Consider the following 62,683-nt stretch of genomic DNA (forward strand, 5'->3'; position numbering starts at 1 on the left):
GTTTCTGCATCCAAACATAACTTCACACTGAAAGCAATAGAGGTAAGGTTGTAGTGTTACTAGATTTTTGAACATGTAATGTGACAATAATGGAGGATTGTACTGAGTTTTAGGGGTTCAAAGCCCTCTAACATTGAATTCTGTGGTATCAGAAAGTTTTCACATGGACAGAGACATATATATATATCATAAACACAGAAACACTGTGTTTAAGACATCAATACCAGCCATTACTTATATTGGCATCTCACAGCATCGGTAGAACATCTTTATTGAGAGAGCTAGAAAGAGATTTGGAGTCTCACTTTTATTTTACAGCTGGAACATAACATGATGTCCACAGGGGATTTCATAATGATGCTACTTAGGCTACAAAAATCACTTTCACTTAATTCTGTATTATTTCATGTACTTTTTGTATGGTATATTGATATTGTAATATTATGTTATCTATCTGTGCGGTAATTCTTGTTCACCTGAAACATCAGCTGTTTTTTTTTTTTTCTTTTGTTTCTTTAACAATTCATTCAGTTTGTCAAACTGTGATTTCTTGTTGCTAAGAAGCCAATGCTTCATATGATTGGCGGATGAGTGTCAGAGTCATTAGCCTGCTGATTGCTCAGTTATGAGTGTTTTGAAGATAATGAATGACAGATGTGACTCTGCAGTGAAGACAAAGTGATTAAAGTTTCAAACTGTCCTGAAAATATTTCTTGTCATTCTTTAGGCTCACCTGACATTTACACCTTTTCACCTCTACATTTTCTCCTGTATACCTTTACACCTATGCACCTGTACAGCTACATGTCAACACCTGCACACCTGAGCATGACATTACCTACACACCTGTACACATTTATACCTGTACAACTGCACACCTTCATACCTGTAAGCATGTTTACACCTGCACACCTCTATATCTATACACACTAGAACAAACTAACAAATATTAATATACAAATAAATGCTGATTGAAAAATAAAAACTCAGAAATGAAAAGACCTGCTGTTCATTCAGACAAAAAATTGCTGTGTGATGACCTCAGTCACAGTCTTGCCTGTACGCTGGTCCAGGGTGATGAAATCCTTCAGACCGATGGGTATGTTGTGGAGCGCGGCAGACACTGAGATGATTATCCAAGTCAAGTCTGGGGGAAATCTGAGTCAGGTGAAGTTGGCTTTCAGTATCCCAAATGTCATCTCTATCCTGACACTGGATTTGGTGAGGACTGCAATGAATCTCTTTTGCAGCTCTGCATCAGGTTTAGGACAGGGGATCATTAAAAAAGGGATGGCAGGTGTACCACCTGTCACCTAGCAACACTCCGCTGAACAGCCATGTCAATAAAGTACAGTTTAAAGAACTTCATAACAAATAATATGCAATGTACAGTTGCCTCACCGCTCAAATCTGTTGCACAGTGCAGGCTCCCTGAAGATCCAGGAGTCATGGACTGGCCCAGGCCTGTTTGCCTCAACCCTGGTGACCATACAGTGATGGTCACAAGTCATCTGTAAAAGTATTTGTATTGCATTTAACAATACTTCCATTAGGTAAGAGCATTGTTTGTGTGCTCCATGGTAGAGTGAAATGATTGTCCAACCTGTGATGAGTGAATATATGAACATTTTCTTATGTGCTGAGAGGGAATTACCTTTAATCATCCAGGCTACTGAAACTTCTGCAAACTCCAGTGTCTGTGCAGGCAATGTCTGCAATGACCAAACAATGAGTATCCTTATTTAGAGCCGTCGCTCTCCAATACAATACAATTAGGAGGAACTGTTGAAAATCAGCAAATCTGCTGGTCACTTTTCTCGACTCTTCATGGAGCCAAGAAGTTTTTCTGAACTTCTTGTAGGAGGACTAGCAGCTCTGTTTGGGATGTGCAGGAAACACAGATAGAGCGTTTGTTCAGATGAGACAGCGCTGCCATTGTTCCATTTGATCAATGTCCGCTCTCTGACAGATAACATGGACAAACTGCTGCTCCTGAACAGAACAAACACAGACTTGTGCAGATCAGCTGCCCTGTGCTTTATTGAAACCGCACACCTGCCCGGCTTTCACCTCCCCAACAGCAGGGGAGGAGGAATCTGCTTCCTCATGAACAAGGGTTGGTCTGTAGATGTCACAGTGTTGAAGAAATCACACAGCCCTTACCAGAGACCATATTCATAAAGTGTAAAGCCTTTTATTCACCACAGGAGTTCTCCTCGTTTATTCTAGTCTGTGTTTACATCCCACCTCAGGCCTGTTAGTGAGGCTTCACAACACCGGGCTGAGCAGGTAACTAACACAGAGCGAAAACATCCAGACTCTCTGCTGAATGTTCTTCAACAGAGCAAATCTGAGCCACAAACTGCCAAAATACAGACAGCACATGAAGTGTCCCAAAAGGGACAGTAATACACTAGACCTGTGCTACACAATATTAAAGGATGCATGTCGCTCTGCTGTCCACCCTGCTGCCTTTGGGCTCTGCGATCACTGTTTGGTTCATCTTCTTCCAACCTACAGGCAGAAACTGAACTCTGCTAAGCCTGTAGTTAAGACTGGAACGATGGACCACTGATGCAAAGCTGGACTACAGGTCTGCTTTGACTGCACTGGTTGGAGTGTTTTTGAGGCTGATGCAGCAGATCGGGATGAACTTATTGATCTTGCACTAGTTTTGTGAGGACTTGTGTGTGCTGACTAAAACCTTCTGCACATATAAAAACATTAAACCATGGTTCTTGGCTAAACTCGGGCAGCTTTGCCAGGATAAACAGGAGGCCTGTGGGGATACAGTCCAGTATAACCAAGCCAGAACCTCACTGACAAAGGAGATTAAAGTAGCAAAGAGGTGCTACAGCAAAAAGCTGGAGAACAGCTTTTCAGGTAACAACCTTTCATCAGTTTTGAGGAAACTGCAGGACATCACCAGTGATGGGCCCACATCAAAACCCATCACCCACCCCGGCAACACAGACATCAAACAACCATTCACACCACCGCCATCACTCTCACCTGTCCCCACTGACTCCCCACCAGAACTCAGGATCTGTGAACAGGATGTGTGTCACCTCTTCAAGGGACAGAACATCAGGAAGGCTTCAGGTCCAGATGGCATGTCCCCCTCCTGTCTGAAAGCCCGTGCAGACCAGCTGACACCCATCTTCACACAGATCTTAAATAAATCTCTGGAGCTGTGTGACGTCCCCTCATGCTTGAAACGCTTCAATAACTCCGGTGTCAAAAACATCTTCCACCTCAGGATTAAATGACTGCAGGCCCATTGCCCTGACGTCTGTGGCCGTGAAATCCCTTGAGAGACTGGTGTTGACTCAGCTGAGAGACATCACAAGCCCCCTGCTGGATCTCCTTTGCCTACCAGGTGAACAGGTCAGTGGAGGACGCAGTCAGCATGGGGCAGAACTACATCCTGCAACAGAGGGGATGATTCCACTTCCTGCCTGTCTCAGAGGCAGAGCAGCAGCTGTTGTTGTCAAATCTAAACGGGCAAAGTTCAAAGAGAAAGACAAGAAGAGCAACAGCTGCCAACAGATCTGACATTACTTATGATTACGTCACACACCCTAAACACAGACACACACACACACACACACACACACACACACACACACACACACACACAGAGTTTCTTGTTTCAGCTGCTGTGTGTTTTAGCAGCATTGAATAATATTGCTAATGGGAAAAATTAAAAATTGCACATGGATTAAGTTGACTGCCTGTCATTATTGCACAATAGATAAAAAGACATGCAACACAGTGTATAAAAAGAAAAAATATGGATATGCATAGACTTGATACAAAAAAGATAAATATGTAATATTGAAGAAAATGTGTAATATTGCACAAGACATTGAAGTGATAGGTGGCGATGAAGATGATGAAACATAAAAATCACACAGTAGTGGAAAACAGTGCAAAACAGTAAATATGTAAAGGCAGTGCTACATTAAAGAATACTAGAGTTGAATAGTCTGAATTAATAATAATAATAATAATTACTGTTTTGTATTGATTTGTACAGATTCATCAGCTAGTTGTAGTTTCTGTCAGTAGAGTTTCAGCAGAGGTTTATTCTGATGTGTCTTCATCAGCAGAGAAACATGTTGACTGTAAACTGATGTGAGCAGAAAGCATTCTTCTCTTCCCCTCAGTCAGTGTGCAGCTGTTGCCCTCTGCTGGACCACCTCTGACTTACACTTTTTTACAGTCACAGGTAAGATACCTGCGAGGATTATAGGTCTAAAATGGAGCAGCAGACATGGAGACTATTTCAGCTATAGACCATAGCTCCAAAAACTTGCAGGGTGAAGACTTTATAGTAAAAATTAAAGGAGGTCATTGATCTAAATGAGAGCTAATATACAACCTAAATTAAAAACATATGACTTTGCCCAAAATTACAGTTAGGCATTTGCAAACGCTTTTATCCAAAGTCACGTTCATATGAATTCACACACTGATGGCACAGCATCAGGGGCAGTTTTGGGGTTCAGCATCTCGCCCAAGGATACTTCGGCATGTGAACTCGAGGGATCAAACCACCAACCTCCTGATCAGTGGATGACCGCTCTACCTCCTGAGCCACAACCGCCCCAAATTAAACAGTTCATTGTAAGGACAGTTTTGAAAGTGTGTTTTTCATGAAGTTAAGACAACTTTCATTTATTTAACCCAATATCACAAATCAAAATGAAAAAGTGAACCTCAGAAAGGGTAACAGTGGTGGGATCCTAGTACCTAGTCTATGCATATTTTTTTATTCTCTTCTATGTCTCCTTATATATTCCTGCTCCTATTGCTGCTGCCTGTAACACCCAAAATTCCCTGGAGGGGGATTAATAAAGTTATATCTTATCTTAGACAGATTTATTATTACGACAAATGGATAATGATCCCTGGAAGATGTTGTGTGTAGAGGCAGAAAGGAGTAGTCAGGTGAGTCAGCAGGTTCTTCAAGTGGTGGACTGGAGCTGGGCAGGTTTGGCAGTTTTAAGACATGAGGAGAGCAGACTTAAATACTGGGAAAAAACAGGCAAGACCAAACTCTAAAGCACATTACAAAACACAAGGAGAGCAAAGAGGCTGACGTGTGTGAGCAGACTAGAGAGGACAACAATCTGCCGAGGAGGTCCAGAGTTTTATCTGAGGCTGATGAGTGTTGATTGGCTGCAGCTGTGGTGGCTGATTGGTGCTGGGAGCAGGTGTAGGTGAGCCATGATTGCAGGGAACCGCCCAGTCCACACACACACACACACACACACACACACACACACACACACACACACACATGCACAAACAGAGGGGGATTGGAAAAAACTCAGGAAAACACAAGGAAAGGAAGACGGTTTCCTAACAAAGTAAGAGAAAGGACATACAGCTCAACAAAGACAAACAGGCAAAAAACAAAAAACAAAAAACACAAAATACTGAAAAATAAGTAGTGCAAAAATATGAAATAAACTACAAACAATTTATACACAGAATGATGATGCAATAAATCTATACAGTGAAGTTTACAGTGTATTGACAGTGGACAGTATGTGGTGATGATCCTCAGCCTGGAGGTGTGTCAGTCCTGAATGGAGGGCAGGTTGGCACCAGTGATGTTCTCAGCAGTCCTTATCGTCTGTCACAGTCTGTTTTTGTCCTGTTGGTGGCAGACCCAAACCAGACGATGGTGAATGTGCAGACAGACCGGAAACATTCCTAAACAATGTACAACAATTACAAACTTAAATTTACTGCAATCAAGAAAACATGAGCCGCCATTTTAGATCTCTCTCTCTGTCTGTCAAAGAATAAACGAGGAAGTTAATGATGTAGCTTGGTGCTAGTCCATTAAGAGCTTTGTATACAGGGAGGAGGATTAAAATCAGACCTGAATGTTACAGGAAGTCAGCACAGAGCAGCAGAAACTGGACTAATGTGGTCTCTCCTCTTGGTTCTGGTTCATAGTGGAGCTGCAGAGTTTGGAATGACTCTCAGTGGTTTTCCTTCTGGAGGTCAGTAAATAGTGCGTCACAGTCATTGAGTCAGCTTGAAATGAGGGCACAAATCAGTTTTTCCAGCATCTTTTTGTTTAGAAATGGTCGTACTTCAGCTGTTTCTAAGGTGACAAAATAATGTCACTGTATTGAAAAGAATTCCAATTCCTTCTTATGAGACTGATCAATTTAATGATTGAATGAAGTGAAATGAAAGCAGTACCCAAACTTCAACAGGTGTAAAGATACAGTTCTAAAACTGTGAATGTGACAGATTCTCTGCTTCCTGCTTGAGTCCACTGCAGGGGGCATTGTCACCTGCACAGGTGAGCTACGTACACTCTGATTGTGTGTCATTATCACCATGGAGACCAGATGATGCAGGGATATTAAAATGAATGACTTTCTGCTGTGAGTCTGTGAATAGTCAAATAAACTGAGTCAGTGAGAAGGTCACAGCTAAACATCACAACACACACACACACACACACACACACACACACACACACACACACACATTGTTCATACACAGTGTTGGTGATCCTGCCTACATCAGTTAAATAGAATTAATCACTGATATTGGCTGAAAAAATATATATCTCTGCAATCAATCGCCTACTTAACTATTTGGGGAGAAGTTAATGACTGCTAAAATGCAGCAGTCTGAATATCATACCTCAAGTCTGAGACTGTCTCTGAGTAAAGGAAAGAAAAACTAAATCTCAGTTAGTTCACCTCAGCTGCTCTGAATGCTCATCCATCACTGTCTCGTGACCAACAGACAGTCAGGACTGCAGAGACAATCACTGGTGTCAACCTGGCCTGCATTCAGGACTGAAAGCTCCAGAGTCAGGAAACCTCTGGGAGGTTTGTGTCCACAGAGCACCAAACATCCAAAAGATATGAAATGAATCAACAATAGAAGCTATGTACATTATGTACAAAATTTGAAGAATTGTTCAGTTTCACACACAAGTAAAATATGAATGATAACATACAGTATTTTGTATTACTGCACATTAAAAATATATGAGCAGAGTAAATATAGATGTTATTGTCCAAGAAAAGTTGCACAGATGTTAAGGATATGAACAAATGTTGACATAAACAAACACTTGTGCAAACAGACGGTCTGTGATGTTGTGATGTGATTCGGTGCTGCATTAACTGATGCTGAAGTTGAACAGTCTGACAGCTGTTGGAATGAAGGAGCTGCTTAAGGCCTCCACCCTCTCATGCAGGGGGTGGGATGGATTTTCATCTTTGGTAAATGTGAAGATTGTCCTTCTGATTAGGCATTTAGTTTGTAAAATGTCATTAAATAGTGAAATCTACATCAGAATATTAGCTGGTTCCAGGTCTGCTGTGTGGAGAATATGCAACATATTATAATCAGAAAAGTGAAACACCAACATGAAGTTTGGCCACATGGAGCCTCCACTGGACAGCTAAAGGGAACTATTTCTGATGTTTCAGCCATAGTTCATAAAAAATTAGATATATAAAACATTGATGTTGGACATACTTTAATTTCGGGGACATCAGAGAAGTCAGAGAGAGTCATTTCTGTCAGAAAATAAAACCTGAAATACTTTAAGGTTGATGTGAAAGCCAGCTGATTATTGAACCAGTCAGCAGATGGAAAAGGGCTCAAAGATGAAAGAGAAAACCAATCTTTGTGTCAGTTTGTCATCTCATCTCAGAAACCAAACATCAGGGGTGTTTGTTCATGAGGCGAAGCTGTTATTGTTTGTCGTCTCATGTATCTGAGCTGATGTCTCTGGTCGTATCACTGTCATAGAACGTTGAATAAATTCACCTTCCTGTGTGATGTCAGTGCTAAATGTCTGACCTCAGATCAGTGACAGCTGTGAATAAATTCACTTCACCAAGGACAAAAACATCAAGCATCTGTTTTCTAAAAGTACATCTGACATTTTCCCATTTCTACATCAGCACCATGTTTCCTCCTGATCACCTAAAACACAGAACATCAACGCTAAATATTCAAACTGTTCACAGTCTTTTAGTTTGACAGAGTTAACATTTGTTATCCCACAGTTTTGCAACTGTTCTCAATTCGTTTGATCAGCATTAAAAGCGTTTCACAGAGCTGCTGTCTGCTGCTTCCTGCTCATTTTCATCCTGTATAAAAACTTCACAGACCAAATCTGCTTCACGTTAAAATCCACTTCTTGTTATGAAGAACCATCAATACGCAGCTGAACATTTGAATATTTAAGAATCTGAATGAACACTGATGTGATTTATTGATCAGTCGAGACCATTTGCAGTAGCAGAAGTTCGGTCTTGATTTTAAGAAGTTCCCAACATCAAAACTTTGAAAGTAAACCCAAAGATGTTCGCCATGAAACCGAAACCTAACCTGAACAACACTGAAGTACTGCTTACATACTAATACATCAATAATGTCCTCCTGCCAGTATTATCGTTAAAGACTGAGGACTTTTACTTTTGAATTTTTAAGTACATTTTGATAATACTCTCAACTTAACTAAGAGCAAACAATTTGAATGTAGGATTTTTACTTGTACTGCATTATGTCATGTATCTTTATTGTGTGGTATTGCTACATTTCCTGAAGTACAAGATTTGAATACTTCTTCCACCACTGGGAATAGTTCACATTCACAAAATACTAATGCCCATACCAGTGTTTGGTGCATAAAGTATTAAAGGTAAAAGTACTCCATAAGGACAGAACAGCCCTGGTCAAGATGACTAATACATGACTAATAATAAAACTGCTCCAAGTAATCAGTGCAATAGTCTGTGCAATAAAGCATGTACATAACAGTCTGTAAATACTATTTACAATTTCTTAAAATTTTTTACAATTTCTTTCTTTTATTTTTATTTAAAATTCTCACTCTTTTGTATATATACTGCTGTTGTTTCTAATTTGCATGCACTTCTTATATTAATCTGCTCTACTGATGCTGTTGTAATCTGGAATTACCCCTCGCGGGACAAATAAAGGAATATTGAATTGAATTGAATTGAATTGAATTGAATTGAATTGAATACAACTGCTTATTGTTTACTGCTTAGTGTTTCTTATAGTTCTCTTTTATTCTCTACTGTTCTATGTTAGTCTCCTCTGATTGATGACTTCATATTTTTGATCATTCACGACTTCATATTATTGCTTTCTTTTCAGGTAAGAAGTAACATCTTTGTGTCAACGTGTTGTCACTTTATTGTCAAGTTACACAAAGTAACACAAAGTTTTTCGATCTGGATCAGTTTTTCAGCCTCACTTTTTCTTTTTTGTTTCTTCTTCAAAATTAATTCAGCCCCCCCCCCCCCCCCCCCCCCCCCCCCAACACACACACACACACACACACACACACACACACACACACACACACACACTTGGTGGTGTCGTTTCATGTTTCTGTGGATGAATTTAATCATGAAGTTTTCTGCCATAAAAACCCCAAAGTCTGAGCTCTGAACATCAGAACACACTGAACTCAGATCAGAAGGACCAAAAACCTGAACCTGAACCTGAACCAGAAGAAGAACTGATCCCAGACCAGCCATGCACAGAGGTACGACCCGAGGATTCATTGGCACATTTATTTTTCAGTTAACATTTGGCTGTTTATTTTTGTTAGTGTTGATTTCTCGCCACATGCGCTGAACATAAAACCAACGATAGTTACCATGGTAACAGAAAAGCATCGCTGCACTGAGTGATGTCACACTGCACTGTGGAGCACTGTGACATCACCGAGCTTAAAGCAGCAGAGCAGTTTGAGCCAATAAAACTTAGTCTGATGATCATAAACTGATCACTGCAGACCAGAAAGTGTCTGTCACCTGAGGAAAGGTGAGTCTGACCGTCACATTTCTCTGGCTCACTTCTCTCTCACCTCTCACTCACCTGTCTCTCTTTCTCTCTCTGTCATCCTCCCAGTCGTCCTCCTGCTGTCGGTGGTGTCTCTGGGTGTGTCCTCTCAGCCAATCACAGACGGCCAGCGTCTGTTTTCCATCGCTGTCAGCAGAGTTCAACACCTCCACCTGCTCGCTCAGAGACTCTTCTCTGACTTTGTAAGTGTATGGCAGCTCGCAGGGACAAAAAGATGAGATCACAGGGAGGAGTGTGATGTCATTAACCATCACTGTGTGTATTTCTGTGTGTGTGTGTTTGTTAGGAGAGCTCTCTGCAGACTGAGGAGCAGCGTCAACTCAACAAAATCTTCCTGCAGGATTTCTGTAACTCGGATTACATCATCAGTCCCATCGACAAGCACGAGACACAGCGCAGCTCTGTGAGAGTGCCACACTTAAATACTACATCTGCAGTACACAGTGCTACACAACACGCAGTACAAGAGAATAGAACAGGAAACAACAGGGAATAAGCTGTGTCAGTACTAAAGTTCAGCCTCAAACAGCAGAAAGCACACGACCGAGAAATACTCGAACCAGATTGAATTTATTTCCACGTTTACATTGAAGGCGTTCATCGGGACACTTTTTCTGCTTTTGAAGGTGGAGTTCAAATATGTTTCATTCATCAATTAATACATGGTTCAAACATGATATTATCTTGCTGGCCACTAAACAAATAGATACAGTAAAGTATGTATGAGGGGTATAAATGACAGTAGAAACTATTTCATTCACAACATGAAGCAGATTGGACTATTTCTAAAACCTTCCTCTTCGAACCACGTGCAGCAGCTACAGTACGTCCGTAAACATGATGTTTCCTGCTGTCACATGATGCTGTTTTAAGGTCAACATGCAAACACCTGAAAATGTATAGGTGTCACATACATTGGGTGTCAAACATGTTCTCACAGGAAACACAACCATTTAATAACTAATTCAGAAAATCAATCGATCAACGTCTGTCTGTCAGGAGCCTCGTTATCGTTTTCATGTGGTTCTTCGGTTCTACTGCAGTGTCACTGCAGGAGCTCCGTTAACAGAACAAAGAAAATATGATGCGCATCAGGCTGTGTCCACTATCATCTGATTAGTTGTCATGTTGACTATCTCCTATCATCTGATTGGTTGTAGGTGTTGAAGCTGTTGTCTATCTCCTATCGATTGGTTGAGTCTTGGGAGTTTCCCAGTCGTTCTCTGTCCGGAGGTTCTGCTCCAAGGAACCAGATTTCACCCAAACTGTCTGAACTGAAGACCGGAATCCTGCTTCTGATCAGGGTGGGAACACGCACGCACATAAATCATTGTTCACACTTATCTGATCTGACTAATCAGCTTACCTGTGTGAGTAACTGTCTGTTCCTGCAGGCCAATCAGGACGGAGCAGAAATCTTTCCTGATAGCTCCACCCTTCAGTTGGCTCCTTATGGAAACTATTATCAAAGTCTTGGAGCTGACGAGTCACTGAGACGAACGTATGAACTGCTGGCCTGTTTCAAGAAAGACATGCACAAGGTGAGGAAGAGGAGGGTAACGATGTAATGCTGATGAGGAAGATGTAATGGTAATGTAAAAATGAGGATATTTGTGTTTACAGGTGGAGACCTACCTGACGGTGGCTAAATGTCGACTCTCTCCAGAAGCCAATTGCACCTTGTAGCCCCGCCTCTCTACTATGAAGTCCTGCCTCCTGATGATTATGTAATCATGTGTGTTCAGTAGCTCCGCCTCCATTCTCTCTGACTCTGCTAACTAGTGCAGTAGTATTAGCACTAGCATTAGCTTTAGCCCCTGTTTGGTGTTTTTTTTTTTTTTTTTTTTTTAGGCACTGTTAGTGTTTCAGTGTTGAAGTCCAAAGTGACAATGAAAATGAAGGTTTTCTGGTGTCATTATGATTAAATCTGTGAACAGGAAGTGATGTCATATTGCCAACATGTGAAATAAAGTCTGTGCTGCATTGCATTCAGTTTTTTTGTGTGTTGATGTGTCATGAATTTCCTCTGCAGATGTTCAGCATTTCCTCTTCTTGCCTGATGTCAGGTTTATTTTTCTCTATCTTCATTTTGTTCTAGTCACAAACTGTAACTATTAAAGACCTTTAAAGCTCCCTGAGGAGACTGTGACTGTGAGGCTGGACCTTGTAATGAAACTGGACTTTGTCTTAGAGAACAGTTCCTCCTTATGACAAGCATCAGTGATTGGTGCTGCAGGGAAGCCAGAGAGGGGTGGGGTCCTTCCCTCTACATCACTTCTCATCTGTGTTATGTGATGTTCTTGTTCTTTTATTTGATCCAATCTGTGACTTTGTAGAAATTATTTGTTTTAGGGCTGCTTCAAACACTATGTAATCTATCATTTATTCTATTTAGTAAAAAACTTGACTTTAATGATCTGTGGATTATTAAAATTAACAGCTATTAATTCACAAATGCTGAGCATTCATTTCTTTGAAAGAACTAATTTGGTAAAATACAAAAGGTGTGAATCAATAGTTACTGAGGACTACAGAGGAAGTTCCTGTAAAATACTGCTGCCTTTGGAAATTATAGAATATGATAATGGAAATACTGAGTTGTATTTTTTTTTTTTTTTTTAACTATTCCTTTCTATGTTTCCTTTTATATTCCTGATACTATTGCTGCCACCTGTAACACCCCAATTTCCCGAATGGGGGATTGATAAAGTCTTATCTTTTCCACCAACATTTACAAACATTATATTTCTTAGCTCAGGAAAGGGTAATAAAGCCTCCGAAGGTGACTTTATGATTATTTTTTAGCATTGTCCGACATACTTAGGTGAAATTTTATTTGTATAGCTCCCTTCATATATGTATATTGTCATTAATTCCCACCGAATTAAATTTAATTTTACCTCAGAAAGTCATATGACAGATATTGCCAGTTGTATGTAACACCACTAGGTGGCGACAGAACGCGCTTCTTACCTGCTTTATATTCATTTCACCAACAGAGGGCGTAGCAGCTGCTTCGGTTCTGATCGATTCACAGTCGTTCATCTCCGCCCTGGCCGTTTACCATCTTCGGTATTTTTCGGCTATGTTCGGCTAGTAACGGTCGGTGTGTTCAAATCTTCGGATACAGCTCCTCCTGGAGACTGAAGTAAAGAAAGAGCTGAGAGAAAAGAGGGAAAACAGACGACAAGAACCGATAGACAGAGTCTCGAAGCGGAATGACGGTGCTGCAGGAACCTGTCCAGGTAAAAACACATCTTCAGTTCGTTGTCATGAGCGGGAAGCCCAGTATTTATGAAGCCCGTGCTGCCTTCTCAGTCCCGGCCTCAGCGACTGTTCCAGTCCGCGGTGTAAGCTTCCCCCCGCTCCACAGGCCCCGCAGCCCGCTGCTAGTAGCACTGAACGTGTTATCGGTGTTATTGTTGTTAAAAACACGATCGTTACAGTGTGGTTTGGTCTGTTTGGCGTCGTTTGGTTCAAGACTTTTAACACAATGCTAGTTCGTTGCTAACGTCGGTTTGGTTACAATCCACATAGGTCATGCCAGATTACTTTTACAAATCTGTCAGATTGACGTTTCCGTTGGTGTTGGTTATTAAATATACCCAGTGGAATCATTTTTGTTACTCTTTTTGACTTGCATTGTGTCTCTCGTCGCTTCGGCATAGATCCAATCCATAAACTATCTTTCAGTTAGATAATCCAACATTCTTTGCGATTGTTGGTCTCATGGTCCACCGCTATGGCTGAGGTCAAAAGGCGCCGCTGAGGGCGGCAGTACCAGCGCAAACAGTTATTAAAGTTTATGTTCTACCTAAACAAACCACGTCTACTTCTGTGCATGAGTGCCGAATTTACCAATGAACAGTAATGATTGGTTAAAAGTGTGTTGAAGAGTTGGTAATTTCTAGTGATAAGCAGGGCAATACAAATCGGCTATATTTCAAATGCAGTTTTGTGTTGTTAGCGTTGCTAATGCTGGACTGTGGAGTTATGTTAGCCGGCTAACATCGTGGCTAACGCTTAGCTGAGCGGCTTCAGTCATGAGAAATCCACATTTAAAGTTCCCAAGTGAACACAAACGGTTTGGTGAAAGTCTGTTCAGATTGTAGTTACTGCTTGACTCCAAATCAGGCGTAGCAGCGAGGCTAAAGTCAACCGGCAACTGGCTAGCCTACCTATGCTAATCCTATCTAACGTCAGCTAGCTGCCGGTCAACATGAACAGTAACGTATTAGTCAGCTGGTAAGCTGCCATGTCAGCCAGAGTCAGACAACGTTAAACAGAGTAAAAGAGATCGTGGTTTAGTCAGATGATTAAGGTACAGTCAGTTCAGTAACTACTGATCACAGTATATTTATAACGTATTAGCACACCAACATAAACTGGCTGTTATTTAATGCAGCGTTGTGTTGACATGACAGTGAAGATCAATAGAAACTCTGTGAACTCAGGCTGATCTCTCTTGAGGTCCATGTATCCAGGTTACCTGTCTGATCGCAGTACCCAGGTAGCACTCTGGTCTGGTTTCCTGCCTTTTAATGTAATTTCGGTCATTGTGTTTCTATGTGGACTCTGATGCAGTCAGCAGGTTATTGGCTGTCGATTACCATCTGCATACAGATTATTAATGTTGTTATTGATCTGTGTCAGAGTTTATCTTGTCACGATAGTATTATGGATCTCAGGACATTTTTCTGAATACATGTATGCAGTGTTTGAGTTTTATTTTGTCCTGCTGGAAGATATGAAACATGTTCATTGACATGAGAACAGTTTTAGATTCATATTTGTGCTCAGTTGTAGATGTCGAATTACGTTTAATAAAGTGCTTCGCGTCCTGTGTTTGGCCTTTCATCTCCTCCTCCCTCATTTTATCCAACTGACCTCACCTTCATCATGACCATCATCAGCCTTTCTTCTTTCTACCAACCAGTTCACCGAAGTCATCTGAAAACTCAAAAATGTACCATTTGACTAAGAAGCTATGCAGGTCTGTCACATTCATTCCAGAAATGACATTCAAATATTCACTCTGAAATAAACCCACAACTGTGTTTAAAATTTCAACATTATTGAGAATTATATCCATGTTACTTCACACACCATAGCAGACTGCGTTCATTTTCAGTGGGAAGTGAACAATTGTCTGCTCCAAATGAGAAAAGTTCAGGACAGTTTAATAGGTGAGACTGGGGCAAAGAAGGGTTAGGGTTAGGCCAGCATCCGGATCTACGTCCAGGTCTGCTGCTAAGCACTGAGAGCCACTCCAACAGCTTCAGGTTAACTGAACCGTCTGATCCCCCGATACAACAATAGTGATGGGAAAAGTTGCGCTTGAAGGAAACTGCTGCAGATTATTGACATCCCCAATAGAAAATTTGACAGTGAGTTGATGCGATGTGGTGAAGTCATGGCTTTTGGTGTGTGTGTGATTCATTATGATTTACTTTGATGGTCTGGAAGATATCTGATTCTTTTGATGTACTTAGATTTTATATCTCTGACTGTGCAGTTAGCTAAATTACAGCTTTCCGTTAAGACAAAGATGGTACCTCTTTGATAAAAAAGAGAGGCTGACCTTTGAACTGTTTACTGTCATCTCTTTGTCTTTGCTGAACCTCATTGCAATAGGTCGGTAGAGGAGCCTGCCTTGCTGCCAGCTGACTAATAACCAATGACGATGGCAATGTTTGGGCTTGTTCGATTTATGATCCTCACTCGACTCTGGCTCCTTAAAGTAGAGATTGTGAGTTAGAGGAGATTTTACAGTTTCAGGGTATGTGGTATTAACACTATTATTATATATTATTATTATTATTAGTAGTAGTAGTAGTAGTAGTATCATTATTATCGTCATTATTGACCATTACAGTGACCCTTAAAGGAATGAAAGCTGAGGGACTTTCAGCTGAACAAATGTTTTATTATAACATCACAAAGAATTATGGCCGAACAGATATGAAGTTTGATATAAACTAGATTATTTCATAACCTAATCGGTAGAATTTAGTACTGTCGATAAGCAAATGCAGTGTTTCCTCTAGGATTTGTTTCAGCAGCGGGGGCGGGCTCTCCGGGGAGCCGTGGCGGCCTAACAAATGACACTTGACTGCAGATTTTACTTTTACAACCTATTTATTGAATGACCAGTTGAAAATTGCTTTTTAAAGGCTGAATGTAAAAATACAATAAAAAAATAAATAAACAAAACAATAAAATTAATTAAATAAAAACAATAAATAACAATTTCTTGATGGGGCTGTAGAATCAGTGGCAAAGTTTGCACCCAGGCTCAGAACAATGAATTTTTCTGGGTTTTTATAGAAGAGCTCTAAAGCTCAGAGGCTGCTCCATCACTCTGCTCTCCTGCTCCTTCACTCTGCTCTCCTGCTCCATCACTCTGCTCTCCTGCTCCTTCACTCTGCTCTCCTGCTCCATCACTCGGCTCTCCTCCTGCTCCATCACTCTGCTCTCCTGCTCCATCACTCTGCTCTCCTCCTCCTTCACTCTGCTCTCCTGCTCCTTCACTCTGCTCTCCTCCTCCTTCACTCTGCTCTCCTGCTCCTTCACTCGGCTCTCCTCCTGCTCCATCACTCTGCTCTCCTCCTCCTTCACTCTACTCTCCTGCTCCTTCACTCTGCTCTCCTGCTCCATCACTCTGCTCTCCTGCTCCTTCACTCTGCTCTCCTGCTCCTTCACTCTACTCTCCTCCTCCTTCACTCTGCTCTCCTGCTCCTTCACTCTGCTCTCCTGCTCCATCACTCTGCTCTCCTCCTCCTTCACTCTGCTCTCCTCCTCCTTCACTCGGCTCTCCTCCTGCTCCTTCACTCTGCTCTCCTGCTCCATCACTCTGCTCTCCTGCTCCATCACTCTGCTCTCCTCCTCCTTCACTCGGCTCTCCTCCTGCTCCTTCACTCAGCTCTCCTCCTGCTCCTTCACTCTGCTCTCCTGCTTCATCACTCTGCTCTCCTCCTCCTTCACTCTGCTCTCCTGCTCCATCACTCTGCTCTCCTGCTCCATCACTCTGCTCTCCTCCTCCTTCACTCTGCTCTCCTCCTGCTCCTTCACTCTACTCTCCTGCTCCTTCACTCTGCTCTCCTGCTCCATCACTCTGCTCTCCTGCTCCTTCACTCGGCTCTCCTCCTGCTCCTTCACTCTACTCTCCTCCTCCTTCACTCTGCTCTCCTGCTCCTTCACTCTGCTCTCCTGCTCCATCACTCTGCTCTCCTCCTCCTTCACTCTGCTCTCCTCCTCCTTCACTCGGCTCTCCTCCTCCTTCACTCGGCTCTCCTCCTGCTCCTTCACTCTGCTCTCCTGCTCCATCACTCTGCTCTCCTGCTCCATCACTCTGCTCTCCTCCTCCTTCACTCGGCTCTCCTCCTGCTCCTTCACTCAGCTCTCCTCCTGCTCCTTCACTCTGCTCTCCTGCTTCATCACTCTGCTCTCCTCCTCCTTCACTCTGCTCTCCTGCTCCATCACTCTGCTCTCCTGCTCCATCACTCTGCTCTCCTCCTGCTCCTTCACTCTACTCTCCTGCTCCTTCACTCGGCTCTCCTCCTGCTCCTTCACTCTGCTCTCCTTCACTTTGTTCCACTGCTCCTCCCTGTCTGATGTTACTTGTCTTATACGATTACATAAAACATTAACGTTAGATCATTTACACTCACATCACATCTGATTACAAGTGTGGACACAATTTTTTACCTGACCATCATCATTTATGAGTCAGTAAAAGGCTAATGATACCTGACTAGCTCATCTTCATCAGCTGTCTTCCTCTTAGAGAAATGTTTGAACAAGCTCATCTGAAAATGCAGTCAGCAGTTACATCATGGCATGACTCTTTGATATGGTTTCATGGCTGGTTGTTGTTTCAGGACTGGTTGATTTGGTTTCAGGGCTGGCTGATGTGGTTTAAAGACTGGTTTTTGGGCTGGTTTAGGTGGTTTTAAGGCTAGTTGTTCTAAATGAGGATATATGCCTTATATTCGAATTGTAAAACAAATTCATACATCTGAGTTAGACGTGAAAACGTTGCGGCTCTACGGACCATTTTCTCTGCTTCTCCGGTGTCTCTCACTCCTCTCCCAGTTCTCTGAAGTCAGAGTTTGTTTCACCCAAACCAGAGTTGATGATGATTGTTTAAGCAGTGAAAGATGAACCAAGAACATTTTGGTCAGTTTTATTTTGGAAAAATTGTTCTATTCAGCCATTTTGGACAATTTACTCATGACTGATATGTGTCTGATGTTAAACCCCTCTGTCTCTCTCTGCCTGTCTCTCTCTGTCTCTCTGCCTCTCTCTCTGTCTCTCTCTCACTGTCTCTCTGTCTCTCTCTCCTCTCTGCTTGTCTCTCTCTCTCTGTGTCTCTGTCCGTCTGTCTCTCTTGTTAGGCTGCAGTGTGGCAGGCTCTGAACCACTACGCCTACCTGGACGCTGTTTTCCTTGCTGAGAGACTCTACGCAGAAGGTAACAAACCTCAAACCTCATTTGCAGTTTTTACATATCAAAATGTGGGAAATTCAAAGGGGGGTGAATACTAGGGCTGGGCGATAAAACGATAACGATATGTCTCGCGATAGACACGTAATCAGTATCAATAAAAAATGCGTTCAATAAAACATTCAATAATTTTTTTTCTTCGTCTGAAGGATCCAGAAGTTGCGAAGCAAGGTTGGTTGCATGAGCAAAGGCACTCGCTCTCTGGTAACCTAGCAACGTAGGGAGTAATCACTGATCAGTGGGAGTGACACGCTAACAGCCAATCATGTAAGAGTATTGTGTTCGGTTGCGCCATCGCGTTGTCTCGTGTTTGATTCTTCGCGAGGAGTGAGATGAGAAATAGGAAGTGAGAAGAAATTGATGATAAAACAGGGAAAGTCAGCTCGTCAGTGTGGCAGTTTTTTGGATTTTGTAAGTCGGACCGTAGTCAGACCAATGTGGTCTGTAAAGTATGCAAGACCGTCGTCCCCACCAAGACCGGTTAATACCACAAACTGTTTAACCACCTTAGCCGCGCTCACCCTTCGAAGCGCAGCGTATTCGCCAACATCCAACAGCATCTGCTACCGCAGCACCGCCGCACAAGCAGCAGACCGCCATGCAGAGGTGCTCTGCTTCAGCGCCTTATGACAAATCATCTAAAAGGCACAAAGACATAACAGAGGCAGTGGTGTCATATAGATAAAGACGTGCTCCGCTGAGCACTGTGGAGAAGACAGCTTATAAAAATCTCTTACACGTGCTTGACCTCAACGTTATACCTGACCGAAAGTACTTTTCTGAGACTGCCATTTGTTTTCTATGTTACAGATGTAAAGTCGACCTCAGTTTATTTTAATTTCTCCTATGTTTATAAGACACTGCACATATTTGAAAACACTTAATTCACCAGAAGATGAATCAGCTTGTGAACGTCCTGTCACTAAACCTGCAGAAAAAAGTTCTCAGGTTTCTCTATGTTTTTATACGTGTTTTTTTAAGGTTCTTTTATTAGTTTTTAAATGTCTTAATGGTCTTGGGCCCTCTTATTTATCTGACCTGCTTTTATCATATCAACCCTCGCGGGTCCTGAGGTCCTCCGGCACTGGACTTTTAATTATTCCTAGAGTTAATACAAAAACCCACGGGGAGGCTGCATTCAGCCATTATGGCCCTCGACTATGGAATAGCCTGCCGGAGAGCATCAGGACTGCAGCGACTGTTGCTGTTTTTAAAAGGAGGCTCAAGACTCACCTTTTTAATTTGGCTTTTAATTGATTTCTTTTAAACTTTTAATTCTTCTATTATGTTATTTTTATTTCTAATATTTCCCATGACTTCTTAGTTATCCACTTTATCACCACTAGATCTTAAAATCTTATTACTATTATTTATTATTTATTTATTTGTCTATTTTAACATTTTAACTTTCTTAAATCTTTTAATTTTTATGCATTATACCTGCTTTTATTTATTGCTTATATTTTTAGTCTTTTAGTTTTTAGCTTCAGTGTTTCCTCATGGGGGGCCTCCACACTGGGATGTATGCCCGGTCTGCCCATGGGGGGCGTTGCCCTGGAGGCCTCCTGGGCCCGGGGGACTGGGGCGGCTCTGCATTAAGTGTGGAGTCTGTCCCTGTCCATCGGCGTCGGGGTGGTCTCTGTGGCGGCGCTCCCTATGGCCGTGGGCTGTGGTGCTTCTCGGTGTGGATGGCCCCCATAGGTGTTTCCTCACATGGTTCCTCAGTGCCCTGCCATGTCTCAGCACCGGGCGTGTGTGTGTGTGTGTGTGTGTGTGTGTGTGTGTGTGTGTGTGTGTGTGTGTGTGTGTGTGTGTGTGTGTGTGTGTGTGTGTGTGTGTGCGCGCACACATATGTATATATATATCTGGGAGTGGAATATTGTCTGTCATAATATGCTTTTATTCTTTCTGTTCTTGTATTCTTTGATTCTGTGAAGCACTTTGGGATGCATTTTATATGGATGAAAAGTGCTATATAAATAAAGTTTATTATTATTATTATTATTATTATTATTATACTTTGCACTATTTTATTACACTTTATTTAGCATTTGTTACATATTCTTTATTTTTGCACCTTAATGTTAAGATATAATTGTTGAGTGTTCATTGTGATTTTAGACTTTTATTGACATTTATTATGTGAGTGTTTTCCATGGTCGTGTTGACATTTCCTTTCCTTTCTGCCTTGATAGCTGAGGGGATTATAATCAGAGGAAGGTTAAATTTCAAATTAAAAATGTTTAGATTTAATGTATTTATCTCCTGGTCCTTATTTTGAATAGGTCATAAAAAATATCAATAATTATCGATATCGACCGATATAAAACACTAATATCGTGATACAGTTTTCAGCCATATCGCCCAGCCCTAGTGGATACTGTATTTCATTTATAGTCTAACATTAGTTGTTACTTCTAGCGATTGCATTTGCACTTCAAAAATAAAGAGTGGTGCTCATGTGTGAATATTCCATTATAATAACAATAATATATAGTTTCCTACACGTTTGAGCACAGAGCATATTTCTCTATGTCAAAGAATGAAGATCCTGTTTGCTTTCTGTTAAGGGAGCCAGAGCTATGCTAACTTCCACGTTGGCCTATGTTAACCCTGCAGCACTCTGTAAGAATCATGATAACACGCGTCAGTGATGAGCCATTTAAGGCTCTGACCTGCTGCTGATTGGTGAACAGCTGGAGCTCATTCATACCGAGCAGAGTATGGACACATGTCCACAGAGACAAACCCTCCTGCAGCAGTAGTTTTTAATTTGGTCTGAGGCTGAAGTGTGTGGAGGTCCTGTAGGGAGAAGGACTCTGTTCCCACAGACATGTCCGACTTCAGCATACAGATCCAGCCCCTTCTTTATGGCTTTGTAGTCGTCTTCTGATACTTCACATGAGGACTTGAGTCAAGTCCTTTCTCTCTGAGAGTAAATGCATTGTTGACACTGTCTTTGAGGGGACACCTGGACCAGCTGAGTGGTGGATCATTAATGTGTCAGTTAAGTCCGGCATAGAGACCAACACAGTCTGTTTTATATGCACAGAGAACAGACTGGATTATTCCTGTGTAGAAGTGGATCAGCAGCTGTTTGAAGTCCACCTTAGATCCTGGGAGATAGTGGATCCCAGAAACCTGAAGGTTTGACAGAGGAGGGGCTCTGCCTGTTGGCTACCTGTTGACCTGTCTCTCTGTCCCTCTCCCTGTCTGTCTGTCAGTGAGGTCAGAGGAGGCGCTCTACCTGTTGGCTACCTGTTATTACCGCTCTGGAAAGCCGTATAAAGCGTACCGGCTGCTGAAGGCTCACAGCTGCTCCACACCGCAGGTTCGATTCCTGTTGGCAAAGTGCTGCGTTGAACTCAGCAAGTAAGCACGGCCACTCACTCACGTGGGCACACACACACACACACACACACACACACACACACACACACACACACACTAGTTGAAAGTAGTTGATGGAGTAAACCAGCCTGTTTCATACCATTAGGAAAAAGTAGGAGTTGGGACGTTTCATTGTCTGTTTGTTGATGAAGCTCTTAATTAGAACACATTTAAAATGAAACTGCTGCTGAGTACAATTTGTCTCTGCCTGTCTCTGTCTTACCTGTCTGTCCACCTGTCTCCCCCCCCCCCCCAACCGGTCTGTCTGTCAGGCTGGCTGAAGGAGAACAGGTGCTGATTGGTGGAGTGCTTAACAAACAGAAGAGTCAGGATGACATCATCACTGAATTTGGAGACTCCGCCTCCTTCACGCTGTCATTACTGGGACATATTTACTGGTAATGATCAGCCCTCCCATTGTGTTACTGGTGTTGTACTGGCTGTGAGCGCTCAGTGAAGTCACCACAGAAGCACAGATGTCCCACAGTTCCTATGAAAAATCCCATAATTCCTTTGGGGTTGCGTTTCCTCGGCCAGTCTATAGATCTGTATGCATAGACATGTCAGACATGTATTTATGATAGAGGATTGAAAATGTGGGTTTGCATACCAAAATGCTTTTCCTCTTGTAGACAGTGACAATAACATTTCTATAAAATAATATTTAGGATGGACGTAGCCTTCGTAAAGTTGATTTGTCTGTGAACTGGCTGCCATGACATCAGTTTGTTTCTAATTTCATAAATAAATCAAGACTTAATTAATAAAAATTTGAAAGATTAAGTTAAATTAAGGAGCAGAAGCTCTTTTTTTGTTGCTAGTGAGGAGCTCTAAATGGACGATCCTCATACAAAGAGTGTATGGGGAGGCATGATCTTCACTCGTGTCATTTTATATCACAGTGATAAGTGTTGTGTAAATTCAGTGAAGAAATGGTTTCAGATAACATTCACTCTGCTGCACCTCATCACGTGATTATTTCCTGAGACAGTTCCTGCTGTGAACTGCTGCTCAGACTCTTTTAACAATGACTAACTAATCTTTGGCTTCTAGTTTTTGTTTGGTTTGTTTGTAGACATCACTGATAAGGGGACAAACACAGATTTATATAGTAAGATTAATATGAATTTCACATAAATTCTAAATGACGTGTATGACGATATGACTTTATTGAAGTGTGATGTCTGGGTGTTTGTAGTTGGACGTGTTCTGTCCCTGCAGTTTAACTTTCTGGGTGAATGAAGGAAATGAAGGATGGCCTGTAGGCACCATGAATGACCTCTGCCGGTCACATGACTGATTGTTGTTGATGTTTTATACCTGTCTGTCCCTGACTGGTAATAAACCAGTCCTCTCAGTCTGTTACAGGTGTCCATGATGTGAGACACACTGACTGACCTGTCTGTCTCTCTCTCTCTCTGCCTGTCTGACCGCTTGAGCAGTAAGACAGATCGTGTTGCTAAAGGTGCTGAGTGTTTCCAGAGAAGTTTAACTCTCAACCCATTCCTCTGGTCGCCATTTCAGAACCTCTGTCACCTAGGTAACACACACACACACACACACACACATATGTATATGTGATGTTTTTATTTATATATTTTGGCTAAGTGATTTTTTTGTTTCCCCTCCAGGAGAGAAACCAGATCCAGATCAGGTCTTCAGGTTGTCCTCTCTACAGAACTCTTCTATAGCCCCACCCCCTCCATCTGTTAGCCCCGCCCAGAACCCCTCCCGCCTAGACACAGCCCTCATGGAGACCCCACAGGACACACTGGTACCGCATACAATGCACCTGTGATACTAGTACTGGGATTACTGGTGGTTTCAGATGGTGTGATCAGATTACAGAGGTGTCACCTTCAAACGTTTTTGTCTCTTCAGGAGTTGAATCGTTTGAACCTAGAATCTTCTAATGGAAAGCTTACGTCTGATTTGTCGGTTTCCTACATCGACGCCTCCCTCATCTCCCCAGAGACCGGCTCCCTATTGGGTAATACGGTTTCTATGGCGTCCGCTGCCTCCCTATTGGCTAAGCAGAATAAGCCCAAAAGTGGGCGGAGTTTACTTGGAGGACCTGCTGCACTCAGCCCGCTGACGCCCAGGTGAGTTAATTAACTAAATCTGTCCAGGTGAAGGTACAGTCATGGAATAGAAAAATTCTCTCTGTTCCCGTTAACTCTTCAGTCGGCGTGTCCTGTTTCTGTGTGACTTGCTCAGAGAGATCGACAGGTCAGAGTTCATCTTTGTTAACTTTTACTCGTGGATTTTGACCAATGGACACACTGCTGCCCTGTCATGTGATCAGTCGACCAATAGAAACTGTGAAATGTAGAAGTTTAACACCATGTTTAGTGAGTTATCGTACTACAGACTACAAACTGCGTGCTGCTCTCATTCACCATTTACAGTCCGTGATTATTCTGATCAGCAGTATTGATTAGCTGCATCAAAAGTGTGACATCATCAGGCCCCGTTTGGTGAAATTTAGCTCAAAGAAATCCTTTAAACTGTGAGTTTGCCTGTCTGTAACTTTGAAAGATGATTCAATCAGACTGTTGAAGCTACATGTTAACTTCACATTATAACTTTACACAGAAGGACTATAGTTTTTGTCCTCCATCACTTCCGTGCCAGCTCGATTCCATGGCTGCGTTTCCTTCTGGCTGCGACGCGGCCGGCCGGAGGTGATGGCAGCCTTTCTAGATGATGCTGGTGATTCCACCAGCAGCATGTTTCAGAAGCGTCCCAGAAGCAGATCTGAGTGTCCAGCTGCACCGAGCACACCCCAGACAGGAAGTCACACACTGGGGCTACATGAGACATCTATTTTCAAAATAAAACACCCCGTGCAGACTCTCGATCAGATATCACATCCGAACAGATGATCCGCTTCTGAAAAGCTCCTCGTGGGGTATGAAGCTGTACTGAGGACAAACTGAAACCGCATCGCGCAAACGTCATGGAGCTGCTTAGAGATCTGTTCATGTCTAGTATGAACAGGAGGAAGGAATAAAGCAAGAAAAACCTGTTTCCACTGTTCATCTGTCAAACTGACTTAACACACTCTAAGTTCTAAACTTGTCCTTTAACTTCTCCATCATATTTAACAGTGTGTGTGTGTGTGTGTGTGTGTGTGTGTGTGTGTGTGTGCGTGCGTGCGTGCGTGCGTGCATGTGTGCGTGCGTGCGTGCCTCCAGTTTTGGCATCCTGCCCCTGGAGCCCAGCCCTGGAGACCCCACATATTTACAGAATTATTCAGCTACCTTGGAAACACAATCTACAGGTCCCAGCAAGAAGGTACACACACATCATACACACATCTTAACCCCTCTGACAGACACACACTTCATCCAGGCTTCCATATTTTAAGATTCCACCGGAGGGGTCCCGCCCCCTGCTTACCTGTTAATAACTGAGCCCCCCCAGGAACCCAGTACATCATGTCAGTCATCCAGCAGGGGGCGCTCTACAGGACACATGATACTGAACCTTCATAGAAAATCGCTTTCATTTAACTGTGTCATGTTTCCACCTGTCTGTTCACCTGTCTGTGTCTCCTCATCTGTCTCTGGGGACCTGTCTGTGCGTCTGTTAACATGTCTGTGTCTTCCCAACTGTCTACATTTACCTGTCTGTCTCTCCTTGTCTGTCCGTCTCTCTGTTCATTTGTCTGTCTCATCGCTTGTCTCTCTGTTTGCCGGGCTGTCTTTGTTCATCTGTCTGTCCTTGCCTGTTTGTCTCTTTGTTCACCTGTCTGTCCTTGCCTGACTGTCTCTTGACCTGACTGTCTCTTGACCTGTCTGTCTCTCTCATGTCCTCTGTCTCTGTCTCTGTCTGTCTCTCTCTCTCTCTCTCTCTCTCTCTCTCTCTCTCTCTCAGTCTGTCTCCAGGATCAGTCAGTCCAAGTCTGTCTTCAGCCAGAGTGGTAACAGCAGAGATGTTCTCCCCATCCCCTTCAACCAATCACAGACCCCTGCCCCTCACACCAGGTAACTTGAGTAACTAATCACAGAGCTCCAGCCCTCCTCCAGGTGAGCGTTTCACTGTTCTCCTGTAAGAGGGATGTGGCTTCACTTCTTTATGGCAGCTGGGACTTCACATAGTTTGAACTGTCTCACTGTTCAGACAGACTGACAGACGTGCAGAGAGACAGTTGATGTCTGTCAGGTGACCTGTCTGACTCTCAGTGGTAACCATCTGACAACCTGTCTGTCTCAGTGGTACCTGTCTGATGACCTGTCTATCTCTCAGTGGATCTCCTCAGGTCCTTAGTCCCAGTATGTCTGGTCCTCCGAATGTTCAGCCCAGACGAAGCTCCAGACTGTTTACTAGTGCCAGCTCTACTGCCAAGGTACTGCACTGCTACAGTAATACTGCAATACCACAGGAATGTACTACTAATCTAATACTATATTGTACCGTGCTACAGCCTCATAATCTCTTTCTCTGCAGGAGAACAGTAAGAAGTTAAAGATGAAGTTTCCTACTAAGATCCCCAACCGGAAAACTAAATGTAAATCAGCAAAGACATCAAACAGCAGCAACCTGAATGAGAGTATGGACATACTGAGACTTGATCCAGTTCTGAGTCTCCCAGACACCAAGATCCCACAGTACCAGAGGGCTGCTGCAGGTAATAGTACTACAAATACTAGAAAATACTGTTGTACCCTAACCTGAGTTTAGCAGAGACCAAGATCCCCCAAGAGCTGCTGCAGGCTCTACAAATACTACCATGTGTCCATTTTTCTGATGTGTACCCAAGTCGAGGTCATAGTAGCAGCAGGTTAAGGAAGGTAGCCTATATGTCCCTCTCCACAGTCAAGTTCCAGAGGTCCTCCTACAGGATCCTGAGATATTCCCAGACCAGATGGGATATATAACCCTTCCAGCATGTACTGGACATAAACTGTACAAATACAGGATGCAGAAATCTGCATTCTTTCTAACAGCCAGCAGGAGGCGACTCCACTGGTTGCAAAAAGAAGTCTGATTTTATGTAAGCTTTTGAAGAAAAGCACTCTACTTTTCACTTGATTTGTTACTTCAGTGAACAGTTTCTTAGTAGGTTTATGGTCACTTGCTGGTTTCAAGTCTTTGTCAGTACAGCATGATGTTCATTTGGTAAATTATGGTCCCATTTAAAGTAAAATAGACAATATACCATGTGATGCTTTAGAGCATGGCTCATGATTAGCAAGTGCCTACCAAGGCCAGTCTGGTTCTCAGTCAGAGGCATTTGGATGCTGGTTCCTGCCATCCAAAATATCATCAGTCCAGGGTCTCCTCCCTTACCACCTGTCTTATCTGTGGAATGTCAGTCACTCTTCATTTGTATTTTCACTGAGTACAAGTCCTACCAATACAACTAATAACACAGTACTAGAGGGCTGCTGAGGGTACTATTAATAGTACTGATACTGCATGACCCTAGCCAGATATCAATATCCCCCAGTCTGAGAGACCTGCTGCAGATACCAATGGTATTTCAGCAACTTACGTCTTACCTTCTATCAAGCCGCCACGTGAACCAGGCGAGGGGGCTTTCGGACGCACAAACAAACTTCAAACAAACTTAAACTTAATTCCAACGAAAATAGGATCTGCTATCCCTCTAAATGGGCTACAACTTAAATATCTTATCCAACGGTGTATGCGTGTCAGTGGAAATGTAAACGAAAAACTTCAGTCTTATTTTGTAAGTGGTCAATTGGATATTTGGGATTTCTTGGATCGTGGTCAACAAAACCATAACGCTCCCAACTGCGGCTAGCGTTTCTTCTCAAATGCCATCACCCACCAGGCCTCACTTCCTGTCTACCTATAAAGAGTTCCGGGTGGGGTCATAAGCAGGGTTCTAAATTCACTATTTTGATCACCAGCCAATGTGGCTGGTGACCTTCTAAAGTTACCAGCCAATCAGAATTTCCACGAGCCAAATTTTTTCCCGGTGAAAATAAGAGAGATTATGAGTGCCACTGAATGCATTTGATCATTTTATTTACATTGTTGGCATGAAAAATGCACAGAAAGTACAACACATGAAACAAAATATACACAGAAAGTGCAAACATTTAATTTATACAAACAAAAAAAGCTGTCAGATTTATTATTTTCTAAAAGACATTTTTCCAGTAAGTATTTAGTATCATTACATTCCTAATAAAATGTATTTTTCCTTTCAACTTAGAGTGTTTCTGCTTTCCTTCTTTAATAAGGAATATATATAAGTAACAGCCATGACTTAAACACTTGCAAAAAATTGCATTGGTAATAAATTGAATTATGTATGTACAACTAGAAAACACAAACAGTGCAGCAGTCAGTACTGCAGACTCCTTCGGCTCTCCTGATGACTTTGGGCACTCTCATGGTCCTTTACTGCCTCCGCTTTAAAATTATTAGTCCCCACCACAAAATTATTCGTCTTGTTTTTTTCTTTCATGTACAGGCGGCAGTCCTTACAAAACATGACAGCATTTTCGTGATCAAACACAAGCCATTCATGACCTGTCAGCCATTTAGCGTTAAACTTTCTTTTCTTCGTTTCGCACGCTTTGTCGACATTCTCATCCCCTGCCTCCTTCCTCTTCTTGCCCCCAGACGTCTGTCCCAACCACCGCAGCATTTAGTTTAACTTCACTTTTTACTTTTAGCTAGCTCAGTCTCCTTTTTTACAGTTTATACGCCGCCGTTCATTCTTCTTCTTCTTCTTTGTGTGTGTGTTTCCGTGGTTTCTCGCGCTGGTTGCACTACAGACTGTAGTGTGCCTGCGCACAGCCAATGGGCGTTTTCTACGTCATCACGTAGCATTACGACAGTGTTCATGGGAAATGTGGGACGGATTGTCAGGGGGACAAATGACCAAGAACTGTAGAGCGGCTCTGACTGACATGATTGCCTAATGCATTACCGGCCAAATTGGCTAGTAAGTTTTTATTTACACCCGCCAATATGAATTTTAACCCGCATTTGGCGGGTTGGCGGGTGTTAATTTAGAACCCTGGTCATAAGGCAAAGTAAAAGTGCCAGCAGGGGGAGGTAATTTCACTTAAATAGAAATAAGAATAAATTTGCCCTAACAAATGGAATTAGGGCCAAACTTAAACATAAACCTGACCCTGAACCTGAACCTAAGCCCAGTTTGGTCTCAGTAATCAGAACAGAAGGTTATTTGATGTGCAGCTCAGATTGTCTTAGAAACCGTGTTCACGTACATGTGTTCTGCATGTGTACAGACAGTGTGATGGCGTTGCTACGGGAGCTGGGGCGTGGTTACCAGGCGCTGTGCTCGTACAACTGCAGAGAAGCCATCAACATCCTCACCTCCCTCCCCCCCCAGCACTACAACACCGGCTGGGTCCTCACACACATCGGCAGGGCTTACTTTGAACTGGCCGAGTACACACAGGTAACACTGACCTGATTAACGGATGATTACCTCGCAGATAGACCTTCTGTTGTAGCCGTGACAGTGGGTGTCGATCAGCGACCTGATTGGTCTATCGCGGGTGTGTTTGGTTTCTGTTTCGGCGTTATGACGTTATGATATGTTTGTAGGCGGAGCGTCTGTTTAGCGAGGTCCGCAGGATCGAGTCGTACAGAGTTGAAGGGATGGAGATTTATTCGACCACACTCTGGCACCTGCAGAAAGACGTTGCCCTGTCCACCCTGTCCAAAGACCTGACTGACATGGACAAGAATTGTCCCGAGGTAAGAACTACACCTGTCCAAAGACTAGACCCAAGTGACGAACAGGGTTTCAGCACAGGTTTTAAACCAAGATTTGACCTGACCTAAGCCGCCAGGCCCTCCAAACCTGACCAAGAGTGGAGCTTTATTTTATTTATTTCTTCTTGAAAGACATTTGCCGTTCTTGGGAAGACGTTCTCACTCAAGACTTTCTGCCATTCAAAATGTGAAGCTTTGTTTCTGTCTGTATCTGTCTTATTCAGTCCAATTTTATTTATGTAGCACCAAATCACAACAGAAGTTGTCTCAGGGCACTCTCCATGCAGAGCTCGTACCGACCAAAGTCTTAATCTACAGCTGGAGACAGCGGAGAGGAAAAACTTCCTTTGACAGGAGGAAACCTCGAGCACAACCCAGATCAGGGTGGGCGGCCATCTGCCTCGACCGGTCGGGTTAGAGACAGACGGACAGACAAACAGCGAGAGAGATGGGGGTTTAAGCACAGTATGTACATATATGATATTCACTTGATTCACCTGTCTGTCTCTCTTCAGGCATGGTGTGTAGCAGGTAACTGTTTCAGTCTGCAGAGGGAGCATGACATCGCCATCAAGTTCTTCCAGAGAGCCATCCAGGTGAGCTGCTGTTACCATACTTACCAGGGTTACATTGGCTGACTCGTTCTAGTCTCTGAGCGAGGGGGAGACAGGTCAGCAAACAGTTAGCCATGGCAGTCTCACCTCCTAATTGTCTACCTGCCTGTCTCTACCTGTTTATGTCTCTGTCTACACTTACCTGTCTCTCTCTCTCTGTCCTGTCTGTCTCTCAGGTGGACCCGGGCTTTGCGTATGCCTACACTCTGTTGGGTCACGAGTTTGTTCTGACGGAGGAGTTGGACCGAGCACTCGCCTGCTTCCGTAACGCCATCCGAGTCAACAACAGACACTACAATGCATGGTATGCTCACCACGGTAACTCGCGTGGTTACCTTATGTCTGTGGACTGGCACTACATAGGTAGTATACACACACACACGTGTGTGTATATATATATATATATGTGTGTGTGTGTGTGTGTGTGTGTGTGTGTGTATATATAAATATATATATATATATGTACACTCCGTAGTATATATACTGCAAGAGTTCAGCACTACAAGAAATTGTAACTACAGTTACAATTACAGCTACAACTCCCGTTCATTGTGAGCTTTTTTCCGTTTTAGTTTCGTCTTTTGCCGTTATTTTTTCAAATATATTCTCACATGTGCTTTTAATCAATCGGTGCACTATGGAGACCAAAGTCGCCGTGTTTGCTCTGGTCTTTTTGTGTTTTTTTTTTCACTGTTTTCGACCGTGTCTGGGGACCCCGTGCGCAGCCATGGCCCTATTGTTTTCAGTAGGGATCAGCTGTTGGCGCTCTGTAGCACCGCGGTGCTGCCCCACGAGGGACCCGATGTTCCCCGCGAGCTGAAGAGGAGGAGACGGGGGAGCTGTGCCAGAGCTGATCACCGTGCCAGAAGGAGGAGATACAGACCCTTCCTCCCGTCCATCATCGTGGGGGATGTGAGATCTCTTGCCAATAAGATGGACGAGTTAGCTGCGCTGACCCGGCACCAAAGGGACTACCGGGTGTGCAGCATCATGATGTTGTCGGAAACATGGCTGACTACGCTGACTCCAGACACAGACATGGCACTGGATGGCTTTAAGCTGCTGCAGGCAGACAGGACGAGGGAGAGTGGTAAGAGGAAAGGACGAGGGCTGGCAGTGTTTGTGAATGACAGATGGTGTAACTCTGGGCACATCGCTATTAAAGAAAAACTCTGCTGCAAGGACATTGAATTGTTAGCCGTTAGCATCAGGCCATATTACCTGCCGCGGGAATTCTCGCATGTTATCGCGATAGCTGCGTATATTCCCCCCTCTACTAACGCTGATGCAGCCTGTGATGTTCTCCACTCCGTCATAAGCAGGCTGCAGACAGAGCACCCACAGGCCCTCCTTCTTATCTCTGGGGACTTTAATCATGCCTCTCCATCCTCCACTCTGCCCACTTTCACCCAGTACGTTACATGTTGCACCAGAGACAATAAGATACTGGATTTGTGTTATGCCAACACCAAGGAGGCATACACTTCATCACCCCTCCCTCCCCTGGGCAGATCCGACCACAACCTGGTTCATCTCCTGCCTGTGTACAAACCTCTTGTGCACAGGCAACCAGCTGTGTCCCGCACAGTGAAGAGATGGTCCGACAAGGCTGACGAGGCTCTGAAGGACTGTTTCGAGACAACTGTGTGGGAGGAATTCTGTGATTCTCACGGAGAGGACATCAATAGTCTCACACACTGCATAACTGACTATATTAACTTCTGTGTGGAAAACACCGTACCCACCAGGACTGTACGGTGTTTTTCCAACAACAAACTGTGGATTAACCCCGACATAAAGGCCCTCCTAGGAGGAGAAGAAGAGGGCCTTTAAGACAGGAAATAAGGATGAGCTGAAGGCTGTGCAGAAGGAGCTGAGATGGAAGATCCAAGAGGGGAAAAACATCTACAGGAGGAAGATGGAGGATCAGCTGCAGCAAAAAAATGTCAGTGGAGTCTGGAGAGGCCTAAAAACCATCTCTGGCCACAAGGAACCTGACTCCCAAGCTGCAGGGGACCAAAAGTGGCCGAATAACCTGAACATATTCTTCAATAGATTTGATTAGTCATCTGCACCTCCCCCGGCCCAGTCCTCCATACTGCAGCCCCCCATTTCCCCCTCTACAACACATAGCTCACAGACCCCCCCCCACTGCTCATCTCATCAACCCAACCCCCCCACCCACACCCTCCAGCATGCAACCCCCCTGCTCCAACCTGTCCCTCACAACAACCCAGGTGAGAAACCAGCTCCGGAGGATCAAGGCGAGGACGGCTGCAGGCCCAGATGGCATCAGCTCCAGGCTCCTCACGTCCTGCACAGATCAGCTGTGCGGGATTTTGTTGAACAAATGGACCTCGGCAGCTACAGGCCAGTGGCAATAACATCCCACCTAATGAAGACCCTGCAGTGGCTGGTCCTTGTTCATCTCCGCCCCCTGGTGAGCCCATTGCTGGATCCACTTCAGTTTGCCTACCAGCCTGGCATCGGGGTGGATGACACCGTCATCTTCCTCCAACACCAACCTCTCTCTCACCTGGAGAAACCTAGGAGTACTGTGAGAATCATGTTTTTTGACTTCTCCAGTGCTTTCAATGCCATTCAGCCTGCACTTCTGAGGGACAAGCTGGAGCACACTGGGGTGAACCATCACCTCACACACTGGATTCTGGACTATCTCACCAACCGTCCACAGCATGTGAGGACCTGGGACTGTGTGTCCGACACGGTCATCTGCAGCATGGGGGCCCCGCAGGGAATGGTCCTGGCTTCGTTCCTCTTCAGCCATCTTTTATGGAGTGGTCTGCTGGGGGAGCAGCATCTTGACGGCTGGCAGACTTGACAAACTGATCAAGAAGGCCAGCTCTGTCCTGGGATGCCCCCTCGACTTAGTGGGGGTGGTAGGAGAGACGAGGATAATGGCTAAGCTGTCATCCATGATTGAGAACGACTCCCACCCTCTGCAGGACACTTTAACAGCACTGGAGAGCTCCTTCAGCGACAGACTGCTTCACCCAAAGTGTGTGAAGGAACGCTATCGCAGGTCCTTCCTTCCTGCAGCAGTCAGACTTTACAACCAGCAGTGCTCCCAGTAGACCACACACTCTCCAAGACTTTCAAATTGACTGCACTATAACACACATCAACTGTGTTCACTTAAACAGTGAAAATATTCAGCTCAGATGACTTTCAGCTTATGGTGCAATATATCAATCTTTCAATCAGGTGTGTTATTACTCCTATGTGCAATATCAATACTCCAGTCAGGAGTACTATCATCCAATGTGCAATATCAGTACTTGGCGAATCTCTAATTTCCACTGTGCAGTATTGGTATTTCCTCTGTGCCATGGTGTAAACTTGAAAACACTATATATTGTTACCACTCCCATATTTTACATTTCTCCACACCAGGTTGCTAGTTTCTGTATTTCCCCTTGTTTAAATTGTTCATATTTTTCAATATTCCTTATTTATATTGTTTATATTGCTTGTTTACTATTTAATGTCTTTTTACTGACGCCCTCTATTTTTTGCCATCCACTTTGCTGCTATAATACTGGAAATTTCCCCACTATGGGACTAATAAATAATATCTTATCTTACATGACAGATATACCAATCCATGGTCACTGCAGTAATTATACTGTGCATATAGTCTTTATCCAAACATACATTTACTCTGTGTGTGTGTGTGTGTGTTCGTTCAGGTACGGTCTGGGGATGATTTACTACAAACAAGAGAAGTTCAACTTGGCAGAAATCCACTTTAAGAAAGCTTTGAGCATCAACCCTCAGAGCTCTGTGCTGCTCTGTCACATCGGGGTGGTACGTTAGCTTGTAGCATTCTTCCATCCACAGCAACTGCTCTGTTAGCATATAGCATTAAACCAATGATTGATGTGTGTTTCTGTGTGTCTTTGTGTGTGTAGGTGCAGCATGCGTTGAAGAAATCTGATGCAGCTTTAGAGACTCTGAACAGAGCGATTGGGATCGACCCCAAAAATCCGCTCTGCAAGTTCCACCGAGCGTCTATACTGTTTGCCAACGACAAGTACAAGGTAATCAGTCCTGATCTGAAGTGATCAATACGTTCATACTGCTCATTAAGTAAAAGGTAATCGATGTTCATCAATACTTAGCTTTAGAGATCAGTACATTCATACTGTTCATAATCAGGAAGTTTAAACTGAGTAATAAAAGCTGATGACTTGTCTTCCTGTCTTTGTCTCTATGACAATCTGTCTGTCTCTCTCAGTCACCATGACATCATTGAAGCCAGTTAAAGAAGCTTTGGAGAAGGTTGAATCTGGGAAACGTAGCTTTCATCTCGTTCAGCCAGAGCGAACATTATTCAGTTCAGTTCAATGAAAGTTTATTTACGTGTCACCAAATCACAACAGAAGTTGTCTCAGGACACTGTCCATAAAGAGCAGGGACAGACCAAAGTCTTCATCTCCAGACATGCAACAATTCCCTCATGAGCAAACACTTGGTAACGCTGGCGAGTAAAAGCTCACGTTCAACAGGCAGAAACCTGGCGCAGAGCCAGGATCAGGGTGGTCGGCGGTCCGCAGAGAGAGGGTTGTTTGAATGTTGATGGGAATTGGTCTAATTCTGCTCTGAAGATTCAAATAATTCTAGTTCAGTTGCACTTTGAATGTACTTTTGATTGCACTACTGCCCTGCGTACTACGTATTTCCCTGTCATCTGAATGTCTGTGAAAACTCACTGTCTTTGCCTTTTCATGTTTCCTGCTGGGTCCAGGTCTGGTACAGCTACTGTTACAGGTCCAGATTCTGGTGTAACCCCTGTTGTGTACAACCCTGTTCCAAGAAATGTGGGACACTGGGTAAAAGATCAATAAAACCAGAATCAGTCATTTCCAGTCAAACTCTGTTTACTGACGGCAGTTTTCTGAAGTGTCTCTGAGTCCATGTGTTCATCTCGCTCCATCCTCACTGTGAACAACTGAGCCTTTCCAGGATGCCCCTTCATACACAATCATGATGCTCTCACCTGTTACCAATGAGCCTGATTGGGCTAATGTGGACTCTCGGTCTGGTTTTCATCGGAACTGGTTCTGCTGTGTTCTGTACAAACTGAAACTGACCACCAGCTTTCTGAGACTCAGCAGACAGGAGAGCGTCACAGCGTCCTGCTTTAGATTAAAGCCTGGATTCACCAAGTCTGCCTGAAGCGGTCTGATGGCAGACGGACGCTTCGCTTTGTAAGATATGATGTAAGATATCAGCCGTTCACAGTGTGTCTAGAATTACAATTCAGCAAATGAGGAGAGACAGTGAAAGCACATCCATGACAGAGGAAACGTCCACAGAAAGTCCTTGTGTGAAGACGAGGTCTAAGGTTCGTGAACGTGTCGTATGAAGCTCAGAGCTTGTCCGTGTTATTGTCAGCGTGTCAATTAAAGTCACCATTAATGATGATATTGTCTTGATTAGAGCTCAGAGAAATCAGAGCAGTTCTTTGTTGGTGTCTGAACATCATGAGCATTGATCATTTCAGTCTGACGCTCAAACCAGCTGAAAACAGAAAGACGTCCTCTGTCCCTGACGTCTCTGTTACACACACTGGAGACATGGCTGAGTTACTCTGGAGTTCATGTCTTTCATCCTTTGCTTTCAAGTCTTTTTGTCCTTGGCTTAGCATAGCTTAGCGTAGCTAACTTCACGCTCAGTGACCTGTCTGTCTCTCACTTCAGTTTAAAGGGGCTTTATTGGCATGAAAACATGATAACATTGACGAAGGAGGTGTGTCTGCCTGCCTCTCTCATTGTCTGTCTATCTGACCTCTCTCTCTCTCTGTTTCTGACCTGTCTGTCTCTCTGTCTCTCTCTCTCTATCTGACCTGTCTGTCTGTCTGCAGGCGGCTCTTCAGGAGTTGGAGGAGTTGAAGCAGATTGTCCCCAAAGAGTCTCTGGTTTACTTCCTCATAGGAAAGGTAACAGACATCAGCTGGTCAACGACACTTTAACCCCGTCATTGATTTCATCTCACTGAACCTGCACCTGTCTGACTATCTGACTCTCCACCTGTCTGTCTGTGTGGTGGACTGCCTGCCCCCCTGCCTTCAGGTGTACAAGAAGCTGGGTCAGACTCACCTGGCTCTGATGAACTTCAGCTGGGCGATGGATCTGGATCCTAAAGGAGCAAACAACCAGATAAAAGAAGCCATCGACAAGAGATACCTGCCAGAGGACGAAGGTGAGACAGGTACACACAGGTCAATCGGTTTGATCAGCGTGACTGATGATGTGAGACAGGCACAGCCATGTGTGTGCAGATTTCCCATCAGTCTATACTTGTGTGTTGGTAGTGAAGTATTTGATGTATTCAAGCTGTAACTCCAAAGAGTGAGAGTGGACTGGATTATTGATTATTGATTGTTGAGTGTTGATGTGAGCGAGTTGACTGTGTGAGTGTGTTGGTGGTGAAGCTGATTTTAACTCTTTACATGACTCTGCCAGGTGTCAGATACATGTACTGCAGTACATGTACAAAGTGTTGTACAAGTAACCTGAAATCTGTAAAGTACAGCCTCAGAGAACACCTGGAGAGGACAGGAGTTGTGATTGGTCAGCAGAGGGCCTCACACTCAATAATCAATCACAGAGAGAGTAACCAATCAGAGACCATGACATCACACACCAGAGCTCTCTATGTTTGTGAATAAACCTGTCTGTCTACCTGTCTGTCTCCCATCAGCGGCCGAGGTGGACGACAGTCAGGACAGCAGTATCATGACAGACGCCGACGACACGCAGCTCCACACGGCCGAGAGCGATGACGTTCTTTAACCCCACCCCCTCGCTCTGCCCCCACCCCCCGCTTGAGCCGAGCCCCACCCCCTGCTCCGATTGGCCGGAGGAGTACTGATGCGAGGCAATATTCTAACAGAGAGATCTTCAGTTTAGCTCCGCCTCCGGCCCACCTCCCCTCCCTGTCCTGTGATTGGCTGAAACAGACTGCTGCTGCCCTGATTTCCCCCGGCCCCTCCTCTTCCTCGTATGTCATCGAGCTCGTCCTCTGACATCACAGCTGTTTTTTATGTTCTTTTTATCATCATTATGGAAATACATCAATAAAAACATGTAAACCCTGCACACCCCTGTCTGTCTACTTCCTGTGCCCAGCAGCCAATCACAGCAGCTGTGCAATGATTGGACCAGGTGAGTGAAGGTACAGTCACATGACACCTGCTGTAAAAGGCTTGTTGGAGCTGAATCTGCAGTGGAATTGCAAAAAATGAAACGATGTCCTGTGACTTTTCCTCGACCTGGAACCAGGCGCCGTCGTCATGTGACCACCGTGGTCAAATAAAAAAATAATACGGGTGTGGATGAAGGTGGAGATGATGAGGGGGTGGCAGGACCCCTGAAACCAGGAAGTCCTCTGCAGTTCTGGATCAGCAGCGAGCGTGTGAACTGCAGGCTGATCCATATATCAGTCAATTGATCCGTGATCAGGCTTCGCTCGTCTCCTCAGAGTCGTTACCTGTTGGTGACGAGTCGTCAAAGTGCTGCCGGCTTTTCTTTTACGCTCAGCGTTCAGCTGTGATCATAAAGTTACATTCTGCTTACAAATTTAGGAAATATTTGCCATTTTTGGAAAATCTGTTGTGCAGAAAATGTTTTTTATTTGGGGATACTCAAGAGATGAAGCCATTTATTTAACCTTTTAAATCCTGGTCCTGATGTTTGGCCTGGTCTCCTCTTCATCTGCACTTTTGGTCAAAGTTCTCATTAATGAACTTAAAGGATGTAAATCTGAAGATCAATCCAGAACTTTATCAAAGAGTTTTACAGCCTCCAGTAAGGGTCGAAAAGAATATGAAGAGGCTAGAAACAGTTTTGTGTTGCCAGAAAATGAATAATGAAATGTAGTAGTGGGTTAATAGTAGTGATAATAAAAAAAAAAAAATCAGTGGTAATAATACAATGGAAGTGTGACGGTTTACAATGACTGATCTATAATCAAATATTATTGAATGCTACATGTGACTATATTAACGTATGAACATGACCTCATTGAAACTTTATTTTCAACAAACGGGTCAGATCCAAGAGAAACTTTATTGGTACAAAGCACTTTGACAGCCAACAAGCAGAGAAAGAAACAGCATGATTTGGCACCTGATATCAAACTGCATTCTGGGTATTTTTAGTCATGGGGTGGGGGTGGGGGGTCATCACAGGGGCCTACAGCACGTCAGCATTCAGAGACAAAGATGGTGATGATTGGCTGAGAGGGGTGACATCAGAGACATAGACAGATTCTCTGTGATTGGAGGGATTTTATGAAGGAAAGAACTTCCTGAAGAATCCCGAACTGCAAGTTTTATTACCAAAAATGACTTTTACCTCTCAGTCGATAAAGTTATTTATCATGATTCATATTAAGTCGTTTCTGGAAGCAGATGTACACACAGAAGTTTCCAGTCTGACGTCTTGTTTCCTGTTTTTATCCTCCAGCATCTTCTCATGTTTCAGGCTGTTTCCTCACAGTGAGGTCTCATCAATCCTAACGCCATCCTATTGGTGTATGGATAACTAACCTGCCAAAAATCTGTCGTATGATTGGCTGGAATTAGCTTTGTTTCTGTTAGCATGTTGTCACATAATGTAGTTTGAACAGAATATTTCTGGCTCCTCACGGTTCATAGCACCTCCTCAACGACTTTCTTCAAGTCGTCCTGGAACCAACATCAGACCCCTAAAAGGTTTCCATTAAAATTTAACTTCTGTATGTCTTCTACAGCGGTCCTCGAAGTGTTGAACGTAGCTTAGCACAAAGACTAGAAGCAGGGGGAAACTGTTAGCTTAGCTTAGCACAAAGACCAGAAGCGGAGAGAAACTGTTAGCGTAGCTTAGCACAAAGACTGGAAGCAGGAGGAAACTGCTAGCCTAGCTCCATTAGAAGAGAAAAAAAATCAACCTCTAACAACTTCAAGGTGAGTTATTTTCTTCTGTTATCAAAATTCACCGTTTTCAGTCTTTGTGCTAAGCTAGGCTAACCGTGTCCTGGATGTATCTGTACTGGACACACAAAGACAAAACAGATGTTCTTGAGATTCTGGAGAAAACAGGGCAGGACGGTTTGGACTGAGTGTTGCTTCGTGTGCTGACTGAACACCTGAATTCTCTCACCTGACTGACTGAACTGTGATTGGCTAATAATCTGGACATTAATCTTGACAGACTGATTTAAAGCCTCACTTTCACTTAATAAAATCTCTCCAATCCTGTTTGTGTGATATCAGATGAAGATCAAGAGGAAAAAGGCAGAATGAGGGTTTTTTTTCTTTCTTTCATCAGACAGTTTCCTTGGTAACAGGAGAGGGCGGGGTCTGTAGGCACAGGGTCATCCAATCACAGGCCCTGTTTGGCAAGGGAGGCAGACACCTGACGGGAAGAGGGAGGAGTTGTTTGTTAACATGTGTCTTTGATGTTTGTGGGCTTTTTTTTTTTTTAGGTGTGAACAGGTAAATCTGTCACCTGGTCAGCCAGGGTGTTGAGGGGCGGAGCTTCAGCAGCGTTAAGGCTTCCGGGGGAGGAAGTGTTGCTAAGGTGAGGAGGGGAGGAGTCAGGCTGAACGACGATGTCAGCACCGTGGTCAGTTCGAGCCTTGGCTTGCTCTCTGAAAGTCAGTTTCTGACTCTCAATCTGTCAACAGCACGAACATTATGAAACAAGACAAAAACTAGAAATTCAATATAGAAACTTGGTGACATCAGACAAAAACACAGAAATAGTTACTTGTAATTAACTGTATGATGTAGATTGTATGAAGATAACGATGTAACAAAAAATGCTTGAAAAATGTATCAATGTCACCCTCTGTGTTTTAAATCAGGCCTGTTTGTGTCATTGGCGTCCACATGTCCACACGTTTTATGTTGATAAATATTTACATTTTCTTCAGTTACTGTGACGATGTGTTGCTCATATGAAGGCATGTAGTTAACATGTTGTTAACATGTTGTTAGTATGTCGTTAGCATGTACCTTCTTCTTCCCGCCTCCCGGCACATGAGTGATGTTCTCCAGAGAACCGACTTTAGACTGAACAGCTTTAAAATCCACCTTCTCTGATTTAATCTCCAACTTCCCTCCACCTAACACACAACACACACACAAGTACATCATAATATAATAAACACAGTGCACAATATATTACACTATATAATACTACACTGAAGTACAATGTATGAATATCAAACGATACAATTCTGTACTATAACAACAAAAATACAACTTGATCATCATATAAAGTAAAATACAAAAGTCAAACCTCCGTCTGTGTGTGTGTGTGTGTGTGTGTGTGTGTGTGTGTGTGTTAATTACCTGGTTTGTGGTGGATGTTGTCTTTGGAGCCACACTTTGATGTCACATTACTGAGATCCAACTTCTTATGAACGATCTGAACCTGCAGGCAGAGACACACAGGTAAAGGTAAAGGTAGGAGTTAGTGTCTACCTGTGAGTCCTGATTTCATTCATTTCTGATTTTAATGAATGTGTCCAGTTTGAGTTTCAAAGTCGGCAGTGAGGACGTTTTTGAAAGTGAGGACATTTTGGACAGTGAAGAAAAGAAATGTGTGTGTGTGTTACCTTGCCCCCTCCAGGTGTGTGTTTCAGGTTTCCAGTGGATCCGACCTTTGACTTCACGTTGCTGAGGTCAGGCATAGGATGGGAGGGGAGGGGGGGTGTACGTCCACGAGCAGAGCCGGGAGATCTGGGGGGAGTACGGACCACTGCCACCTGCAGCACCATGTCATGAGAACCAGTTTCACCAGTGCAACAATATCTGCACAACTTAATAAACAGTTAAAACCAGTAAAAGCCCTCCGAGTCACTTCAACCAGCAGAACCATCAGATCAAACTCATTGTAGATGAGAAAAACAAAGGCTGTCTTCATAAGCTGCCAGTATAGCGTTAGCAAAAGTGCATATGGCAAGTTTTCCTTTAGGGTTAGGGTCTAACCCAGATAGCACTACTACCTGGTACGACTCAAACCTTCAGATACCGGTATTGGCCTCAAACACGATCTGGGTCTGAAATCTGCTAGACAAATGAACAGGTAGTCAGATGGGTGTTGAGACCTTCTTAACGTCTCTGTTCGGAGTGGACGATCGACTAGCAGGAGAACGACTTCCTGGACTGCTGACTCCATCTACGGACTCTGACAGACAGAAGGGGAGACAGACAGGTTAACAGGGTCAGACTAGTTTTACTAGTATTACTGGTTGAACGGTGTAGAGTTTAACCTGTACTCTTGGCCGAGATCATCTTGGCTGCTCTGGCGCCTCCTGCTGTCCTGGAGGCCTGAAACCGACACACATAATTATCATGATTGGTGTTTTATTAACAGCTATGCCTTCATTCTGCCTGTCTGACTGACTGACTGTCTGTCTGTCTGCCTCTCTGTCTCACTGACTGACTGTCTGCCTCTCTGTCTGTCTGTCTGCCTCTCTGTCTGTCTGACTGACTGTCTGTCTGCCTCTCTGTCTCACTGACTGTCTGTCTGTCTGCCTCTCTGTCTGTCTGTCTGCCTCTCTGTCTCACTGACTGTCTGTCTGTCTGCCTCTCTGTCTGTCTGTCTGTCTGTCTGTCTGTCTGCCTCTCTGTCTGTCTGTCTGTCTGTCTGAACTGTATTTCAGTAGTACACACATTCTGTGTATTTCTACAGCTAACTGAACATCTTGCAGCATTTGATTCATAGATTGACGCGTGTTGATTTTACCTTCACAGTTTCTTCAGTAGTTTCCTTCACAGCTGACTTTTCTGAACAAAAGAAGAAATGGAGGAGGAAGTGATGAACACATGGATATACACATTGTGCGTTTGTGTCACTTCATGTTTTCATGTTTTCCAACATTAAAGCAAACAATCAAATAACGTTCAAGGCACAGTATGAACAGCTGATACTGCATCTGATTGATCGTCAATCAGCTGATTATTAACTGATGTTTGCGTTCATTAACAAGCAGAAACATGATGGAGGGCAGCAAACAGGAAGTTCAAGCAGAGGTCAAAGGTCAGGGAGGCTGGGAAATGTTTCCATGACAACTTGGAAATTACGCAGGGGTCAACAGGAAGCGTCCAGTTTGTGTCTCTTATTTTGAAATGAAATGAAATGCTCCTTTAATGTCCAGAAACATGACACCGAGGAGGAGGTGAGAGGGAGGAGGAGCAGAATAAAGAGGAGGAACAGTAGGAAAGAAATTAAGAGCAATATGTGCAGGTAAAGGAGGAGGAGGTGGGGGAGAAAAAAGAGGAAGACACGAAGAGGAAGAGGAGGTAAGGGAAAATAAAGCTAGTAAGGCAGGAGCAGAAACTTAGGAGGAGTGCACAAGGAGGAGTTTCAGAACGACAGACCTTTGTTAAGAGGAGGAGGAGCTCTTGATTTCCTAATCTGGGCAGCCTGTTTAGCTGGAGGAGCGCTTGTTTTCCTCACTGAAGCGGCTCCTGTAGGTGGAGCTTTGGTTCTGGAGGAAGGAGACGCAGTGGAAATCAAAAGTGTCTTCTCCTTGCTGGACACTCCATTGGTCAGGGGAGCGTTGGTTTTATCAGTGGGAACCTCCTGGTCTTCAGGGGATGGAGGGACGGGAGGTGGTTGGTTAATCAGTGTGTTTCTTTTCTCCTCCTGCACATTCAGCTGCTCCTCAGCAGGAGGCCATGAGCTGCTGGGAGCACTTCTTTTTGTGATCTCCAGGGGAGATTGGAGCTCTGTGGACTTCTCCTGTTCCTCCTCACCTGACATCGCAACTCCTCCTGAACTTTCCTTCATCATCGGTGCCTCCTCCATCACCTCCTCTTTCACTCTGTCAGTTGTTTTTTCCTCCTCTGCCTCAGGAGGAGATGTGATGGAGGAGCAGAGACTTTCTGCCTGAGTGACTCTCTGCTTCTTCTCCACCTCCATCTTTCCATCTTCTCCTTCTAAGTGCTCCTCCTTTTTATTCATCACAACTTTATCTTCTGTCGCCTCCTCTTCCTCTACATTCATAGTGTCTTTCTCCTCCTCTTTCTGTTCTCTTCTGACCTCCTCCTCTTCGTCACCTCCTCTCTGCCCTTGGTATGAAGGAGGAGGTGGGATGGAGGTGCAGGGAGTCTCAGGCTGCTCCGGTTTGTTCTCCACCTCCCCATCTCTGCCTCCTCCTTCTAGTGGCTCCTTGTATTGTGACACTTCCTTGTTCTGTTCTGCATCTTTTTCTCCTTCCTCCTCTTTGTCACTTAACCCTTCATCAGGAGGAGTGGTGGAGGAGCAGGGAGTCTCTTGCTCCTCCCTCTGTTCCTCTTCATCTCCTAGCTGCTGCTCCTCCTCTTTTTTCTTGATCATGGGTCTCTCATCTTTCTTCTCCTCATCCCTCCTCTCTGGCTGCTCATCAGAGCTGCTCCTCATCAGCTCACCTCCACCTCCCTGCTCCTCCTTAACCTCCTCCTCCTCAGCTCTGCTTCCTTTTGGAAGTTGAAACAAACGACTTTCAGAGTTGAGGTCTGAGGGGGGAGGAGGAGGAGAGAGAAAGAAAGAGGAGAGAAGTCGGAAGAGGAGACAAAAGGAGGAGTAAAAGGAGGAGATGAAGACAAACACACAACAAACACATCACCATGGTAACGGGGGTGTTTCTTTGTTACAGTGGTTGCTAACAGCAACAGGAAGCAGCAAAGGGACTTCCTGTTTCCATCAAGGAGGAGGAGGAGGAGGAGGAGGAAGAGGAGGAGGAGAAGGATTGATCATTCAGTAAAACTAGTTCCAATTATTACAGTAATCAATACCCTGAGAGATCGATCTACCTGTCCGTCCGTCCGTCCGTCCGTCTGTCTCTCTACATGTGTGTCTGTCTGTCTGTCTGTCTCGACCTGTCTGTCTGTCAGTCAGCTGAAGTTTCTCTTAAATGAGCTGCTGTTTTCTGTCTTTAGCTATCAGCTAACGTTAGCTAACCCTAAACTGTTGTAGTTGTAACTGAACGGTTGAAGCGTCTCCGTCCTCTGGGAGCACAGCCTGACGTCCTGATGTCCTGCCGTCCTGGGTCACACAAAATGTTACTGATGCACATTCTCACATTGGGTCATCTAGCAACCCCTAAAAGTTATTGATCAACCTAATCTTTGCTGGAAACCCCAGATTAAACCTACAGGAGACCTAATTGTAACTTCAAACAGAGATGATCTTATTTTTATTGCTGTGTTGTCATCAATGTACAACCAAGATTCAACCCTCATTAGACAATGATGACCTGGATAACTGAGAATCTTCAAAGCCAACGATTTACAAAGATAGGTTTAGACTTTTGCTGTCACAGACAAGGCGATGTTTCCTTTGTAATATGAGGAAAGGGGCCTTTCTGTGTGGAGTTTGCATGTTCTCCCCGTGTTCACCTGGGGTATCGTCCATAAAAAAAAAAAAAAAAACCACTAAAAACATGCAAGAAGATCACCACCTGACCGAATGGTGATAAGAAGGAACTGGGTTCCGACCGCGCTGTCGGCTAGCAGCCCACCGCTCCTGGTCTGCCGCGGAGGAAGGACTTACCAGGATGGGTTAAATGCAGAAGAGCAATTGCAGAAGCATAGGGTTAGGGTTAGGGTGCATGTTGTGTTGTGTGATTAATAAAGTATGTCTTAGTCTTAATGACTTGCTGTGCTTGAATTTCTGCCCTTTTCCACCAGCATGTGAAAAACAGCACATTCACCATCCCAGCTCCATTCTCATTTGAAAACCTGACTTTCAAACCTGATGTCCAAAACTCCTGGTCAGTGCAACGATCTACTGCCCCAAAACTTAACCCTGCTTTGTTCTCTGATCTATCTGACTTTAGTACCCAGCTCTGCTGCATCTCACCTTCCATCCTGCTCCTGGGAGATTTCAACCTCCACATTGACTCAACAGACTGCAGAATACTACAGCCACCAAATTTCTGGCCTCTCCTCAAAAAGCCTGGCCTCAACCTGACATCCCCAACAGACCCATCTCCAGTCTCCTGTTTCTATCCAAAATACTGTTATGCACCATCCCCTCTCAACTCAGAACCCACCTGGACTCCAACCAACTCTATGATCACAGCACTGACACCACCCTAATCAAAGTAACCAAAGACCTCCTCTGAATTCACAAACTGATGGCGTCATCATCACCTCATCACCCACAAAACCCTCCACAACCTAGCCCCCTCCTCCTTTGGTTACCTCCTGCTTGAATATAATCCTACCCGCAGTCTCAGATTGGCCAACACCAGCCTCCTCATCCCTCTCACCATGTCCAAGCATTGGACCTCGCTTCCTCTTTCAAAAACAGCACACTGAAAGCCAACTATTCAAATCTCTTTCTAGTTGTTATTCATTGTTTTAAACTTTGAGTTCCTTTCAAAGTGCTCTTAAAATAAAATGTATTAGAAATATTATTATTGTTATTATAATGTTGACTTTTAGAAGGTCACAGTGAGACTCTGAAACTGAAATAACTGACACCAACCTCCCATCATGCTCTGCTCTTCAGGGGCGGGAGCACCTCCAAGGGGGGCGGAGTATCCATCCATTCTTACTCCTACAGATGAGGAGGAGGCAGAGGAGAAGAGAAGGTGAAGAGAAAAGGGGAGAGAGTGAGGAAAGGAGGAGGAAGAGGAGCAGAGGAGGAAGAGGAGGGCGTGGAGGAATGGAGGAGAAGAAGAGGAGAGGATGATAAAAGGGAGAAGGAAGAGGAGAAGAGGAGGTGGAGGATGAACAGGAGTGGAGGAGGAAAAGGAGTGGAGGAGGTGGAGGTGCAGGAGAAGAGGGATAGAGAGATGATGAGGACAGGAGATGAAAAGGAGTCAGTGAGCATGCTCAGTAACACAATAAAGCGTCCATGATGATGATGATGATGCAGCAACAAACACAATAAATTCAGTTTCTATTCAAATCTGCTCTCACCTCCACCTGTCAGACATCCGCCCGACACACAGGCAGGAGCACCAGCCTGTTAGCTCCGTGTGTTTGATCTGAAGCTACGTTAGCCTGCAGGCTCGCAGGCGGCACCGGAGCGGCCTGTGCGGCGTTGAACCCAGCGGCGGCAGGCGGTGACAGAGCGGAAAATGCCGCTTGATGCGTCTGCCGCTTCTGCCGCAGCCACCTCCGAGCCTGCAGACAGCGGAGCGGCAGAGACACATGGACCAGAAACAGAGACACAGAAAAGGCAGACAGACAGAGACGGACAGGTAGGTGGAGGACAGTAAAGACAGACAGACCCGCGGACAGACAGAGACAGAAAGAGAGAGAGAGAGACGGTTAGGTGGTGTAGTTTCAGGTCTTACCTCCTGGCTGCCGTCCGTCTGTCTGCTGCTCCACCCTGCTGCACTTCCACCGGCTGCCGCTCCCCGAGGGGGGGGGCGCGCTCTGCTGCTGTTGCATGCCGGGAGTGGGGACTGGGGTTGCCACGGTAACATGCTGCATCATCACGTACAATAATTAGATTTAACTGGAAGTCAGTTCAGATATAAAAACACGTTCCATAGTCCTACGTATAAAATATCTGCCCTGCAGTACAGAGCACAGTACTGATGATGTCAAATACAAATACAAACAAATACAAATATATTAATACAGTCAAAGTACTGTAGAAAAATTCAACACTGACCATCCTTATACATAACTAGTCCTTTTGCACTCCAGTACTACCACTGATAAAAGAATGCTTTATTTGTGAGTATTTTTACATCATAGTACTGCTATATTTACTGCTGTAAAGGATCTGGATGATTCTGTAAAAGCAGGAGAAACTTTTTGGATGAAGTAATCATAATAATAATAAACTTTATGGCAACTTTCAAAAAGGACATAGAATGAACATAAAACATGGTTAGAAATTAAGATTGAAAAAAAAAAAACACTGAACAATAGTTAGATTAGATTAGATTAGATTATCAGTGTGCAGCACAGAGACAACGAAATGCAGTTTAGCATCTAACAAGAAGAACGAATAGTCATAATATCCAAAGTATAAATACATGCAAGTAGTGCAAGTGGCATGAGGTATGATCAGTTTGAGGTATAAACAGAGTGAGGTATGAACAGTAAGGTATGAACAGTTTGAGGTATAAACAGAGTGAGGTATGAACAGTGAGGTATGAACAGTTTGAGGTATGAACAGAGTGAGGTATGAACAGTTTGAAGTATAAACAGTGAGGTATGAACAGAGTGAGGTATGAACAGCTTGAGGTATAAACAGTAAGGTATGAACAGTTTGAGGTATAAACAGTGAGGTATAAACAGTGAGGTATGAACAGTTTGAAGTATAAACAGTGAGGTATGAACAGTTTGAAGTATAAACAGTGAGGTATGAACAATTTGAAGTATAAACAGAGTGAGGTATAAACAGTGAGGTAGATGCAGGTAGTGCAAGTAATTTCTATGAAACTATGAAACATGTGCAACACAGTACATAAACAGTGACGTGCAACAGGTAGCATGTGGCAGTGCAGTAAAAAGTATAAGTGAACAAATCATTAGTAATAGAATAAAGTTAAACATGGAGAACATAAAATGCACAAAATCAAATCAAATACAGCATTTTAAAGGAAGTGAATCAGTGTGAGGTAAAGCACAAAGTTTCAGGTCTGTATCAGGAAGTCAAAGCCTCTTTTGTCTGAAGCTCAGAGATCACCTTTTAGCTTTCTGTTAAAAATATTCAGCGGGCTGCTTCCTGATATCTGAAGGCCGTTTGTTCCAGAGCTTTGAGTCTTTGACAGAAGCTGAGGCGCTGAAAGAAAATCAGTAAACCAGAAGAGCATCACGGTGTTCTTCAAGGCAAATAATAAAGGAGTTAGCAATGTAGCTTGGTGTTAGTCCATTAAGAGCTTTGTATACGAGGAGGAGGACCTTAAAGTCAGTCCTGAATGTAACAGGAAGTCAGTGCAGAGCAGCTGAAACTGGACTCATGTGGTCTCTGCTCTGGGTTCTGGTTCATAGTCGAGCTGCAGAGTTTGGAATGAGCTGAAGTCTCTCAGTGTTTTTCTTCTGGAGGTCAGTAAATCGAGCGTCACAGTCATCGAGTCGACTTGAATTAAAGGCATGAATCAGTTTTTTCGGCATCTGTTGGTTTAGAAGTGGTCGTTCTTCAGCTGTTTCTGAGGTGAAAATGAAGTTTTGGTCACCTTGTTGATGTGAGACTTGGAGACTGAAAGCTCAGATTTAATCCAGAGAGTTAATCTCAGATTATCAAACAGCATTTCTCTCTTTGTTTCAGACAGACTAGAAGGATTTCAGTTTGTATCATTTCACTTGAAGAAATTCTTTCCCATCCACTGATTTATTGATTAACAGACGGTCAGTGATGGAGTCTGTAGCTGCAGCATCATCTGCTTCAGCACAGACGTTCAGTCGTGTGTCGTCTGCATAGAAACACGCTTTGTGCTCTGTAATGACGCCACCCAGTGGCGGCATGTAGAGTGAAAACGGTAATGGACCAATCAGCTCCCTGCAACCTCAAACATACGTCATGTTTGTCAGACGCATGATCTCCAAGACTGACGTCCAACTCTGTGCCTTTGATGTTTGTTTGAAACCAGTTTAACACTCAAAGACCAGCTGAACAGCTGTTCAAGAGCATTGATTCAGATATCGTGATCAATCAAATCAAACGCTGCTCTGAGATCTGAATGGACGGTTGGATATCGGCCTGTAGTTAGTGAGTGCATTACTGTTGGTTTCTTTAATAATAGTTTTGTAACAGCTGTTTTGAACACATCTGTGCCCATTTGCAGAGATTAATTTATGATCTTCAGGACAAGATTTGACATGCTGTCAAACACCTGCTTTAAAGATGCTACCTTTACAGGGTCAAGACAGGAGGTGGACAAGTTAGACTCAATGCCCGCTTGTAATACAGGAGAATTTTTCCATGGTTCCATCTGTTTTAACGGTTTTGTTGAGCTCATCTGTGCTCACATCAGCAGCAATGCTAACCCTCATTTTGTTAGTGAAGAAGACTGCCATGAAGAAAATGTGACAAATAAGACATTCCTTTATTCCTTTATTAGTCCCACAGTGGGGAAATTTCCAAAATGTAAATTATGTATGTGGAAAATGTGTCAGTCTGAACCATTTCAACAGTTCAGACTCTCCTTCGTCATATTTCATGTTTCTTGATGGTCCAAACATTTTCAGTGGTGACCTTCTGGACTGCAGGCAGTCAGTTTACAGCCGGACTCTTTTTTTAACGGAGCCGTGCTGTTGGAGTATGAGCGGAATGTGGTTTGACATCGTCTGGCTGAAACAAGACGTCCGTCCATGAGAAATACGTCTTCTACTTGGCAGCATGTTGCTCTCACACCTGAATATATTGTTACGACCCTGGCTCAAAGGGAAGCAACACAATGAGTCACACGGCCACAAGGCGAAGCTTTTTAAGAGGTTTATTTCATAAAAAATGACCCAAACTGAAAAGAGCTAAGCGTGGATCTCAGCTGCAGCCTGTCAGCTCTGACCTGTACCTCTGAAAGAGAATGGAGAGAGATAGAAAGGGGTGTGGCCATGGCTTTTAAAGCCTGCACACACCTGCAGCTGATCACAGGCAATCAGCACAACAAAGGGACTGAGCCACTTTCAAAATAAAATACAGGCCTTAATTCTTGGCCTGTGACAATATGGTTCAGCATTAATGGAGCCTTCAGAAATGTGCAGGTTAGCCATGTGCAAATTGAACTGAATGTGTCTTGTGTGCAGAGATTTCTTCAGATTCTCTGAATCAGGCATGTCAGACTCATTCCACAAAGGGCCAAGTGGCTGAAGGTTTTCTTTCCAACCAAGCAGCAGCACACCAGACTTCACTCATTTCATCAGCTGATCTCAGTCTTCAGACAGCTGATTGGTCAGACTGCGTGCTCTTGATTGGTTGGAGGACAAACCTGCGGCCACGCGACGAATGAGTTTGACATGCCTTCGAATCTTTTCATGATGTTTTGTTCTGCAGATGCTGAAATACACAACCAATACACACACACACAAATACACACAACTGTTTTATGTTGAGAAACATGAGTCTTAAATTGCTGACTGTTTTCCAGCTCAGTCTGTCACAGGGTGGTTAACAGACTCCGCCTCTCTGGGAGGCTCATGACCCAATCACGTGACTCACCTGCTGCCAGGTAACTTACTTAACTGCGAGATGTTCACCAGCTGTTTTCTTTCAGCATTTCACAACTTCTCCAGTCTTTTGTTGCCACTGTCCAAACTTTTTAGAAACATGTTGCTGCATCAAATTTTAAATGAGATAATTTCAAAAATGAAATATCTCTGTTTCAACATTTGATCTGTCATCCTTGTGCTGTTTTTAGATCAATATGGAGTTTCAGTGTTTTGCAAATCATCACATTCTGTTTCTATTTACATTTTAAGTCTCGACTTTTTTGGAAACGGGTTGTATAAAAAAAGCATCTGGGCAGTGATTGAGACTGTTTGATGACTGTTTGGAATCAAATGAAATAAAGGAGAGAAAAGCAGTGATTCATAGTTCATTACGCTCACATGTGGTTCAGATGCTCAGGATGAATTCTACCCAGCAGGTGGAGCTGTGGCACGGTTCAACACTTCCTGTTCACTGTGACATAATGACGGTGGATTATTATACAGCTACACTCACATGAAACCCGTCGCACACTAAAGCTGCTGTTTATCTTCACAAGATGAAACTGAAAAGTCTGTTTGATGTCAAGATGGTATTGATCCATCATCCATCCCTCAGGAACCATTAATCAAGTTAACGACTGGCGAACCCTGACCCTCTCTGTTCACAAAACAACTTTAACCAAAGTTACCGACACACAATGAAAGAAAGAAAAGTCAACAAAACTCCAAACATAGGAGGAGGAGGAGAAGGAGGAAGAGGAGGAGGAGAAGGAGCAGGAGGCTGTTCTTTCTGTCCAAACTATTGTCTTGCAGTGATCATTATTATCATTATTTTGATTGTTGTGATATTATTGGTTGAGTGCGTTTGTGTGTTTTGTGGGTGTGTCCATCACGTGAGGTGATTGCATGGGCATGGGCTGATGGGATACAGGTGCGTTTGGGTGTGACCTCCAATCTGCAGCCATTTAACCAGCACACACACATCAGGCTCTGCCAGTTTTCTGTTCATCCTCTCTGGTGTACAGGTTCAGAGTGTTGGTGCAGGTGATGGTGTTGAAGCCTTTTCTCCCTGCGTGTACGTGGATTTAATATTAATGTGGGTGCTGGGTTCTGTCCTGTGGAAATGTTTGTTTGTAATTTCTTAGCAGTTTTCTGTTCATTCTCTCCTATGCACAGTGAGCAGTGAAACTGCTAACTACTGAGTTGATTTTTGATTTCAGTTTTACTAACAAAAAACAACATATTCCCTGAAGAAGAGTTGATTTATTAGATATCAGACATCAGTAGATACAGAGGTGTCACATCGAAATGCACAATATCCAGATGAACTTAAACTCTCTGAACTTAAACGCCTTTCATTCAACATTATTTCTTCAACTCTCTGGGGACAAAACAAGCGCTCCTCGTGTCGCTGAAACATCTCAGATTATAAATTAGATTCTGACATTATTATAAATTCAATATTTACAAAAACTAACCTTTTAAATTGGATATATATCAAGCTTTCTCCAGCTAATAATGCCACTGATTTTAGGTTTAACTTTAATCATTATCACACATGCACACACATATACACTCACGCACGCATGCACACACACACATACACATTCAGGCACAATAATAAAAATGAGATCAGGAAAAAGGAAGAAGAAGAGCAGTTTGTGTTTCATCCTGAGTGTTTTTCCCTCCACACTGACCTACAGGTACTAACTATTCTATGGTTACTACGGTTACTGCAGTTACTATGGTTACTGTTAGTACTACGGCCCTCTACCTGTCAGGGCCCGCCCTCTATGTGGCCCTAAACTCTTATTTAAATTAACATCTACAGTTGACTCAGCAGAGTGCAACGACAATTACAATTTATGATAAACACACATTTCTAACGGTCCTGTTCTGTACAGTATTCATCTCATGGAAAGTGCAACAAGAACACATCATCATCATAAATAAAGTCCTGGAGTTTAAGTATTTATATCTCCATATGAATTCATTCCAACTCAGTGTAATTTTCTTCAGAATAATTAGTTAGAATTTCAGATTTTTGTCATATTTCAATTTTCCTAAATGTCTCATAAGAACATGATATTTCATGTCATTTCTTGTCATTTTGAATTTGTCATAATCTGTGAGTTTGTTATAATCTATAAATGTGTTGTAGCCCCCCTGTTTGTTCTATAGTGCTCCAGAATAAGATGAAGGAGTTTATCTGGAAATATTTCAAGAGTGACAAATACTTATCAGAGGACTCCAAAGAGACTTCACATTGTAAGTTTGTTAGAGTGCCCCCCAGTGGCAGCTAAGCTCTCTGACATGTGCTGTGGTCATGTTGCCTTCAGGATCTTCAGCTGCAGTGATGGAGCTCTGGAAGGATTTTTGGACATATGCATTCAGTTTTTATGATGACAGTATTTTGGACCAGCTGAAGGAATCAAGACTGACATGAAGTTTGTCTCTACGTGGATCAAACATTCACGAGTGAGGTTTTTTTTTTATGTAAGACATTCATCCTCCTCACATATCATCAGAGGACGTATGCGGACTGATTAGACAAAGAGACCTTGAATCGTGTTGTTTTCTGGCAGCCGGGCAGTGAATGTTCTGATCGATGCAAACAGACTTCACCCAGAGTTCTGCTGCAGCTGAAGATGATCGCAATCATCTACTGTGTGTGTGTGTGTGTGTGTGTGTGTGTGTGTGTGCTGTTAGCTCTGTTACACAAGAGAAAGCTGGTGATCAATATTACAATATAGAGAGATATAGCTCATCGATAGCACTAATCAATAAATAAACTTGTTGATTATACAACATGAACACAATCCAGCTGCCTGATGTCACAAGTGTCTGTGACTCTTCGGAAGCGGCTGATTGGTTGTGTCCAGCGATTGGCTGGTCTGATTTGAAAGATTAGTTGGTTTCATCAGTTCCCAGCACAGAATAAAGCCTCTGATTGGCTGCCTGGAATGGCATCACAATTTGTAGTTGGATGAGTTCAGATATCAGAGGTTGGAGGACTGTTTGATGCTGTGGAAGGACACTCTGCTCGGCGAGGTGGGCAGCGAAGTGGCGCGCACGGCTCGGCTCCGGAAGGAGTGACGGTCCTGCCACCGAATCCAACGCTTCCTGACCGCAGACCGCACCTGCACGCAGACAGACAAGTGCAGACACTGAAGTGTGATGGTGTAAATTTGCAATAATCATAACCAAAAAAAAGGTCTGAGTGTAAAATAGCGCTGAACACCACAGACACAAAGATCGAAGAATAATCAGTTACCTCACTGTTGAGAAAACAGTAGAAAACAGAAACAAAAAAGCCCTGCAGAGACAGACAGACAAGGTGGGTTAGCTTCTGTGCTAACTGCTAACCATGCTAATAATGTAAAGCGGCTGTTGCTCATTAGTTTTGCTTTAGATTTTAACGCTAGTTAATCTTAACCCTGGTTTCTGCAGTTTGTAAAGGCCAGAGATCAGATGAACCTGGAAGGACTCCAGAATGGAGTTAAAGTAGATGAAGACGATTTGAGCGACTTCGTCTTCTCCTCCAGGATTCACAAAGAACAACATGTAGGTGATTCCTAACAGAGGCAGCAGCACCAGAGTCGCCTTCACCGCCTTCCTGAAGGAACCAGACAGTCACAGCATTTATCAAATGTACCATCAGAGAGGACGACACAGCAGATGGATTCCTTCAACTTCATTGTCTCCAACATGTGATGACAGCACAGTCAGTTTATTGTATATTTTTTACAGAAATCATTTCAATCAACTCTACCTGAGTTTTCAGGTATTGAAGGCACAGTTACATCACAACACAGTAGTCTGTAATGATGCTGCATCCCAAAATGTCTTTTAATGTGGCATTTGAAAGATCCCAGAAAGGAGTGCAGCTGCAGATAACTTGAATCTGGTTACACTGTGTTTTTACCTGTTGGTTCACCTGGTTTAAAGGTGCTTCTCGTGTTGTGGCTCGTACCTGTACTGGATGGTCTCTGAAGTCGTCGACGCCCTCAGTTTGGTCATCAGGATCCGAACAATGTTGAACAGGAAGACAAAGTTAATCTGAGGGCAAGAAGAGATGGATGAGTGGAGTTTAAATGCCAGCTTTCTCAAGCCAGTTTTACTGATGCGTGCTGACACTTACTGTCATTTACTGTCAGCATGAAGTAGGAAAGTATGTTGAGTTTTTCTATATTAACTACCAAAACAGTTAATGCAGTCTGGACGTCTCGGGCACGGTGTTTTTTATTTCGTTGGTTTTTACTAATGTAAAACAGTTATTTCTTAATGCATATCTTTCTATTTTTGATAACTCATCCTGAACTTGGAGGCATTTATATGAACGTGTAGTCTGGGAGTTTATCTCAACCATAAGAAAACTGCTGTGGATAATGAACACTTGCAGCAGGTTTTCCATGTTTGGTCAGTCAGTCTTGAGCACCACTGAGTCTTTGCAAGAGTCAGTCTAGAAAAGATCTGCTGTCAGCAGCCACCTGTCGAAACAGAGACACAAACTTCAGTCCTTGCCTCCTCAGAGTGGGACAGTCCTCAGGAAGTACATACAGTTTGTAGAACTGGAGCAGAGCGAGGTCATATGCAGCTTTGAACATCAGAAGCATCAGTTGGTTCCAAATTAAACAGCAAATGTTTGTTGAAACCTCTCACCAAACACCTGAAGGAGTTTTCACACTCAGCAGCAGATTCAGAAGTTACAGTAAATAAGCTCATCAAGCTGAAGACTTGCCTTCTTGCTAAATGGTCAAACAAGTTCAATGAACAACAACAAGCTGTGTGTAATGTTTCACTTCAAACATTTCATGAGGCTGAACACGTTTGTCTTGGAGGATTTTGCTTTACTGAAGTGGCTCAGAGTGAATGTCAGACCTGCATATGGGCGAGAAGGAAGAACACGGATAATGAAGAGCACTGCATGAACTATCAGTGAGGAATTAAGAACAAAGTTGTAGTCGGCTGAATTTTGGAGGCTGCTCTTTGATCGATCAAGGGCATCAAAAACCGCGCAGGAGACTGATTGAACTGATGCTGACCAAACCGCCATAATGGATGTCCTCATCGTCATGTGCTCAGACGGGCTGCTGCCAATGTTGATATGTACAACATTTTACCAAAATAGTGTGCAATGCACACATCTTCAAGACCTGCACACAATCACAATCACAAGGCTCCTGACTGTGAGACATTTACCTGCTCTGTTGTCAAACTGCTGCAGGAAAAAAAAGGCATGCTGAGGAAATTGTGTGAAGAGAATAGAATCTCCTTCAAAAACTGGGGAACTTTTGCAGTATCAGATGGTCTGCATGGAGGCATAAAACTATTGCCATCCATTAAAATGCAACTGGTGGCCAGTGGTAACAGTTTTGCGTGTCACGTACGACACTGGCAAGACTTTGAAGAGCACAAACCAAAAGGTTTCAGAGGGAAAAGTCAAGGAGGAAGTGAAGATGAACTCGTGGTGGCCACCGGACAGCTGACCCACACACACTGTTTCTATTGATGATGCTGACAGGCACTAGTTTATTCTGGGGTTTGACTGTTAGTTTAACTGTTTGATTGTTATTGTTAGAGTTCATTGTTAGACAGGTATGACTCCCTCATATCATTTTATATTTTTTTGTTTTTGATCGTTCAGCTTGGCCTCAGGACATGAGAGCTCCACCGTTTTGTCAACACAGTGCTGAGCACCATCCTTCAGAAATATGAGGTCACCTCCACCCTGACAGACTCCACTGAGAGAGAAAGAAGCTCTCAAAGCAGCAGGAAAACGCTCGGCAGCATCCAAACAGGAAGTACCAGAATCCAGATTGTTCCTCAACATCAACACAGTGGTTAAACTGTCTCTTCCGCTGCTGTTGAGCAGAGCAGCATGTGAGAGAAGATTCTCACATGTCAACAGAATAAAAACCACGTCAAGATCTGGTCTGTCATAGACTCGTCTCTCAGCCCTGATCCATGTTCACCCATCAGAGATGACCACAGAGACATGAGACCCAAAGCCACATTGACCTGTGGACGGGCACAGCTAATCTGAGACTCGACCAAGGACTGAGAGGAGCATCTTCATCGTCTACCAGGCAGGAAGCTGAAGAGGAGGACAGTGAGGAAGACGGTGTTTATTAAGTCCACCCTATGTATGGACTGAGTACAAAGCAGCACCTCCAGATACTCACATGAGTACTGGACTGAAACAGTTATGTGCCCTCCTTATTATGGTCAAAGGAAGCTTGAGCGGAGTTCACTCAGTTCTCTGCAGACGGAGGGAAATTCCGCTTTTTCACACACAGAGACCAGCTCAGCTCAGACGGATGGTATTTATGTGAACCGCATTTAAGATGGACTGACTGCGTTCTTACCAGCAGGACCAGGATCATCGGGCCTTGATAGATGTAGTCTGTATAAACTCCTGCTCTCTTTCCAAACCAGCACCTGTCAATTAAAATGCAACCACTAATCAGATCACTGCCACTTCCAGACATGACGGAATGACAGAGCTAAAGGTATATTAACCTGCAGGTAACCACAGCAACAATGCTCCAGTAGATGAGGCTGCTCACCTGCGTGGTGTTTGTTTTTCTGGTCATGTGACTTACTTCTCATTGTCGTAGTAAAGCTTCCCAAAAGCCCAGGCCACTATAATAGGAAATGGAATACCTGCAACAACACAAACAGGTGTACATGTGAGCTGACAGGAGCTCTGGCAGGCAGACAGGTAAAGCTGTCGACGGGCACAGGTAGATGAACAGGTACAGGTAGACGAACCCCAGCCGATGCAGATGAACATCCACTTCCTTAGCTTGTCGGTGGAGTAGGTGAGAACGACGGCTGTGTGAAGATAACAACCTTCACCAAACATCCAGAAGAAGTTTGTCACATGGAAATAATTATAACCTGCTGTCACCAGTCGGCACCACACCTGAGGAGGAGAGGAGGAGGAGGGAGGGAAGAGAGCAGGACAAGAGGAGAGGAGGAGGAGAGGAGGATCAGGAGAGAAGGAGGAGGTGGAGGAGGAGAGGAAAAAGGTAAGTTATTCTATGCTTTCAGTTTTACTGTACTGGTCTGTCTCTAGGCTTTGTTGCCATGGTAACCATGAAAACCAACGTGTCAATCAGATAAGACTGCACCATGTGATGTCAGCATGATGTCAGCGTGATGTAAGCGTGATGTCAGGAGCTAAAGAGTCACCGTCTGAAGTTCACAGCCTAGTTTCAGATCATCACCTCATCTCCATGGTGACCGCTGTCAGGGACACGTCCACATGGTGAGTCTGTTAGTCCGTGTGTGTGTGTGCGTGTGTGTGTGATTACCTGGTTGCTCTCGGTAACAGCAGGATTCATCGTTAATTGGACAATGAACCAGGTGGCGTTCCTCAGGATGAAAGCTGAGATCAGGTTCCAGTGTATGATGTTCCTCAGACAGCGGATACTCCTGTGACACACACACACACACACACACACACACACACACACACACACACAGAGTCGTGTTTCCATCACTTGTGGGGACATCATATGGACTTCTGTTCACTTCCTGGACAGTTACCTGAACCATGACCATGTGTGTTACTTTGTTACTTTTTGTGTGTTACTTAGTTTTTCTTTTGTGTCTCTGTTTGGATCTGGGACTCTTTTTTTTTTTGAGGCTCGGCCTCCAGCGTGGCAGTGGAGGAGTGGCCGGGCGGGGCAGACGGCGCACCTGGAACTGTTCAACTCATCATCCCTCTCCATTCAAGCAACATGCCAGAGACGTCTCCGTGCCGGATTGTCCTCAGCTGTATGCTGGACTGTCCATCTTTTGTCTCCAGAGTATGTTCGCCTGTTCCGTCGTAGCCTTGTTCCTAGCTTGCCTGTTTGTTCCTCGTCTTGTGTTTTTTCCTGCCCGCTGGCCATGGTGCAGTTGATTTTTTGTTTTGGGGCTTTTTGTGTGTGTTTGAGACTTTGTTTTTTATTTTGAAGTTATTTAAACTTCAAAAGCATCTTATCTGAAGGGCTCCCTTAGTTCTGTGCTTGGTTTCTGCCACCTTGGCTCCAAATCTAAAACTCTAATTATAACACTGCTTGCCTCATGTTAGCAGGTTTGCTAACACATGAAAGCTGGGGAGGTGGTGAAGGTTTGAGCTTTAACAAACTGCAGCTGGAAAACAATCAAAACACCTTGTTTGGCTTTAATTTTTTTAAACTTTATTTTCATAATGGAACTTAGAACAGGTTTAAGCCTCCGACAGCAGCGAGGACAGGTAGACACCTGGCAGACAGGTAGTATCACCAAGTTTTCTTTAAAAACAAACAGAAACACTAACTGAGATCCAAATGGTAGAGCTAAGCTAACAGCTGCGAAAGTGGGCTCAGTTGAACAAAATACACAATTGATTACTTCATGTTGAATTGATCAGAATTTTTCTTTTCTCATCAATTATGTATTGATCCAGACATGAAGCCATTTTGGGATTCATCAATACCTTCATTCAGGACTTTCACTGGTTTATTAGCTAGACATAATGTAATCATTCATAGTGAATGCAGTGAGATGTGATGCCAATTATACAAAATTAAGATATCTTTCTTAATCAATCTTAAGTAAATTAATGAATAAATGTACAGCATACATTAAAAAAAGTTTGTCCTACTTGACTGATAATGTCACATTAAAAACAAAAGCTTGTAGTATCATATTTAACGTAGATGTGACAGTAATGGAGGATCATATTGTGTTTTGGGGTTCAAAGACTTTTAACACTGAATTCTGTGCTCCCAGAAAAGTTTTTACGTGGACTTAAACAGTGACAGTCAACACTGCAGCTCAGGTGAGTCCCATGCTTTCCTGACCATTTGCATGTTGACATGTTTCATTGCTGTCGTTTGCCACGATGACTGATAAGAAATCAGCTAAAATAAAACGCTGTAACATACTCACATTGGCATGTAAGAGCATCAGGACATCTTTACTGGGAGACAGAGATTTTTGGACTCAGTTATATTTTACAGCAATAACATGACGTGAGGCAGGGTAATGGCTGATGATGATGAAACCACTTTCACTACCTTCAGAAAAAGGCCTAAAAATACAGTCTGTGGGACAAACTCTCTGTGTCGTAAGCTCAGTAGATAAAGATGGAGGAAGCGTTGAGTTTCTATCAATACCGAAATTAGAAATCAAGTCTCTCATATACGCCTGCCTCAAATAGAGGCCCTGCACACGAGACGAAGAGGACTTAGCGAGACATCAGACATCAGCTTTGAAACGTCAGAAGATTTTGATTCACACCATTTAAAAACAACAAAACGTGCTGAGATGTGACACAAAAACAGAAAAGAATCTGAAGAACTGAAGCTTCATTTCAGCTCTAATCCTCCTCTGACAGTGTTTGATCCTTAATCCTCCAACAATGACTGGATGTCGCCCAACACACACACACACACAAACACGGAACACACACACACACATACAAAGAAAACACACACACACACACACACACACACACACACACACACGTTGTGGCTGCTGGTTTTCTGGCTTCTTTGTGAGAATCAAAGGATGAGACAGAAACAGAACCTGGATCCTTCAGGTTCATTAGAGTGTCAGTCAGCTGATGCTTGTCAACCCGCTGATCTCAGTTCAGTTTACATACCGCTTGATTTTGCTGCAGACTGAATCTCATGAGTTGAAGACTTTGACTCAGAAAAAAATGGAGTGTTCCTGAACCTCTCATTCTGCTCTGATTAGCTCTGATCAGGTCTGGGCTAATGCTTCACTGGCTGGTTCAGGTCAGTACAGCTCTGAGCATTTACTTGACGGTGGACAGTCCTCCCCTCCTCTCTAATGCCACATTAAGACTGTCGCTGTGTGAGGCAATGATGCATTATAAGACCTGGATACAGGACTCAAACATGGCTCCCAGTCATAGTTACAGCATTAACAGCAGCAGCTCAGGAGATCCTGACCAACCATTACGAAACGATGAAGCTGATGATTCAAGTCAAACTGCTGCTCATCAGTCACTGCACGGTATAGCTTGGCACAACTCCGCTCACTTTTGGTACCAGGTACATTTTTTGATTTGGTTTTCTGGGAAACTGCCGTGACACAAATACAGGAACGAGGGTGAATATCAAAGAGACAGTGTTCTTGATTCTTGCTATGTGGCTGTTGGTCACAACAACAAGCAACTCGTTCCACGAAAAGCTGAAGGCTGCAAGACCAAAGACTGTTGCCAAAAACAGGAGAGTTTGGGAAATCCTCCATCAGACCACAGATGACAGGACGACTGATTGATCCTCTCTCGGGGCCAATCAGTGGTCTGCACTAGTTTCACTCCACCTTTTAGTATCAGCTCAGAGAAACAGGAAAAGTACAAGCTATTATCCACAAATTTTGCCAATGGAAAACCAAAAAGCACCAGCTCTAAGTGAGTTGAATCAAGTTGAGTCGTACCATGCAGTGTAAATGAAGAAGAGGATAAGCGCCAAGGAAAGGATTCTGGACTACAGTCATGGCAGAAATCTTTCAGTAATTGTGGTTTACTAAGGCACTAAAGCTAAAGATCCCATTCAGACCTGGGATTAAAATGTGTGTATCTGTACACGTTGTCCAGGAAAAGAAAACCGCATTTTAAGGCAGACTGTAAATGCAACATGGTTGGAGTGTGATCAGATCCACCTGACCAAATCTGGAGGAAGTCTGGCTCGCATTGTGTCCAGATCTTAGGTGCGTCTAATTGTACAATACTCTGGCTTTTGTACACAACAGAACATTGATGCAGCTATTTATTATTAGCTAACATGAAATATAGGTTGTTTATATATCAGTCAAATGGCCTCTAATCTAAGCTCTGAAAGCGCCAAAAGACGGATCATTCAACAGAAGTATGTGACTAATCGGTTGGGTTTAGGAAAGGATCGTGGGTAAAAATAAATACGTTACTGTCACGTACACAATGTGAATATGTAACCTAAAAATGGGAGTGTTGACTTTTGGTTTTTGGTCACACGAGATACAAACAGCGGTCTCTGGGGCTAAAGTCTACTGTTTGACGCATCCATCCACCTCACATCCTCCATATATGGACTTTCTTGCTCTGGATACTGTTAAGAGACTTCATATTATGCTTCTGTCATAATCACTAAAGTCACTAAAGGTCACCGACTAACATATATATGAGTCTTAATAATGTCCAAAGACCATCCAGGTGTGAATTGGAATATAGTGCGTACTAAAGTAATGAATAAATGATAACGTTATTTTTGATTAATACTTGATGAACATTGGTTGTTGCTTATTTATTCATGAGTATTTAATGTTATAGAGAAACATTTCAGGAACTTTAAAGGGCTCCGACAGGACAGGTGTACACACAGGTCAGGAAACTACTCCTGTCAGACAGGCAGGGACACAGAACAGAGGAAGCTATCATAGTTTACTAGTTGTATGTCACCAACTAGCTGTATTGAAGCTCCTCTGTCAGAGGAAAAACTGATCCGCAGCACAGACCTGGTTCAGTCCTGTAAGCCACCAAGCTAAGCCAACAAGCTAAGAAGCCCTGTCCTCTTTTTAATTACTTCTTATTGAATGAAAAGAGTGAGTGAGCTAACAGTTAGCCCTGTGACCATTATGTCACCAAGCGTACAGCCCACAACTATTTCCCATGGATGAACGGAAGTCATGTGGTGTGACAGACAGACCGGTGGACAGACAGACAGGTAGATTACCTGAGTCTCATGAAGAGTGTGAAAGCAAGCAGCAGAGCTCCCAGAGAGATACAGTGACCCAGGTAGTTGATGATAACAGCAACCTGATAATGAACTTTGCTTTTCCTCTGGACACAGAAAACACACAGGAAACACACACAGCAGTTAGTTTGCACATTATAACATTAAAATATAAAAGTCAGAGTAAAGGTAAAAAAAGGTGAAACACAAACAAAGAGACAGACACAGTGGATGTTCTGCAGACACAAAAAGACGACAGAAATAAAGAGACAATAGTCACCAATCATCTGTTTCTGATGTAACTTCAAAATAAAAGCATGGTGGGAATGAGGAATTTACTGAACTGAATTTACAACAGTAATCAGGACTGAAGTTCAGATTTCAGCAACTCTGTAACAAAGTCTGAACAATGATTTCACATTGACATGTAAAGATCCAGTGTGTGGGATTTAGTGGCAACTAAACAAAGTGGTTGCAGACTGCAATACACTGAATGGCTTTCACTCCACCTTCCTGCTAATAAGATGCTAAACGTGACTGGCTCTCTCAAGAGTCAGTGTTTGGTTTGTCCGTTCTGGGCTACTGTAGAAACATGGCCAACTCTGAGGAAGAGGAGCTGCTCCCTCTGTACACACAAACACTCATTCTGAAACAACACCATTGTTGTTTTTCGGTGACTACACGCCAATGAAAACAGAACTATGAATACT

General features: G+C 43.6%; 4 protein-coding genes across 13 annotated transcripts in view; 2 read left to right on the forward strand and 2 right to left on the reverse strand.

Moving 5' to 3' along the window:
* The first annotated feature begins 9,482 nt into the window (after window positions 1–9,482).
* Window positions 9,483–11,885, forward strand: gh1 (growth hormone 1). Its single transcript, XM_076753157.1, has 6 exons — window positions 9,483–9,577; window positions 9,946–10,079; window positions 10,184–10,300; window positions 11,058–11,201; window positions 11,292–11,438; window positions 11,521–11,885. Exons 1-6 carry the CDS (start codon window positions 9,568–9,570, stop codon window positions 11,581–11,583), a joined length of 615 nt encoding a protein of 204 aa, XP_076609272.1. The 5' UTR covers window positions 9,483–9,567; the 3' UTR covers window positions 11,584–11,885.
* Window positions 11,886–12,992: 1,107 nt separating this feature from the next.
* On the forward strand, window positions 12,993–37,259 carry cdc27 (cell division cycle 27). 2 transcript variants are annotated; one of them, XM_076752731.1, is made up of 20 exons: window positions 12,993–13,142; window positions 18,294–18,369; window positions 21,627–21,774; window positions 22,065–22,190; window positions 23,235–23,332; window positions 23,424–23,566; window positions 23,674–23,894; window positions 24,990–25,089; window positions 25,672–25,781; window positions 26,044–26,143; window positions 26,245–26,425; window positions 29,031–29,203; window positions 29,353–29,505; window positions 30,039–30,119; window positions 30,314–30,441; window positions 33,848–33,965; window positions 34,070–34,198; window positions 36,025–36,099; window positions 36,233–36,362; window positions 36,864–37,259. In XM_076752731.1, the coding sequence occupies exons 1-20, from the start codon at window positions 13,116–13,118 to the stop codon at window positions 36,953–36,955; spliced, it is 2,409 nt and encodes an 802-aa protein (XP_076608846.1). In that variant the 5' UTR covers window positions 12,993–13,115; the 3' UTR covers window positions 36,956–37,259. The 2 variants fall into 2 exon arrangements, with proteins under 2 accessions (XP_076608846.1, XP_076608845.1); XM_076752730.1 differs by having other exon boundaries at window positions 13,018–13,142; window positions 36,233–36,371; window positions 36,864–37,098.
* Window positions 37,260–38,211: 952 nt separating this feature from the next.
* maptb (microtubule-associated protein tau b) lies at window positions 38,212–46,587 on the reverse strand. The gene is made up of 11 exons (XM_076752192.1): window positions 46,446–46,587; window positions 45,629–45,700; window positions 42,535–43,653; window positions 41,900–41,940; window positions 41,424–41,481; window positions 41,259–41,338; window positions 40,767–40,916; window positions 40,501–40,582; window positions 40,162–40,271; window positions 39,653–39,820; window positions 38,212–39,559 (listed from the first exon to the last, which is right to left on the reverse strand). The coding sequence occupies exons 1-11, from the start codon at window positions 46,585–46,587 to the stop codon at window positions 39,527–39,529; spliced, it is 2,055 nt and encodes a 684-aa protein (XP_076608307.1). The 3' UTR covers window positions 38,212–39,526.
* A 4,914-nt stretch (window positions 46,588–51,501) lies between these two features.
* crhr1 (corticotropin releasing hormone receptor 1) overlaps window positions 51,502–62,683 on the reverse strand; it is a 32,552-nt gene continuing 21,370 nt past the window's right edge. For 4 of the 9 annotated variants that reach the window (XM_076752737.1, XM_076752738.1, XM_076752734.1 and 1 more), the window contains 9 exons: window positions 61,974–62,080; window positions 57,576–57,696; window positions 57,031–57,184; window positions 56,862–56,922; window positions 56,625–56,697; window positions 54,230–54,315; window positions 53,734–53,872; window positions 53,531–53,572; window positions 51,502–53,396 (listed from right to left, as the gene is read on the reverse strand). In XM_076752737.1, coding sequence (XP_076608852.1) covers window positions 53,256–53,396; window positions 53,531–53,572; window positions 53,734–53,872; window positions 54,230–54,315; window positions 56,625–56,697; window positions 56,862–56,922; window positions 57,031–57,184; window positions 57,576–57,696; window positions 61,974–62,080 — 924 coding nt within the window. In that variant the 3' untranslated portion in view covers window positions 51,502–53,255. Of the gene's footprint in view, window positions 53,573–53,733; window positions 53,873–54,229; window positions 54,316–56,624; window positions 56,698–56,861; window positions 56,923–57,030; window positions 57,185–57,575; window positions 57,697–61,973; window positions 62,081–62,683 lie in introns of all 9 variants that reach the window. The other 5 variants (XM_076752733.1, XM_076752736.1, XM_076752732.1 and 2 more) reach the window with 2 other exon arrangements.

The sequence above is a fragment of the Chaetodon auriga genome, chromosome 16, assembly GCF_051107435.1.
Source record: "Chaetodon auriga isolate fChaAug3 chromosome 16, fChaAug3.hap1, whole genome shotgun sequence".
NCBI lineage: Eukaryota > Metazoa > Chordata > Actinopteri > Chaetodontiformes > Chaetodontidae > Chaetodon > Chaetodon auriga.

Bases quoted from the DNA above. Each gene is read 5' to 3' on its own strand.
- gh1 (XM_076753157.1), top strand. The intron at 10,080-10,183 runs GTAAGTGTATGG...TGTGTTTGTTAG, and splicing joins AGAGACTCTTCTCTGACTTT to GAGAGCTCTCTGCAGACTGA. The intron at 10,301-11,057 runs GTGAGAGTGCCA...GATTGGTTGTAG, and splicing joins ACGAGACACAGCGCAGCTCT to GTGTTGAAGCTGTTGTCTAT.
- cdc27 (XM_076752730.1), top strand. From the start codon at position 13,116: ATGACGGTGCTGCAGGAACCTGTCCAG. The intron at 23,333-23,423 runs GTAACACACACA...TTTCCCCTCCAG, and splicing joins TCAGAACCTCTGTCACCTAG to GAGAGAAACCAGATCCAGAT. The intron at 23,895-24,989 runs GTGAGTTAATTA...GCGTGCCTCCAG, and splicing joins CTCAGCCCGCTGACGCCCAG to TTTTGGCATCCTGCCCCTGG.
- maptb (XM_076752192.1), bottom strand. From the start codon at position 46,587: ATGATGCAGCATGTTACCGTGGCAACCCCAGTCCCCACTCCCGGCATG. The intron at 41,482-41,899 runs GTAAAATCAACA...TGTCGGTTTCAG, and splicing joins CTACTGAAGAAACTGTGAAG to GCCTCCAGGACAGCAGGAGG. The intron at 40,917-41,258 runs GTCTCAACACCC...ATGGTGCTGCAG, and splicing joins CGAACAGAGACGTTAAGAAG to GTGGCAGTGGTCCGTACTCC.